General features: G+C 39.3%; 2 protein-coding genes across 2 annotated transcripts; both read left to right on the top strand.

Moving 5' to 3' along the window:
- Nucleotides 1–19,127: 19,127 nt before the first annotated feature.
- LOC104213011 (wax ester synthase/diacylglycerol acyltransferase 11-like) lies at nucleotides 19,128–24,244 on the top strand. Its single transcript, XM_009762389.2, has 7 exons — nucleotides 19,128–19,511; nucleotides 21,914–22,507; nucleotides 22,654–22,720; nucleotides 23,110–23,219; nucleotides 23,311–23,520; nucleotides 23,656–23,793; nucleotides 24,020–24,244. The coding sequence occupies exons 1-7, from the start codon at nucleotides 19,275–19,277 to the stop codon at nucleotides 24,179–24,181; spliced, it is 1,518 nt and encodes a 505-aa protein (XP_009760691.1). The 5' UTR covers nucleotides 19,128–19,274; the 3' UTR covers nucleotides 24,182–24,244.
- A 22,955-nt stretch (nucleotides 24,245–47,199) lies between these two features.
- LOC138876133 (homologous-pairing protein 2 homolog) lies at nucleotides 47,200–48,669 on the top strand. The gene is made up of 5 exons (XM_070155034.1): nucleotides 47,200–47,358; nucleotides 47,787–47,897; nucleotides 48,055–48,206; nucleotides 48,303–48,339; nucleotides 48,409–48,669. The coding sequence occupies exons 1-5, from the start codon at nucleotides 47,200–47,202 to the stop codon at nucleotides 48,667–48,669; spliced, it is 720 nt and encodes a 239-aa protein (XP_070011135.1).
- Nucleotides 48,670–72,089: the final 23,420 nt, after the last annotated feature.

The raw sequence follows: 72,089 nt of genomic DNA, 5'->3' as shown, positions 1-72,089 counted from the left end.
AACCGATTTTAAACTTAAACTAATACAATATCGTATTATATTTGTATTAGCATTGTATCATACATTATTTTAAGTACAAATTGCGATACAATTATGATACAATTCTAGATTATGATACAACTTTGAACTTCATCTTTTTCAGGTTTCAATTTAAAACATCCACCTAGAACCAACTCTAAACTTAAATTATGATAAAATATTGTATTTTAATAGTATTAGTATTGTATCAGAATTGTCTTAAGTATTGATGTATCAAATACAACTCAGATACAATTATGATACATTTATCATAAAATCGTAATACAATTTTGAAACTTCTTCTTCCTCGAGTTTCAATCAGAAATTCAACTTCATACAATCGTAACACAATTCCGAAACTTCTTCTTCCTCGAGATTCAATTAGAAATTCAACCTAAAACCAACTTTAAACTTAACGAATCTCCCTTAAAATTGAGATATAAACTCTAAAGGATATTTTCAATCGTTTTCAAGAACACCCAATCCAAAAAAATCACAAATTCGTAAAATCTGAATATCTAATTCAAAGCTTTGAAGCTTTTTAATGGTATATCAATGGTAGACCCCTCCACCTACAATTTCAGAGATAATGTTACGTTGATGGATTTGTCAATAATTAAAGCTTTTTAATGGTTGTTGGTGGAATTGATTCAGAGAAATATATGATGCTACAATTTTAGAGAGATAATAGTTTGATTTGTATGAGGGAGAGAGAGATATTGGTTGATTTGTATAAAATAGAGGTGATAATTGTCAGTGGGTTTCTTACGGTGGGTAAGTGCAAATACAAATGATGTTTTGTAATCCTTTGAAAAAGAAAGAGTATCTTAAATGTAGGGGATTATGTGTAACTGATACCCAGTATTTAAGGTATGTTTTATTTTCTCCTTTTTATGATTTTGTATAAAACTAATAAATATAGGTATATAAAGTAATTAATAAGGAACCTAAATAAAGAAAGTAAATAGGTTTTTATGATAGTATAGCTAGGTAAAAATCCCAATAAATACATCAAGTGGGCTTCTGCCTCAGCATCATCAACAATTTGGCCGAACTTGTTCTCAACTCTATTGGGATAAAATAAATAATTCCGCCCAGGAATAATATCCACAGCAAATAATAATAACACAAGAGAGTAACAATGACACCAAATATTTTAGCGGGATAAAATACAATACATGAGTGTAGCAATATTACCACTATAATATTACAACTCAGTAGTGTCAAGAGACTACTACAACTTTGAAAGAAATAACACTCTTTATATAAAACGCCTCACTACAATATTACTACCACTCACTAGTTATCTCACAGACAATAATCTGTGGATTACTCTCTCTAACTTCTATTGTTTCTCTCTTATTTTGGTGTGACTTAACTGAGAGGGAATCATCTTTATTTATAGGAAAATTTGCCAACCACTTAGCAACACAAATTTGACTTATTGCATTGCAAATTGTAAATTGAAATCTTCAGCTGTCCATATGCATTCAAGCAGCCTATTTTGTCCAATTTTTTCAATCTTCTTCTTTTGGTTGGTGAGGTGTGGACCTCACAAATCTCTCCCTTAATTTTGATTTTTCTTCTTCAGTCCAAGTCTTGTTCTCAATCTCTGAAAATCTTCAAACTTGAGAGGCTTTGTGAAGATATCTGCAACTTGATCATGAGACTTCACATATTTGAGCTCGACTTCCTTCTTCGCAATGCATTCTCTGATGAAGTGATACCTTGTATCTATATGCTTGCTTCGATCATGATATACTGGATTCTTTGCGAGTGCCTGTGCTGATTTGTTATCAATACAAATCTCTGTAGCTTCCATTTGTGGCAAATTGAGCTCCTTCAATAATCTCCTTAGCCAAATAGCATGACAGGTACATGATGTTGCTGCTATATATTCGGCTTCACAAGTCGAGAGAGTAACAATAGACTGTTTCTTTGAACTCCAAGAAATAACAGAATCACCCAAGAAAAATACAAAACCAGTTGTACTTTTTCTATCATCAATATCTCCCGCATAATCACTATCACAAAATCCCACAAGGTTGAAATCATTAGAAGAAGAATAAAATAACCCAAAATCGATCGTACCTTTTAGGTAACGAAGAATTCTTCTAGTGGCCTTCGAGTGAGTAGAGGTAGGAGCCTCCATGAACCGGCTAACTACTTCAACTGCAAAGAGTATATCTGGCCTGGTACAAGTCAAGTAGCTCAAACTTCCCACAAGACTTTTGAAGAATGTGGGATCCACTTTTTCTCCTTCATCAAACTTGGACAATTTTGTCCCACTTTCCATCGGTGTGTTCACGAGGTTGTAATCGAGCATGTTGAACTTCTTCAATATCTCCTTTGTATAGCTTTCTTGAGAGATAAAAATTCTATCCTCCATCTTTTTCACTTCTAGGCCCAAGTAGTATGACATGAGCCCTACATCTGTCATCTCGAACTCACGGGGCATATCTTTCTTAAAAGCTTTAAACAAACTTGGGTTATTACCCGTGAAAATAAGATTATCAACATAAAGACAAACAAGTAAGATATCTCCATTAGTATGAACTTTAAGGTAAAGAACATATTCATGGAGACAACGAGTAAACCCATTGTCTTGAAAATACTTGTCGATGCAACTATTCCATGCTCGTGGGGCTTGCTTTAATCCATATAAAGCTTTCTTCAACCGCAACACTTTATCTTCATGGTTTTTGACCACGAAGCCCAATGGTTGTTCAACATAGACTTCTTCTTCAAGATAGCCATTCAAGAAGGCTGACTTGACATCTAGTTGAAGAATCTTCCACTTCATTTGCACCGCCAAAGAGGTCAGCAAACGAATCGTCTCCATGCGGGCAACAGGTGCATAGACTTCTTCATAGTCAATGCCTTGCCTTTGCTTGTAGCCTTTAGCCACAAGTCGTGCCTTGTATTTCTCCACATCTCCATCAGCATTCTTCTTTATTTTGTATACCCATTTCACTCCAATTGCTCGATGACCCTTGGGAAGAGTTGTTAACTCTCAAGTGTTGTTCTTATCTATTTACTTGATCTCCTCCTCCATGGTTTGTCTCCACCTTTTATTTGTAACAACTTCATCAAAGTTCATTGGTTCACTGTCAACAAAAAGACAACATAAAAATTCAAAATTAGTAACTTCTTCTGTGTCCTCATAGAGCTCTTGAATGCTCCTTGTCCTTTGCAGCTGTTCATTTGAACCTTCTTGAGAAGAGGGAGATGCAACATTTGTTGGAGAAGGAGGTGGAGTTGTGTCCTGCACAGGTTCCACGGTCTCCGGTTCTTCTTCATCACCAAAGTATGGAAGAAAATCATATGAAGTTTCTTCCTCAGCTTCCCAATTCCATACCAGTTCTTCATCAAATTCAACATCACGTCTTACCACCGCCTTACCGCTTCTTGGGTTGTATAGCTTGTAGCCTTTTGAACTCGTATCATAGCCAACAAACACATGCTTGACACTTCGATCGTCAAGCTTTGCTCTCCCTTGATGTGGCACATGAGCATAGGCTATGCTCCCAAAGATTCTCAAGTGCTTGACACTTGGCTTTCTTCCACTCCATGCTTCTTGAGGGGTTTGATCTCTAACATTTCTTGTTGGAGACCTGTTATTCAAATAAACTGCACAAGAAACAGCTTCGGCCCAAAATTCCTTAGGCATACTTTTAGCTTTCAACATACATATAGCCATATTAAGAATCGTTCGATTCTTTCTCTCTGCAATACCATTTTGTTGAGGTGAATAAGGTACCGTTAGAGGGCAACGAATTCCATGAAGTTGACAGAAGTCATTAAATTCATTTGAGGTGAATTCGCCTCCTCTATCGGACCTTAGAGCTTTAATTTCATAGCCACTTTCTTTCTCTACAAGTACTTTGAAATTTTTAAAAGCAGCAAAAGCTTCAGATTTTTGGTTCAAGAAATAAACTCAAGTCTTTCTACTAAAGTCATCAATGAAAAGCAGAAAGTATTTTCTTTTACCAAAAGAAGGTGGATTGATTGGTCCACACACATCAGTGTGGACAAGTTTGAGCGGCTTGGTTAATCTTGACATGGCCTCCTTTGTAAAACTCCTCCTTGCATGTTTTCCAAGAAGACAAGCTTCACACAATTGATTTGGATGGTTGGTTGATGGTATCCCATGCACCATGTTCTTTTCTCCCATTGATTTGAGCGCTTCAAAATTTAAGTGCCCAAATCGCATGTGCCAACACCATGATTCATCTTGCACATTATCCTACAAACACTTTGTATCAATTGTTTTAAGATTCAGAGAAAACAATCTATTCTTTGCCATATGCACTTTAGCAATTAGAATTCCACTTGAATCTCTAAGCCAAAGATGCATATTTTTCATGTGGATGTCATATTCCTTTTCAAGAAGTTGGCCCAAACTTAAAATATTACTTTTTAATTTTGGCACATAATAAACATCTTGAATTAACTTGTGACTACCATCTTTACAGGAGATCAGAATCGTACCTATCCCTTCGATTTGAACCTTTGAGGTATCTCCAAAGGACACATTACCTCTCACTGTTTTATTGATCTCCACAAACTTCTCTTTGCACCCACACATATGATTGCTTGCTCCATTGTCCAAATACCACGAGCTGCAATTATCTCTGTCTTCTTCCTTGAGTACCATCAACAATGTTGACTCATTTTCTTCTTTCTTGTCGTCAACAAGGTTAGCCTTTTCTTCAACATTGCTACGACATTCCCAAGAGTAATGGATAAATTTATGACAATTATAACATTCAATTTTTGATTTGTCATACTTTTGTCCATTATTTTCTTGGTAGTATCCACGTCCTCTTCCTCCTCTTTGTCTACGACCATCACCTCTGAATGTTTGGTGGATTTTAACTTCATTGTTAAAGTTGTAACCATTACTTCTTCCTCTTCCATGACCTCCTCGACCTCGGCCTCATCCTCGTTCGTTTCCTCGATAGCTTGTTTCACCTCCATAATCCTTGAAAGATGCCTGAGTTTTAAGAAGTTGCTCCAATGGCACTTCTTGTCTCCTTTTGATCTTTTCTTCGTGGGCCTGTAAAGAACCTTCCAATTGCTCCACCATCATAGAGTCTAAATCTTTAGATTCCTCAATAACACACACCACAAAATCAAATTTAGGTGTTAAAGTGCGAAGGATTTTTTCTACCACACGGACATCTTCTATGACCTCCCCGTATCTTCTTAGTTGATTTACAACAGCCTTCACTTTTGAAAAATAATCCGAGATGCATTCGGATTCTTTCAGTTTTAAAACTTCAAAATCAGCCCTTAGAGTTTGAAGTTTTGCCTTTTTCACCTTGTCAACTCCTTGAAGAGAATTTTGTAAAATCTCCCAAGCTTCCTTTGAGGTGGTAACATCTGCCACCTTCTCAAAATGGCATCATCCAAACATTGGTAGCGTGAGGGCTTGTTGATCCTTCTTCCTTGTCTTTGCCAAGACCTCTTTTTTATTTTGGGGTAGAGCTTCCTCATTATCGGGTTTTGCATACCCTCTGTCTACGATTTCCCATACATCTTGAGAGCCAAGGATGACTTTCATACGTAGACACCATTTCTCATAATTATCTTTTGTCAGACGGGGGTACTGAAAAGGTAGCGGACCATTATTTGCCATGACTCTGATACCACGTTGTTGGGATAAAATAAATAATCCCGCCCAAGAATAATATCCACAACAAATAATAATAACACAAGAGAGTAACAATGACACCAAATATTTTAGCGGGATAAAATACAATATCCGAGTGTAGCAATATTACCACTATAATATTACAACTCAGTAGTATCAAGAGACTACTACAACTTTGAAAGAAATAACACTCTTTATATAAAACACCTCACTACAATATTACTACCACTCACTAGTTATCTCACAGACAATAATCTGTGGATTACTCTCTCTAACTTCTATTGTTTCTCTCTTATTTTGGTGTGATTTAACTGAGAGGGAATCATCTTTATTTATAGGCAAATTTGCCAACCACTTAGCAACACAAATTTGACTTATTGCATTGCAAATTGTAAATTGAAATCTTCAGCCGTCCATATGCATTCAAGCAGCCTATTTTGTCTAATTTTTTCAATCTTCTTCTTTTGGTTGGTGAGGTGTGTGTTTAACCAAAAATCTGAGTCTTTGGTCAAAGCTAAAAAGCAATTCGGGTTACTGATAATCAAGAGACAAAATAAAATACTTTTGAGAATGATGGTAAAAAAGCAAATAGTTGTGTATTTCAATGAATTCTCAATAGTATTCCGTGTCCTTACAAATGATGATACTTCTTCCTTTTATAGATAATTCTAGGTAAAGGAATGAAGCCTCAGCTTTAATGATATAATTATGAGTAATAAATGACATTAAATAAGCCGTTATACAATCATTCCTATTAAATACCAATTTTGTAACGTATCAAGTATTTAATAATGAATTTGGACTCCTTTCTGTCATCAGATCTTTGTCTTCAATGCCTTCTAATCCGTTGGCTGTAAATAATTTAAATTGGTACGAGACTCGTATCTATACGTCGTCTCGTGCCTATTTAAATTCTTCTTCCCGTGGCTGTCTCCATCCGTGCCTCTTAGTCAATTGTTGTGCTTTGACCATTTAACTAATCCACGTGTCATGCCACATCATCTTTAATATAAACTCAGTTTTTTCCCAATACAGATAGTCCCCCCACTTTCCATATATTTATCAATTAAATATTTGGGAAGTGGATCTTCATGAAAAAGGAATTTTTGCCACAATTAATGCTCATGACAGTATTAACACCTTAATAGTCTTTTCCATTTAATGTTCTGCCCATGTGTCATTTTCTAATTGATTCCGCTATTCACACCCTTTTTCAAGACTTCTTCATTCTCACTATTTACGAAGTGATAGCTGCCTTTATTATAGGCTTTCCATCGTTTCACTTCTAAGGTTGACGGTTCCCGTTTTACACATAACTTTTTCTTCCTTTGTCTTCTTCACAAATCTTCAGCACACACTTCCTTCTTAACAATGTCTTCTTCAAACCCTAACCGTAAAAGAGTTCCAATTCTAGATCAATTCCCCAACGCCCCTATTAGACACAGAAGAGGCGGAGGAGGTAGGCTTCGAACAGGGTTAGAATCTACTCGAGGCGGCTCCTCTGGTTCTTCTTCAAGGAGTTCTATCCCAAAGGCCCCTTCTTCTAAAAGTAGGGAAATTCTTGATTCTTCTCAAGAACCCTCAGTTGATGAAATAGTTCCCAACGATTTGTCTTTTGAAAGTGACAAAACGTCTCTTCAAAAACAAATTGCAAATTTAGAAAAAGCCGATACTTACCCCACAATAGTAACCGAGCTTACAATCCCCACCATAAGAAAAGATTGTAACTGGAAAGATAGTCTCCGAATGTCAATTCCTTCCCCAAATCAAAGAATTTCCTCCTTTAGAAGTGGGTATTCTTCTATTTATACTTACCCCTTCACTTTAGGTTTTAATCCTCCGATTGATCCAGTTATTCTCGATTTTTGTCGTTTCTTTACAATTTGTTTGGCCCAAATCGGTCCATTAGTGTGGAGAACAGTGGCTTGTTTGAGATATTTATCCTCCAAAGCCAATGTCAATTTCACCTTTTCTCACCTCATTCATCTGTACCATCCTAACTTAATACGCCATGGGGTTTTTACCTTAACTGCAAGGAGCAAAAAAGTTTTGGTAAATCCTGAAGATGACAAAGATCGTGGATGGTATATCCGTTATGTTGCTGTTCGTATGGTGGACTTGATTGGCGAAACAAATATTCCCTTCCCTGAGAAGTGGAATTTTGAACGTAGGTTTCCTTTTATTTACCGTACCTACTTTTGAGAATTTCAAAAGAAATTTTGTTTTTAACCTCGTCTCTTCTTGGTTTTTTGTAGCAACCATGGGAGATGTGGAACCTATTCCCAACTTCCGTGGTTGGGTAGACTCACTTTTGAAGATTGCTTCTAGGGAGCAAAGAACTTGGAAATCAATTTCTTCCTTACATGGCTGGAAGGTCAAAACACATGGTATCCCCCTTTTTATATGTTTTTTACATGTTAAGCATTTTTTCCTCAATTTTGATCATGTATATCCATCCTTTAATCAGGATTTGGCATTAGAGGAATGACGGCTGAAGTAGCTATGGCCATTCGCATGTCTGCGAATGCTGCTCTTGATTTGGATAAGGCTCGAGCCTTGCTGCCAAAAAGGAAAGCTATAAAGGAAAGTTCTGAAGAAGAAGAGGAGGGTACCTCCCTAATTACCAGGCCAAGGGTCAGGAGGCGAATAGTCATTGATGATGAAATTGAAAACACTCCTACTCGAACCTCCACCATCGAGCCTGTTTTGATTCATTCTGACGAGGACACCAAACCAAGAGATAATAATGAATCAATTCAGCATCTTTTTGACAGTGGTTTCGGGAGTGGCGAGCTCGGCCCTGTTTTTGATGAAGCTCCTCTTTCCTCATTTGTTCCTATTTCCTCCATTCCTCTGCCAACCGTAAGTATTTCTTTACCAGTTTTGACGACTTTCGTTCTTTTGCCAGTTTATACCGCTCCTATGTCCGTTCCTGTGTTGGTTTCTACATCTTCTCCTTCCATTACTGTTTCTACATCTTCTCCTTCCATTCCTTCCATTGCTCCTCTTCCCTCTGTTCATCGTACAGAGACGGGTTCTAGCAGTGGAAGTATGACTATGAGAAGTGTTACTCTGGAAGTTCCTGCCAATCATAGCCTCTTGAGGAAGACTGGTAGAGCCGATGTTTGGCTCGAGCCCCTAATTGGAGATATCGAGAAGAAGAAGATGGACAGCCATAGCTGCTTAACTCTGATGAATGACATAGTTCATTCTACTTTGAAGGTATTTTTTCCTTCTTACCAACAAGTTTTTTTTAATTATCTTCAATCTCTCATTTCTATGAGTTGTCTCTGTAGGCTAACCTTATTGGCACGGAATTAATGGGAAGAATTTCCCTTCTGGAAAGAAAAGCCCGTGAGTCTGAAAAAACTGTCCACGAGGCCGAAGAAATAGCTAGGGGAGCCTAGCTTGAAGCAACCAATTGGAAGGAACAGTTTGAAAATGCTCAAGGGACCATAAAGGAGTTGCAAGAAAATAAAAATCTCCTGGAGCAGCAAAACCGTGGTTTAACTTCTGAACTGGAAACTACCAAAGCTTCTTCAAGCCAATTGAAAAGAGACAAAGAGCTTTTGGAATGCTCTTTGTCAGAACAATTATCCAAGGCTAGTGAAGAAGTTAGGGAGCTGAAGGCACTTTTGGCTAAGAAGGAAGAGTATGCAGGAGAGTTAGTGCAAAGTTTGACTCAAGCTCAGGCTGACTTACAGACCTCTTCTGACGAGATTCATGCCTTGAAGAGTTCTCATGCCTCTCTTGAAGCTTCCCTTGATTCCCATTTAGCTGAGCACCAAATCTTAAAAAACGATCTTGCTATGTGGGAAAAGGAATATGGACTTCTGGAGGAAAACTTCAACATAGAGGTGAGTTGGGCTTTCCTGAAATCTCGCCGTGATGCTTTGACGGAAGCTACTCAAGAAGGCTTTGACATGCAGTTTGAACTGGCCAAAGTCGTAGATACCATCGAGAAAAGCCAACAGTCTATTGATACTCCTTCTCCTGCACTTGAAGTTCCTGGAACGGAAGAACTTTTAAATGAAGAAGTGACTACTGCAGAAATTGGGATTACAATTCCTGCTTCCGAGGGTGAAACTTCTGATGCTCCAAACCCTTCAGTGACTAGCTAAAAATGAAATTGCTGTAAAGGATCTTTTGATGAAGTCCCCAGTTAACATAATGGGGCATTTGTAAAAAAAAAACAAATGCATAGTTGACTAAGTTTGTACTTAGTTTTTTGTTTAAAAAAGAAGTTTTATCGGTACTTCTGCATATTCTATTCTTGCCTATTTATCTAGGACTCATGGAATAGCTTAGCATTTTTATCCTTTTAAAATGCTTTACGATTCTTCTCATGGAATATCAACATGAGGCTTATAAAAGAGGGCCCTTTTATTTTATCGACACTTAATGAAGAAGACGTCTCAACTTCATAATGGTGTTATAATACGATGAAAGAAATAGGAAAACACACGTTTTGTATGAAACAACTTTGGCAAGTTTTTATTCATAAACTTTTAACAAGTGTTTGACTGTTACATGTATTACAATACATCTACAACTTTCTCGTAACTGTTTTTCTTGTAACAGATTTGTACATAACATAAAATAAACAAGGTTTTTCTTCATAACCTGTTTCAGTACATAGTCATGACCCTATCTTTACATATTAAGAAGGGTTTGAGAGGTGACTTTGTTTATGAGTTTGAGAGATGACTCTGTTGTTCTCATGAATGCTGAAGACTTCATAATTTTTTCTCAACACTTCACATATCTGTGTATAATATGTAGTCCCCCAAGTGTTTGAGCGGTGAAGTATGAAGCCTCGAGCACTTGTTTATTTCTTTTACTTTGGCCCTTTTCCTGAAACAGAAAGATATACGGGACTCGACGGTGCGATTATAGATGAAGACTGCCTAACTCGTGTGTATTTCCATCAGATTAATTGTAACCCTGGGCTAGGAATTTAAGAATACTCCATTTTGCCTTGCAGGTTGTGACTCATCATTTGGCACGAGTTAGGATATTTTGCCTAGCATCTAAAATCGTTAGTAAAATATTAATAAACCAAGAGAGAAATTTTAACATGATGATACCTGACCGTAGGTACTTTCTCAAAAGTAATATCTTTTTAAGTGGACAACATTCCAATGTGAGGGTAAAACTTTACCATCCATTGTCTCCAACTGGTATGCTCCTTTTCCCGCAATGCCACGGACTTTGTATGGTCCTTCCCATGTTGGACTTAGCTTTCCTGAGTTAGCAGCTTTTGCAGATTGGAACACCTTTTTAAGCACGAAGTCCCCAATTTTGAAAAATCTGAGGCGTGCTTTCCTATTGTAATATCGTTCTATTACTTGCTTTTGTGCTGCCATCCTTATCAAAGCAGCTTCTCTTCTTCCTTCAAGTAAATCTAGGCTAACCCGCATCTCTTCATTATTAGATTCCTCCGTTGCCTGATCGTATCGTGTGCTTGGCTCACCTATTTCAACTGGAATTAAGGCTTCCGTACCATAAACCATTGAAAATGGTGTTTCTCCAGTGCCTGTTTTGGTCGTTGTACGATAAGCCCATAATACTCCAGGTAACACCTCAGGCCAATTACCTTTTGAATCTTGTAACCTCTTTTTCAAGTTATTGATAATGACTTTGTTAGTAGATTCTGCTTGTCCATTCCCTACTGGATGATATGGCGTAGACGTTATTCTTTTGATCTGCCAACTTCGAAGAAATTCTGTGATTTGAGCTCCAATGAATTGTGGTCCATTGTCACACACGATCTCCTTTGGTACTCCAAAGCGGCATATTATATTTCGCCATATGAAGTCTTTAACTTCTTTTTCTCGTACCTGTTTAAATGCCCCTGCTTCTACCCATTTAGTGAAATAATCTGTAAGTACAAGTAGAAATTTTACCTGACCTTTTGCTTGTGGAAGTGGACCTACGATATCCATTCCCCATTTCATAAAGGGCCAAGGGGCTAAAACAGGATGTAGTAACTCAGCTGGTCTGTGCATATTATTGCCGTACCTTTGACATTTATCACATTTGGACATGAAACTGGTTGCCTCTTCTTCCATCTTAGGCCAATAATATCCTGTGCGAATTAACGTTCTTACCAGTGACCGCCCTCCTGCGTGATTCCCACAATGTCCTTCATGTACTTCTCTCATGACATATTTGGTTTGAGAGGGTCCGAGACACCTTGCTAGTGGTCCGCCGAACATCTTTCGATAAAGATTTCCTTGATATAAACAATATCGTGCAGCTTTTTTGCGAAGCGCGTGAGCCTTTCCTTTGTCATTAGGCACGGTACCGTGCTGTAAAAAGGCAACAATTTCGTTCTTCAATCCCATGTTAGATGATTAAAATTTACCTCGTTTTTATCAGATTCAAGAACGAAATGAAATAGATGTATGACTGAAGCATCTGTATTGTTTGCCACATCTGCTGCGGATGCAAGATTTGCTAAAGCATCTGCCTCTACATTCTCATCCCTTGGGATCTGCACTACTTTCCAAGTTTGGAATTGCTTTATTAACTCCCGTACCTTTGCGAGGTATTCTTGCATTCGTGACTCTCTGGCTGTATAAGTCCCCAGCATCTGATTAACCACGAGTTGAGAATCACTCTTGATTATAATCTGTGTTATGCCGAGTTCTCGTGCCAATTCTAAACCTGCAATTACAGCCTCATACTCTGCTTCATTGTTAGTTATAGAATGACATTTTATAGCCTGTCTAATGGTCTCACCCGCAGGTGGTACGAGGACTATTCCTAGGCCTGCCCCTTTTACATTAGATGAACCGTCAGTGAATAAAACCCAAGTCCCCGGGTTTGCACCATTAAAAACTAGTAATTCTTTTTCTGCTTCTAAATGCATCCCCTGGCTAAAATCAGCCACGAAATCAGCTAGTACTTGAGATTTTATAGCGGTCCTGGGTTGATAAATAACTTCATATTCACTTAGTTCTACAGCCCATTTTGCTAATCTTCCTGAAAGTTCGCGTTTATGCAAGATATTTCGAAGTGGAAAAGCAGTAACTACAACAATGTGATGACATTGAAAATAAGGTCTTAATTTTCTAGATGTCATGATCAAAGCTAATGCTAATTTTTCTAGCTGTGGGTATCGTGTCTCAGCTTCCAATAAGGACTTACTTACATAATAAATAGGAGATTGTTTACCTTGGTCCTCGCGGACTAAAACAGCACTTACTGCGACTTCAGATACGGCCAGATAAATGAGAAGTTTTTCCCCCACCTTCGGTTTTGCCAACAACGGTGGTTTTGACAAATAAGCTTTCAAATTTCTAAGGGCTTGTTGACAATCTTCATTCCATTCAAAATGATCTTGCTTTTTAAGTGCAGAGAAAAACTTAAAACACCTTTCTGAGGATTTGGAAATAAATCTCCCCAAAGCTGCAATTCTTCCCGTTAATCTTTGTACTTCCTTTTTATTAGTAAGGATATCAGGGATTTCTTCTATTGCTTTGATCTGAGAAGGATTCACTTCAATACCACGATTAGAAACAAGAAAACCCAAAAACTTACCTGATGCAACTCCAAATGCACATTTTTCTGGGTTGAGTTTCATATTAAATTTTCGCAAAATTTCAAAAGTAACAGATAGATGAGAAATATGATCATGAGATTGCTGGGTTTTGACGAGCATATCGTCTATATATACCTCCATTGTTTTCCCTAAATGTTCTTGGAACATTTTGGTGACCAACCTTTGATAGGTTGCCCCAGCATTTTTGAGGCCAAAGGGCATTACTTTATAACAGTAAGTCCCCCTGTCTGTGATGAAAGAAGTTTTTTCTTCATCACCAGGATCCATTTTAATTTGATTATATCCCGAGTATGCATCTAAAAAACTTAAAAGTTCATGACCTGCGGTTGCATCAATTAGTTGGTCTATATGCGGTAAGGGAAAGGAATCTTTTGGACAGGCTTTATTTAAATCAGTATAATCTACACAAACACGCCACTTACCATTTTTCTTGGGTACAACCACCGTGTTAGCTAACCAAGTAGGATATTTTACCTCACGGATTGATCCGATTTTTAATAATTTTTGGACTTCATCCTGAATCACCTGGTTCTTGAAAGCACCTTGTTTCCGTTTCTTTTGCTTTATTGGTGTGAAAGAAGGGTCCTCATTGAGTTTGTGAGTCATCACATTTGGTGGTATCCCTGTCATATCAGCGTGGGACCAAGCAAAGCAGTCTAAGTTAGCTTTTAAAAATTCGATTATCATACCTCGCATGTTCGTGCTTAAATTGGCCCCGACATAAACCTTCCGTTCAGGCCATTGATCAAATAACATCACTGCCTCAAGCTCTTCAATTGTCGTTTTGATGCTTTCATTTTCTTCAGGTTCTTGAATTGTGTCAGGTCTTGAGTCCAAATCCGTCTTTTCCTGTTCAGTTGAAGTTTGATCTTTTTTACCTTCAACTGTTTCCTGTAATTGCTATTTTTCTTTATTTGCGGCGCTCGTACTTGTTACAGCGTTGACACTTCTAGCCATCTACTGATCCCCACGAATTTGGAAAATTCCCCATGGTGATGGGAATTTAATAACCTGATGTAGAGTTGATGGGACAACATCCATATCGTGTATCCATGGTCTCCCCATGATCATATTGTAGGCCATTTCCATATCAACTACCTGAAATTTAGTTTCCTTCACAACACCCATAGCAAAAGTTGTTAGAAATACCTCACCTTTTGTTACTACACTTGAATTGTCGAAGCCTGACAAGGTGTGCGCCTTGGGTATCATTTTGTCTTCAGCTTGCATTTCTCGTAGTACCCTTAGTAATATAATATTTACAGAACTCCCTGGATCAATCAAAACTCGTTTTACATTAGTATCATGTACAAGTAAAGATATTACCAGTGCGTCATTATGTGGAGTTGTCACTCCTTCGGTATCTGCGTCATCGAACGAAATACTTTCATTTTCAAGGACCTGCCGCACCCGTTTCCCGTGTGTAATCGTTACCTTAGAAACCTTGTTGGAGGCTGTGTAGGTTATGCCGTGAATATCTTCTCCCCCGCTTATGACATTCACTGTCCTCTTGGGTGAAGGAGGTTGTGGTGGCTCTTGTCTGTTTTTCATATAAGCTTGTTTTCCTTTCTCACTAAATAACTTAGTGAGGTACCCTTGCTTCAATAAATGATCCACTTCACTCTGCAGGAATCTACATTCTGAAGTTTTGTGCCCGTGATCGTTGTGAAATTCGCACCAATGATCCGGATTGCGTCTACTTGGATTTGACCGCATCTCTTTTGGCCACCGTACCTTATCTCCCATGCTTCTTAAAACAGCTACGAGCTCAGAGGTAGAGACATTAAAATTATATCCGCCGAATCGTGCCTTTAAACTCCGGTCATCATCTCGTGATTCTTGTCTGTTCCGATCATTCCTGAACTTTGAAGAAGAGCCAGAATCTCGGTTCCTCAATTTTTGATCATATTGCTGGCTATCTTGTTTCGACCGTGGGTCTTTTCCTGCAGGTCCCATATATGGATCGTACCTATTTTTACCTGATCTTTTTTCGGTTTCTGACCTTCGGGTACCGCCCCTTTCTTCATGATGAAGCTTAGGTACGGTATCTTCTTTGATTCGCAGCTTCATGCTATACCTGTTGTAAACATCATTCCATGTGGTTGAAGGAAATTCTCGAAGACTTTCTTTGAGTCGTCTCGTGGCTTCAGAACTTCTGTTATTTAAATTACTTGCAAAGGCTATAGCAGCCCAATTGTCAGGCACACGAGGTAGAGTCATTCTTTCACGCTGGAATCTATCAACAAAGTTTCTAAGCAGCTCCGAATCCCCTTGTTTGATTTTGAAAATATCTTCCATTCTTTTCTCAACCTTTTGTGCTCCCGAATGTGCTTTAATAAAAGAATCTGCAAGCTCAGCAAAAGAATTAATAGAATTTTCAGATAAAAGAGAATACCAGGTTAATGCACCCTTGGTGAGTGTTTCTCCAAATTTCTTGACCAATACTGATTCAATTTCTTGTTTGGTCAAGTCGTTGCCTTTTACGCCTGTTGTAAATGCAGTCACGTGATCACGTGGGTCTGTAGTACCATCATATTTCGGGATGTCAGACATTTTGAACTTTTTCAGAATTGGAAGGGGAGCAGCACTAGGCTTCCATGGTTGTTGTGAGTATTTGTCCATGTCTACTCCTTTTATTATAGGCGGAACTCCAGGGATTTGTTCAATACGCTCATTTTGTTCCTTAAGCTGTTTCTGCAAGGTTAGTACTAAATTTTGCAAATATGAATTATTTAAATTACCTGGTCCCCCTTCCTGTGGTTCACTGGGGGTTGCTCCGTTTCCAGAATTATCAAGACCAGAACGGGGATTCTCCAATGTATTATTATTAGGAGTTGGTGTGGGTGGCGCAACAGACAATCGACTAACAAGTGCCTGAAGAGCTTTGCCGACCTGTGCATCAATTAGCTTTTGCAAAACTTCAGTTGTAACTCCTTCAAAATGTTCAGATTGCTCTTGTTGATCAGCACAGGATTCAGTAACAGGAGTGCCTTCACGGGATTGACGTGGTGAATTTAGAGGAGAGGGAACAATGTCATCTTGATTTTGATGTATTTGATTCTCATGGTTTCCCAATGTGTTATTACTATTGTTGTCGGTGTTGTTGTTTGACATGGTGACGACAATAGATAAGATATAGCTTAAAAGGAAAGATTATCAGATTCCCGGTAACGGAACCAATTTGTTTAACAAAAAATCTGAGTCTTTGGTCAAAGCTAAAAAGAAATTCGGGTTACTGATAATCAGGAGACAAAATAAAATATTTTTGAGAATGATGGTAAAAAACCAAATAGTTGTGTATTTCAATGAATTCTCAATAGTATTCCGTGTCCTTACAAATGATGATACTTCTTCCTTTTATAGATAATTCTAGGTAAAGGAATGAAGCCTCAGCTTTAATGATATAATTATGAGTAATAAATGACATTAAATAAGCCGTTATACAATCATTCCTATTAAATACCAATTTTGTAACGTATCAAGTATTTAATAATGAATTTGGACTCCTTTCTGTCATCAGATCTTTGTCTTCAATGCCTTCTAATCCGTTGGCTGTAAATAATTTAAATTGGTACGAGACTCGTATCTATACGTCGTCTCGTGCCTATTTAAATTCTTCTTCCCGTGACTGTCTCCATCCGCGCCTCTTAGTCAATTGTTGTGCTTTGACCATTTAACTAATCCACGTGTTATGCCACATCATCTTTAATATAAACTCAGTTTTTTCCCAATACAGTGTGGACCTCACAAACTCCAACACTCTCCCTTTCCATCTTCCCACTCTCAGAATAATGAAACCCAAAACACCACCATTGCTCAACCAGCTGCGAAGCTCACTTATCTTTCACTCATGTCCTTCGAGTTTCTCTCAAACTTTCTGCTAAACCTGGAATTTTTCTTTATGTGAGTTTTTATACAATTGCTGGGAGTTTACTGATGCATATGATAGTGCGAAATGCTATTGAATGTATTTTCGTACAAATTAAACTCCCGTCGATCGCATATATATCCGTAAAAATGCTTGCACAAGCGCTCGCGTCGATCACGCTACCAACTACAACAGATCTAATCTAGTCTTTCTTTATTCATGAGTAAAGAATTTTTCCACTACCTGTGTAATTGCTGGCTTAATAGCTTTGGAAAAAACTTGAGTTACTAATTTTTATTATTTTTGTAATTTAATATCGGGAACAATTTATTTTGAACTGTTGTATTAAGTAATCTATCTTATATTTTCGGTTACAAATCTCACTTTTTATGAGCAATTATCTTTTAGTTTACTTAATAATACATTATATTATATTCTTTTTCTATTATTAGGATATAGTAAAATCATTACTTAGTTGTTTAAGTTAAAAATATTACGACGGCTTCGCTCCGTGCCGAAAGGGTGTATGTGCTCTACTTGCATGAATTGACCATCAGCAGCGAGAGATTAAATTATGCCATTTTCAGTCTTGCAGGCTAGAGAAAAGAGGACGCTTGAGCAAAGTATGGACCAATTTCTTTGATAACTTAAAAGGATTGACTCTTTGCTGAAGAAATCACAATATAGTCTTTTTTGATTGTTGTTGCTCGATCCATTTCAATTGATGTTAATCATTTTAAGTAAGACAAAATAATTTTATAATTTATAGTTCTTAAATACTCCTATAGTCCTATTTCATAAGATTTTATAATTATAAAAACATATTTTTAGGGTATAATAAAGTTAAATTATTTCAAATTTAAATATATAGTAAATGAAGTATACTTTTTTTTAAATAAATAAATAATATCGTATAAAATGAGAAGAAAAGTAGAAAATAAAGACTCCTATTAACAGATGGGTCTTTACCAAGGTCAAAATAACCGATCGAGCAGAATAAGTTAGATAGTAGTTTTGAAGTTGTACGCATCACCATTTACGCTACCTGTCCAAGTCCTTCAGCAAACCCTCTGAAGTAATTTTGCTACTCATCTTTCTGCGGCACCTCTTACTTGTAGCCACAACAGAGATATCCTACATGCATGCTGAACCTGAATGACAATACACTCTTTAAAAATCTGTCTTCTTCGTCCTCGTCATTGATGCTGTGATCGAGTGAGATTAATAATCCAGAAACTAATGCCGATTTACGGTTGAAAATTGATATACATTATTGTAGAAAATCTCTATATTAATTAACTAGCTATAGCCTTAATTTAATGTAATTAAATGTTGCAGCATAATTTAATTTGAGGAGTAAAAGATTTTTTTAGGAATACGTATATAGGATAAGTTTTATAGTGTGCTCGCACAACTGACATTATATTAGTTCTATTTTTATCAAACAAATTTGTGGATCAATATCTTAAACTTTTGGGTTCACAAAAAGCTGGGTCCACAAAATTACGAGACAAAAAAGAAGCTTCACACAACTAGCGTCAGTTGTGTGAAACACAAAATAAAATTTTTCACGTACATAGATATAATTTTGAAAAAACAAAATTAATTTTTTTCTTATTATATAAATGGACGCTTATATAAAAAGGCAAAATGATTTCTATTTGGATACTATAAATTTTCGATAAAAGAGATTCAATAGAAACATAGCTTTCTTATTGGTTGTTTGTGCATCTAAATTGAATGCTAACTTAGGTGTTTGTTTAGTTTCATTCGGCGGGAAACTACTTTTAATTAAAACCGACACTGTTACTAAAGAAAAGCCAAAAGCTGGTTCCCAAGACAATTGTCCCTTTGAAATTTTTGGGCGTTTTTGAGTTTGCTTCTGTAACTGTAAGCTAAACAAAAGCTGTAGGATTATTAATTGCTTTTGAATACCTGACGCAACTGTTCATTAATTGCACAACCTTCAACCTTCAGCTATATGCCTATATCCCAGTACCAGCCATATTCATATGAGACACAAGTATCCAACGTAAGACAAAACTAAAAGCTAGCTAGCTGCTACCTTCGGTTTTCCAACTTATATAGTAATACAAAAGCATGTAGAACAACAACCCATTTTCCAGAACAATAGAAACGTTACTGAGAACAAGTTCTCTACATTAATGGCGTCCATAAGATGGAGAAAACCGAGTCTGAAACCGATTCAAACTAAGACAAAATTAGCCATGGAAGCAGCTGAAGAAGAGCCATTGAGTCCATCAGCAAGGTTATTTCACGAGCCCAACTTCAACGTTCATGTTATAGCTATAATGGGCAGCAAATCAAGAATCAATCCTCAAGTTATCAAAGAGAAATTGGTCCATACTTTGCTTAAGCATCCTCGTTTCTCCAGCCTCCAGGTACCAAAAATGGCCAACATTTTAATGATCTTTTTGCAAGATGTACCTAACGTACATTTTTAGCTTAAACAATTCATATATATACAAGTAAAAAGATTCTGGAAATATATTCATTTTAAGTTCACATCTATTATCATGATAGAAAATTTCTGTAGTAGTTCTATAAGGTAATAGTAATCTTTAAAATAAAATAAAAAGATTCGACGCAGTTCAACAAAATCTATCTAAGATGAACAAGATGGAAAAGTTTTTCAAATTTGATCGGTAAAAATTCAAGTCTTATATTTTTGCATGTATGTATATATATATATATATATATATATATATATATATGGTACAACAAAAAGGGGGCTACGTGTTAGGCCCGACGAATTTTGGGGCCTAAAGCCAAATTTTATGAGGGGCCTTAACTTTTTTTATTTTTTTAATTATTTATTTGAAGTCTATATTTTAGCTTTTCTTATATACAAAGTTATTAATAATTTTCTTATAATCAATAACTCCTAATAAGTATTTCTCAATTGACAATATAACTAATCCATTTAATCTTTCTCGTGCCATTGTTGTTCTTAGATAAGATTTTATCAATTTGAATTTTGAAAACTTCTTTCCGTTGAAGCAACGGTAACATGAGTTATTAAAAACTATTCCATAAGCAATTTAATTAGGCATTTAGAAAAGAATTAAATCTTTTTTTATTAATTGTATTAATTAAACTGTTATCTTCTAATTGTACTATTTTCCTTAATACTTTTAATTCAGAAAATAAATCTAAACCATCAATATCAAATTGATTATTACGTTTTAAGGAACATTCACGATTAAGGCAATATTTTTTCAAATTTCCAACATCTAGTGACATAGTTTTTACTGCTAAATAGAAAACCAAAAATATTTTCATATGCTTCGAATTGTCCAAATCTATTTTGAAGTGAAAAATAACCTTGTCAACTATGTATAAAAGTAATCAACTCTAAAGGGCTCTTTGAAAGATTTTGAGATTTCATTATCAATATTTGTATCAAATTGTTACTTCTTATATATCACACATTTCTTACGAAATTCGGGTTCGATATTCATTTCAAGTGCAATTTTCTTGGTAGAAAGAAATCAAACTTTTTCACTGTACAAAACTCTTTTTTAAACTTATACATAATCTATTAGGTGTAACAAAAAATGGCCCCCCATAAATACGGGGCCTAAAGCGGTTGCTTTATTTGTAAGGGCCGCCTCTGCCTGTTAGATACAATACAAGATTAAAAGGATCCAACATGATCAAAAAATTATAATAGAGGTGGGTAACAAAGAGAATCCCCATATATACAATTACCCATTACTACTTCTATTCTATTAAAATGTACAATCATCTAACTTTGATATTAGTTTCGCCATATGTGATCTTTAAAGAAGATAACTACAACAACAATAACCCACTATAATCCCACAGGTGAGTTCTGGAAAGAAGATAGTTGCTTTTCAAAATTCTACTAAGTGGTCTACACTTTAAGTAGTTTAAAATCCGAACCTCATAAAACGAAGTAAGACCATACTATTTTATTCGAATTTATATATTTTTTTGAATATTGAAGAATAATAAAATGCAAAGAATTAATCAGAGAATTTCTCGGAAACAAATTTGTACTGTTTTAACCTTTTCTTTTCCTTTCATTTCGGGTGCAGTCGTGCACTTAGCCTGGGCTGTAGTACAAAACCTAGACAGGGGCAATGCATAAAGGCCTGAATACCAAACCATCCTTAATTTCCCTTAAAAACTGATTTAATGTTAGATACTCCCTCTGTTTAAAAAAGATTGACAATGTTTTCTTATTAGTTTTTTTTCCAAAAGGATTGATAACTTTCAATATTTCCTTAGTAGGAAACATTTATAGCCATATAAATGCTATAATAGGTTTCAGATCACAAGTTTCCAAAGTTTTATAGTTACACAAATGCTATGACTTATTTAAGAGCACATATCTCAAAAGTATCCATTTCTTTATTAAAAAGTTCAAACTATGACAATTTTTGAAGCGGAGGGAGTATTAAACTTATACGAACATAACATATAAACTATTACAGTATTTGATCTGTTAGCCAAAATTAAAAAAAAAAAAAATTTCTCGTATACAAAAATGAAATTACATTGTACAGGATAGAATAGATTTATGTATATTTTCTTCCTTATTTTTCTTTGGGTAGGAGATGTAGTAAATGATATTTTTCTTATCACCAAAAATATAAATAAATGAAATTGCAAGTACTTAAAAACAAGTCTATAGTGTACTTTGTTCCTAACAAATATGATACAAAAACACTGTAAAACAGAAAAGGGAGGATTTTCAAAAGGCAAAAACTCTTCACGTAGTATGCCTTCTAAAATTACATGTTTCATTCTTTTTAAGGTGGTGGATGAGGAAAAAAATGGTGAGATGAAATGGGTACGGACAAAGGTGGACCTAGATAAGCACATTGTGGTACCACAAGTTGATGAACAAAAGCTGAAGGAATCACCAGACAAATTCGTGGAGAATTATATTCACAACCTTAGCAAAACCACACTTGACAAGTCGAAACCTATGTGGGATCTCCATCTTCTCAACGTCAAAACATCCGATGCTGAGGCTGTTGGCGTCTTTCGAATCCATCATTCACTTGGAGATGGCACCTCTCTTATTTCCCTTCTGCTCGCTTGTACTCGCCAAACTGCTCATCCAGATAAAATTCCAACTATTCCTGGAAATAAGAAAAGGCCTAACAATTCTTCAGAGTATACGACTAAAGGATTATGGCAATATTTTGCAAAAGTTTGGTCATTTATGAGATTGTTTTGGAATACAATAGTGGATGTGTTGATGTTTATGGCCACGACTATGTTTTTGAAGGACACAAGTACGCCAATTAAGGGTAAGCCCGGTTCTGAGTTTAATCCTAGGCGATTTGTGTACAGGACAGTAAGTCTTGACGATTTGAAGTTGGTGAAAAATGCATTGAATATGGTACGTATCTATATACTTTGTCCAAACAAATGCTATATATGTTATGGCAACTTCAATTCTTTCTTTCTCTTCAGTTTTGCATTAGGAACAAAATGCAGATTGTTTATATATTTTGATGTTTTTGAACTTTGTTATTTCTTGCACAGACAATAAATGATGTCGCTCTGGGAGCAACACAAGCTGGTTTATCTGTATATCTCAATAGGAGATTTGGTAAGTTTCTGCCTCGTGTGTTATGATACATCGTTTTTATGATTTATCACCCTTGTTTTTGTTTTTAAGTAGAGTCATTAAATCATAACTACCGTAACCATAAACCAGAGGAAATGTCGAATTTCTTTTCTTTTATACACTTGAAAGAATTTTCATAATATAAGGTCATCTAATGATAACTAAACTACAAGTAACTGCCCATAACAAGTTTGAATTAGTTCTCCGAAAAATAAGGTAGATAACCTGTTATAACAAGTAAAATTACACATGTGGTACATAAATACCTCTATCTTCTTTACAATATTGTCAGTGTTAATAAGTTAAATCCAAAAAGAATTAGAAACAGTTCATGGCAGACTGGCAGTAATCTTTTATGCGAAATTTGGCAGGTGTGAGCAAGAAAGACAAGAGAGCAACAGAGAAAAACAATAATCTCCCCAAGAATATTAGACTCAGATCAACTCTTCTTGTAAACCTAAGACCGTCAACTGGGATTCAGGTGATTGCATCCATTCTGACTTCTTGTTCCTAGCTTATACTTCAACCCAAGTTGTTGACATTCTTTTCGTGTTTAACATATACATATATAGGCTTTAGCTGATATGATGGACAAGGACACTGAGGTAAAGTGGGGGAATTCGATTGGCTTTGTTCTTCTACCCTTTAAAATTTCATTACGAGATGACCCCTTAGATTATATCAGAGAAGCTAAGGCAACCATTGATCGTAAGAAAAACTCTCTTGAAGCTATCTACACATTTTCCATTTCAGAGTTAGCACTCAGATTTTTTGGGATAAAGGTAATAGCATCTCACTACCAATAGTCGATCATATATATCTTAATTCTTGATCTACATATAAGATATGTGTTATCAAAATGACTGTTATTGCAAGATTTGACCCCTTTTTATACTATAATATTTTTTAAATTTCAGACATCAAGCTCAATATCGCATAGAATTATCACCAATACAACAATGTGTTTCTCCAATTTGGTCGGTCCCCAAGAAGAAATTGGCTTCTATGGGCACCCTATGGCTTACCTTGCACCTAGTTCTTATGGGCAACCTCACGTAAGTATTACTCATACTAATTTCAAGTTATTGCTTTCCCTTTTCGGTTTCATGTTCCATAAGCAAACTGTGTCGGGTAAGGTCTTTTCCTTGCAAAATTTTACTAATTTTCTTGACCAAGTCGTATTGATTTATTGGGTAATTTAGGAAAAATAGATTAGTAATAAGGTGTACTTTAGTGGTTATGTTTATATCTTTACATCATTTCCCCGAATTTGAATTTCAGGCTTTGATGATTAATTTTCAAAGCTATACAAACAAGATGACAATAGTTCTATCAGTAGACGAAAGCGTGATTCCTGATCCATATCAATTGCTGGACGATCTTGAACAATCTCTCAAGCTTATCAAGGACGCTGTGGTAGAGAGAGGATTTTGCCATGAATAAAATGTATTTGACAAGATATATCATCATATTTTTAGTTTACACTTCTAGTTTTATGGCTCAAACGTTATGGTTCATTTTTTGTTCTTGTTAGGAAGCATCTTGTTGATAATAAAACAAGTGTTATTCCTTCATCAACTACTACTACAAATGTTAACTGCTTGGCATAACTACACGTATGAACCATTAGCCCCTATAATATGCACTTGGATTTAGGGATTTTAAACTGAGTAGTTTTTTAAATTATAACAATAGTATGAATATATAGAAGATTCATACAACTGATCTCTACTTGTGATTAAAACGTGATTGCTTGCTTGATTGAAGAAAGTTACAGTGGGATGTCCATAACATGTTGGGGCAAGGGATGCCAATGGATGGCCCGACCAAGAAGCTTCTTCTACCGGACCGACTACATTTGAAAAGACTAGTGTTGTTTGAGATGGAAGTCTTTTTGCAAGTGTTGTCACACCCTATGTGCCATGCCAATTAAGCAAAATATTAGTTACATCTAGATTATAACGACAACTAAAAGGAACAAAAAAATAAACATCTCGATTTTGTTGATAATTTAAATGTGTAAAGAGAAATAATGAAGTACCTTAAAACCAAAGAACTTGAGGATAAGCTGTAAAACATAAAATGCGCACTGAGACGCAAGAGAATGCTTTATTCGATCCATTGTTGTCTTAGCTTTGCGGACATAATCGAGAGGATTCTCTAATGGCGCTATATTTAAGGGAATTATGACAAAGGCAAAACAATTTTCTTGTATCACTACTGCATTCTTCTCAATCATTTCAGATATTGCCTGTCATATGGTCAGATGAACTTAATTGATTAGGCACATAGAGTCTGGAATTTTACATTGCAGTAGCAGAATTATCAATCTACATCAATATTTTAACCCTAAAAACAATCTTGGAAGATTATAATGTTAAGTGTGTAGATAAAGAAATAGTCACTTGGTCTCCTAAAGCTGGTCGCAGATTCACTAGAGTAGTGGCTCTGCATCTCCTTCGTTCTAGCAAAAACTTCCTCTTGCCTTCAACTTCTACTGTCATGTTATGAAGAAACAATAATTACAGAAAGTTGACTTTCATGGTTAAAAGCGTTTTAACCCCCTCATTTTCCAAAAGAAATCGGAGTCCGAATAGGATCTCGATTATAATCACCTTAAATTTCTAGATTATTAGTATACCCTCCCCCCCCCACCCCAACCCAACAAAAAAAAAAAAAAACTTTACGTTATTAGACATAACCATCACTTTCAACCGTACTTCCTTAGCCCAAAACAAAAAAGAAAAAAATATTTTCATAGAGCAAAAGTGTCCTTATGACTCTGACCTAGCATGATTTGTAGGTTTAGGCATAATCTTTCATGACCTGTATTTTCCCCGCTCGGGAGTTGTGATGAAGCCTATTAATGAAAGCTAGTCAAGTCAACTATTAAGAGTTTAACATATTAATAATTAACCGAAACAGATGTCACACCTCCTTTTTACTACACACCCCCATAAAAGGGGTATATAAGGGAGTTTTTTCCAACTTAAAGTGACAATCAAAACGGGATTTATTTATTTAAAGATTCAGAGTCGCCACTTGGGATGATTTTATGGTGTCCCAAGTCACCGGTTCAAATCCCGAATCGAGGAAAAGATTGACTCTGTATTACATTCTGCGAACCAAAAATCCGGGTAAGGAATTCTGTTAACCCGGGAGAAGGTGTTAGGTATTCCTGAGTTCCGTGGTTCAAGCACGGTTGCTCAACTGTTACAATTGGCCTATTATCTGATTTTAATACATGTTTTAACCTATGTGCAATTTTAACTTTTTAACCGCTTTATTTAATTTTAAGGAAAAATTACAACGTCATTTAAAATACGTCTTGAACGACGTTATATAAATGCACCCATGGCTCTCTACATATTCTATCTAACATTGTTGAGATTTGAATTTGGGTCACATAAATGCGCACCCGAGTTTAGGAAGGTAAATTATTAAATAGCGCGCCTAAAGCAGCTACGCATTTTAATTATTTTCCTAATCTTTGAGATTGTTGTGATACCAAATTTATGGTCAAGATATTATTGGGGAGCAAATAGGTCAGCTAACATAATATATTACTTGACCTAAATTCCTTATGGTCCAAAATCCACCTTATGGAACATGCTTATTCCTTGCAAATAAAAACAACTCCAATTTTTTCATCTACCCAATTAAAAGCATTTATTCAAGAACCCAAGACTACATGCATCACAATCGAAATAAAAACTAATTAAAACAATTTAAATGAAAACTAAGACATGCTACTCAAACAACGTGGAATCACAAATCAATCAACACGCGCATCGAGCTATCATAACACAACAAAATAAGAACGGAAATTAAGAAATGGACCTTTTATTGATGAACCAAGCTGAAAATTGTAAATCAATCGGGCTAAACAAAACCACAATCCTTAGACCGAAATACCGAAATTGCAAACCGAAACCTCGTATCGGCACTGGAAACTCGAACACGGACCGAATTGTTCACTGGACATTTCGTCCAGCAATGTCATTAGCCGCCGACCTCCTCTCCTCCAATGTCATTAATTACTTTCTGACTTCAAGATTAGAATATCAAGACTTTTACTACTGTCGGTTCAATTAAGAGTGGTCACGTTCTTATTAGACTTGGGTCAATTGACAATATTCAACTTAACAAACATTTGGAGTTACGCCAGATGGTCCAACGATTTTGCTTCTGAGTTCTTGCTGTTTGACTTCGGACTACTGAGTTCTTGCTATTTGACTTTGGACAGCTGCCATGTGAAGGTCCTGGCAGAGAAGAGTGGTCGATTTTTGTGAAGGCAGGTGATGAAGAAACAATGGCTGCCCTCTTTAGTGTAGTCTAGGTCTAGGAATTGAAAAACTTGGGGTAGGGTTTCTATAATTGAGTATTTTATATAGAAGTGGGAAAGGATGATGGCCATTGGATTAGGAGGAAATAGAAGGCAATGATTAAATCTTGCACTTAAATGGGCTAATGAGTTGGGAAGAATGGGCTAAGGGTAATTGGGTTGGACCATGTCTTTTTTTTTTGTGTTTTAATTTTGGGCTAAGAAGACTCCAAAAATTATTAATTAAAACCATAGCTAAATTTTCTTAATATAAGGTAACTATACTACATGATGCAAAAATAAATTCTAATTAATTAAACTAAACTATATTAAAACATGAAACTATTACATATTTTTTGTATTTTCAAGATTATATAAAGATAAAATTAAGGTACTATTTTTTTGTATATTTTTTTTTACTTTATGAAAGGTACATAAAATAAAAATATTTTTTTGTAATTTTCATTTCCTTGTAGTAAAATAAAGTAAAAGAGTAAAAATGAGTTGAAATAGCTATATTGGGCCTAAATTAATTATTTACGTGCTAAAATATGAAAAATCTTGGGGAGGGTCAAAAATCACATGTCTATAGCTGCCCCTCTTTGACTGGAAACGCGAAGAATTTTCAGACAAAGAACGACTAGACAAGGTTTTTTGACCTGACCCTTATTTGGAGAGACTAAACTAAGAGGAAAGAGAATGTGACCGAGCCCTGGTACCTGAGCTGCCTACATATCCTTGGCTATAAAAGAATCAGGCCACGTGTTGTTCAGAGGTGAGTGAGATAATGGAGTATGCCGAGGTGGAGAGCCGGTCGAGGTGCCGTTCTGCCGAGGTTCCGGTCCGCGGTCCTGATGTTACATAAAAAATCAAAACATGAAAAATACTAGCTAAACCTATCAACTACGAGTTACAAGATTCCTATCTATAAGTCTTCTGAAGCTTGATCTTGAGTCTTGAATGGTTCTTCATGCAGACTTTAGATTTGAACCTTGACGCTTATTAGTTGCAGTTGCTAGCTCGTTCTTCTAAAGCTTTTTGGATCAAGACCGGACATGTAGTGCTTGTTACTTCCACCATGTCTTAAGCAGTTTACATCTTCCATCAACTTCTGCATTTGGATTCACTTCTTGCCTTTCTCTTTTTTTCTTTATTATGACTAACTTCTGTTGATCACCTCCGACTGTTGACTCGCATTCTTGCCACGAGCTTCTTTTGTTGCTGACTTGAATTGTAATCTGAGATGCTTTCCTTTTCTCCAGGTGGATGCCTGATTGCTGAGCTAGAATTATATTCCCGTGCTCTCCAGGTGGGCGCCTGACTGCTGAACATGAATTGTATTCCCGTGCTCTCCAGGTGGGCGTCTGACTGCTGAAACTTGATTTGTATTCCCTTGCTCTCCAGGTGGGCGCCTGATTGCTGAAACTTGATTTGTATTCCCTTGCTCTCCAGGTGGGCGCCTGATTGCTGAAACTTGAATTGTATTCCCTTACTCTCCAGGTGGGCGCCTGATTTCAACAAAATAGACAAAAACAAAGAAAAATTTCTACCCCAGTTTGGTAGCTGGTCACATATGTGAGTGTAAACTGAATCATGTTACCAAATATCAATAAGAACTTGAAAGCTGAAACTTGAACTGTACTCCCTTGCTCTCTAGGTGGGTGCTTGATTGCTGAACTTGAATTGTATTTCCTTGCTCTCCAGGTGGGTGCCTGATTGTTGAACTTGAATGTATTCCCTTGCTCTCTAGGTGGGCGCCTGATTGCTAAGCTTGAATGTATTCCCTGCTCTCTAGGCGGGCTCCTGATTGCTGAACTTGAAATGTATTCCCTGCTCTCTAGGAGGGCTCCTGACTGCTGACTTGAAATGTATTCCCTACTCTCCAGGCGGGCTCCTGACTGCTGACTTGAAATGTATTCCCTGCTCTCCAGGTGGGCTCCTGACTGCTGACTTGAAATGTATTCCTTGCTCTCCAGGTGGGCTCCTGACTGCTGACTTGAAATGTATTCCCTACTCTCCAGGCGGGCTCCTGACTGCTGAACTTGAATGTATCTCCAGGCGGGCTCCTGACTGCTACACTTGAAATGTATTCCCTACTATTCAGGCGGGCTCCTGATTGCTGAACTTGAAATGTATTCCTTGCTCTCCAGGCGGGCTCCTGACTGCTAGACTTGAATGTATTCCCTGCTCTCCAGGCGGGCTCCTGACTGCTGACTTGAAATGTATTCCCTGCTCTCTAGGCGGGCTCCTGACTGCTGACTTGAAATGTATTCCCTGCTCTCCAGGCGGGCTCCTGACTACTGACTTGAATGTATTCCCTGCTCTCTAGGCGGGCTCCTGACTACTGACTTGAATGTATTCCCTGCTCTCCAGGCGGGCTCCTGACTGCTGATTTGAAATGTATTCCTTACTCTCCAGGCGGGCTCCTGACTGCTGAACTTGAATGTATTCCCATGCTCTCCAGGCGGGCTCCTGACTGCTACACTTGAAATGTATTCCCTGCTCTTCAGGCGGGCTCCTGACTGCTGACTTGAAATGTATTCCTTACTCTCCAGGCGGGCTCCTGACTTCAACAAAATAGACAAAAACAAGAAAATTTGTCTGCCCCAGTTTGGTGGCTGGGCTCATATGTGAGTGTTAAACTGAACAATGTTACAAAATATTCGTAAGAATTTGAAAGCTAAATCCCGTTATCCGGGTGGGTCCTGACAACTCTCAATTAAACGACCATTATAAATCTAAGTTATATCTTCTAAAGGTGTGACTTCCGCTAAATCTTGTTATCTAAGAGGGATCTTAAAGCTACATCCCATTATCCAGGAGGGTCCTGAAGATCACAAGTCAAGTTTTATCTTAAGAGCGACAATTTTACGGCTAAATTATACTACCCTACAGCAGAACTTACGCTAAATCTTGTTATCTAATGGAAATCCTAAAGCTAAGTCCCATTATTCAGGAGGGTCCTGAAAACTCCTAATTGAATCCTATCTTAAACATACAAACTTTGAAGCCAACTTATATTCCTTTGGGGTACATTTATGCTAGATTATGCTACTCATGATTGTTTCGAATTTTAAACTAGGTCCTATTTTCTAGGAGGGTCCTGAAAGTTTACGGTCAAACCTGTCTGGTGCTTGCTTTTCCTTGCGAAGGGTTTCTCCGAAACAAACGAAATTTTCTGCCCCTGTTTCAATCAAAGAAAAATCTTGTCAGTTTAAAATGTGGAGGTTGGTTTGTGGCCTTGACTTTGAGGGCGATTACTCCTTCACTTCCCATGATAACTGATTTCCACTCGAGTACCTTGCTTGTTTATGGACTAACCACTTTCTTTGTCGTCCTTATCACAGAAAATACCTCTTCTTTGTTTAGACCCAATATCCTCTATCTGTTGCCTTGCTCATGAACCGACATTTACCAAACCTTTGTGTCTCACATGAATCCCAAAGTACGTCAATTGCAACCCACTCAGTACGTATGTTGTTCTTTCTTGACTTAATCCACTAGCCTTGGCCTTGAGGTCTATTGCTCCTTCACTTGCCATGATAACTTTGATTTCTGCTTGGAAGACCTTGCTCGTCACTGGCTAACCACTTTCTTTATCAATCTTATCACAGAAAATACCTTTGATCCGTTCACCCTACACCCTCCATTTGTTGCATTGTTCATGAATTGATATATACCAAGCCTTTGTATTTCACATGAATCCCAAAGCATGTTGATTGTTACCAACTCAGTGCGCACGTTGTTCTTTCCTAACTTATGCCACTTTGATGTGCTGGCCAAATCCCGTTTGTGCAATTGGAAAGCTGGTGGCAAATTTTGAAGTCATTTCTCACTTATTTTGACCAAACAGACTCAGGAAGAGGAAGTAAACAAGACAAAAGGAACAGAGTAAAGGACAAAGGAAAGAGATGATTCCTGACAAGAAAACTACAAAGTAGAAACCAATCAGATGTGGATACCAACTCTAATGACCATGACATGCACCTGTAGCCTATTCTGTTGAGCAAGTCTGATGTTCAACTCCTGTTATACCTCTAAACCATGAAACTGGGCTTCAATGCTCCGATCATCCAATCTGATTCACAATCCTTATTCGACGTGTAGTGCCCGAAAGGTTTTCACCATCAAGGCTCTCTCATTTTGTTCTTTCTCTCAACTTACCGTCGCCTTACGGTGCCTGCGAGGGTTTTCACCAATAAGACTCTCTCATTTTTGGATTTCTCTCAGCTCCCGTGGCCCTACGGTGCCCATGCAGGTTTTTACCAATAAGATTCTCTCATTTCATTATTTTTCTGCTTGGACCAGAGTGTTGCCCCTGATATGAATTACCTCTCCTTGCTTGACTTGACATCTCTCGAAGACTGATCGGAAGGTCTTTCTTTGGACCGTAACGTGGGATTTTGGATAGAATTAAAAAAAAGGATATCAAAGGCTCAAAACAATTCACATGGGTTCAAAATTACAACTTTCGGAATCAGATTTCTTACAACAACCACAACTTCTGCCCCAATTTCTTGCTTGGGGACTTTTGGATTTTTATTTTGATGGGACCGAACCGTGAGGCTGCCTATGTATCCTTAAAAGGAATCAGGTCAAACGTAGTTCATGTCATAGGAATTGCTCTGTTGTTGTGATTTTTCTTTTCTCTTTCTCTTTTCTTTCTTCCTTTTTCTCTTTTTGTTGTTTTGTTGTTTTTTCTTTCTTCCTTTTCCTTTTTTTTAATTTTCATTTTTTCTTCTCTCCCTTTTAGTTCTATTCTTTTCTCCTTTTCCTTTACTTATCTTTCATGCTTGTTTTTCTGATCTTTGCTACTGATTCCGAAAGAGGGATATGGAAGAAAATAAACAAAGCTCAAAGGGGTAACGAAAGATAAAGTGTTTAGATAGCAGAACAAAATGCCTTCGTCATTCCAATCTTCAAAACATGCCAAGTATAAACAACACAATTAAACAAACCAAGGAAAACATTCGTAACATCTTTTGATTGTGCCAGACTTGATGACCATATCCACACATTTACCTTCTACATCTGTTACACATAAAGCACCATTGGACAACACTCTCACTCTCATTACCACAAACAACCCCTACAAATTTGGGGCAAACTTGCCGTTATCTTCACCCGATGCAGCATGATGCATTTCAATAGTGTATTTTTATGTTCTATCTGCCCCAATTTCACACAATTCGGGCTTGAAGTGATCTCAAAATGCCTTCACTTATTTCCCTCAAATGTCCCTACATTTTCAACATTGTTTCGTTGCTCTGTGACTAAACTGATTTTTAAAACCAGGTTGAGAATTACGCATGCATGTCATGTCACTAGAGTCAATCAAGAAAAGAACTATAAGAAGAAAAGAGAATTAAATAAAAGTGACTAGAAATTACAGAAAACAGAAAATTGTATTAGACAGATGGTGAAAGGGTTTGAACAACAAAACAAACAAACTAAACTGGGGACACAAACCTAAAACAAACCTAGACAACACTAGACGGGCTACTATGACTAAACAAACTAGGCAAAATAAAAGGATAGAAGGGTTTGAGCCATAAGACAATGTCTGGATTACAACCCTGAAATAACCCGGACAACAGAAATGACAACAAAATAAACCACCAAAACTCCTCCCTGGCTAACCAAGACAGGAACGTCTTTCCAATTGCCAAGCTCGGCATCTTAGCCACTGAATTTCACATCAACATTACTAGGACCTTCACAAACTTCCATTACATTGTTATTAACAAATTGCTTTTGGGTTCCCTTTGCTGGCTCGTTCTTAAGATCAACCTCTAATAGCACTGAAAACTTTGCAGCGCATGGACCTTTGAGGATCTCAGAAGAATTTTCATATTCCTTTTCAAAACAAATCATACTCATCATATGCGTCTCATTACGAATAGGCGATGGACTTTGGCTAGTGTCTGCTGCATCTGGATTTTGCACGACAATGTCACCTGCATCAATAAACTTCTGAATTGCTTTTTTCAGATTCCAACACTTCTCTATGTCATGCCCCAGGGCATCTGAGCAATATACGCACCTTTGAGAAAAATCAAACTTCTTTGACAGAGGGTTTGACATTTTTATATGAATCGGCTTCAACATGTCCAATTGCTTCAACTTTTGGAACAAACTGGCATATGATTCTCCAATAGGGGTGAAAGCCTTTTCTTTTTTTAGCAACCTCTCATTCTTAAATGCTTGATTTGGCTGGAAACCTGATCCAGGGGGTTTTCGGTAGGCTCGTGGGGGTGGATAGGCATTTTGTGGAGCTGGGTACTGGGAAAGTGCTGTACGATTTTGGGAGTTCCGTGGAGAGAAATGACATTGGGGAGGATCATCTGGCGCATAAGTATATCCACGGGGACGATGTTGAGGCTAGAAGTATTGATCGGGAAAGCCCATCGGATCATCTTTTCTGTTTCTCTTTCTTCCACCCAAGCTTACTGGGGTGTTCTGAATGTCTTTCGAACAACTCATGATTTTGCCTGACTTGATTCCCTCTTTCACTAGCTCCCCTATTTTTAACACATCTTTGAAAGGCTTTCCCAAGGCCCGGATCAAATGACTGAAGTAGGTGGGCCCCTGGGCTTGTAGGAAAAGCTCAACAATTTCTTCTTCACCAATCGGTGTATTGATTCGAGCAGCTTGCTCCCTTCATCTGAGCCCAAACTCCCTAAAGCTTTCCTCCGGATTCTTTTCCATTTTAGATAGGGAGGAGCGGTCTAGGGTAACACTTGACCTGTATTGAAAGTATCGAACAAAATCTTGAGCCATGTAACCCAATGTAGGCCACTTACCAACATCTTGACGATTATGACATTCCAAAGCTGCCCTAGTCAGGCTCTCACTGAAGTACGCCATCAACAAATCATCTTTCTCGCCAACACTTCTCATTTCACTGCAATAATCCCTCAAATGGGATACCAGATCCCCACACCCATCATACAAGTTAAACTTTGGCACTTTAAACCCCGCAGGTAGACGAACGTCGGGGGACATAGATAATTCTTTGTAAGACATGCTACCCTGGTCTCCCATTCCTTGCTTGTTCTTTAAGGACTGTTCTATGCCTTTCAGCCTCCTGGGTATCCCATCTTGCCCCTTTCTTCCTGTGAACTTTTCATTTTCAACATGAGGCTCATCCCGTGGGCCCTGCTTGTATGAGTTGGGAATTTTGTGGGCAACCTATGAGGGGTAATATTGGGCATCGTGAGCTTTTAGCGGGTGTTCATTGTTGGGGATGGTGGATAAGACAGGAGGGCAATTTTTAGGAAAGGTAATTGGAAGATGAGTGACAGAGCTACTAGAGTGGTTGGGAAAGCCATGATAAGTGGGTGGATCTGGAGAGTATGGGGGATCATCTGGCACTGTGACCGGTGTTTGGGTAAGGGCATCATTTAAGAAGCTAGGTGGTGGCGGGGGTGGTGCCTTCCCAGTCATCCAGGACTGATACATGTCCGCCATGTGTTGTCTTAACATTCTCACCTCTTCAACCAACCCATTGTCCTGTTTGACCAATTGCTTTTGGGCACCTGTATCAACTAACTCAGTTTTGTTGTTTTCTGCCATTGCCTTTTGACTTTATGTTGTGGAGAGGAGTTACTACTTCGAGAACCACAAACTAACCACCTTTCTTCTATAAAGATATCAAAAGGAACAAAATGGGGTCATCCCGTTAGCGTTAGGGCATTTTATAACAAAAATATCACATTGCCTGCAATGAACCTAGCAACAATTAATGGTTCTAGAATGACTTTGAGGGTCATATGGTCACTTGACATCATCCCAATCTGTCCACTTGAATCTTCTCTTTTCTTTTCTTTCCTCACACTTCTTAGCTCGCTCATTTTCTTTCCCCTTTCTCTTTCTGATTGTCGCTCTTTTTCTTCCTTCTCAATTCTCACATCCCATAATTTCACCATTTTTTTCTCTTTTTTTTCTTTTAATAAATAAAAAAAATGATTCGATCGAACCCTATGTAGGTTGCCTACGTATCATGACGCCGCATGAATCAGATCTTTGCGTAGTTCGAGAAGATCGAGAGTAAAGCACATAAACTAACGTTTTCTTTTTCCTTTTCTTTTTTTTCCTTTTTACCTTAGTGACTAATCCGATGAGAAAAGAGAAATAAAAGAAGCAAATCTTTTTTTGAATTTTCTAGACTGAATGCTCTATAACCCATTCTAAACTCAAGCTTAATGAGTATGTTTTTTTTTAAAAACAAATACTCTATTAAGGAAAATCCTAGAAGAGAAAAACCCTTTTTTTTATTCATTTCTTTTATGAAGAAAATCTAAAGAATAAACCACAGAAAAGTATTTGAATTTTCATTTGATATCCTGACGCAAGATTTCGAAACAAGCAATAAACAAAATAAAATAAAATATTTTTCGATTTCAATTTTGATTGCCTAAAGGAAAAATTCTAATGATAGACAAAAGATAAAGTATGTTTTTTTATGTACAATATCCTAAAGTTCTAATGAAAATAAAAAGAATTTTTTTTTTCATCTTTCATTCATTTTCCAAAGAAACACCTCACAAGAAAATATTTTGGATTTTGAAATTAATACCTTAAAGAAAACTTTTAAAGAGGAACTAAAAGAAAATTCTCTTTTTCTTTTTTGAATTTTGGTCCCAATATAGTAAAGGAAATATAAAAATAATTTTTGTTTTGATATTAATTGCCTAAAGGAAAAACAATCTCAAAGGAATTTTTTTATTTCTAGAATTAGTGTTCTAAAGAAAACTTACAACGAAAATGTAAAAAACGCAAAATTTCTTTTTTTTTTTTGGATTTTTGACTTGTAACACATTTCCAAATGCAAAAATAAGAAATACAACAATAAAAGACTATGCAAGCTTAACTAGACAATACAAACTCTAACATCACCTAAAAGACTAAATACTACTATACGGGTCTAGAAAATAAAACAAAACAATTGACCCAAAAACATAAAATGGCTCCTCGAGCAACTTCTGAATGCAGTGATCCTGGGGTATCTGTCATGCTCAAACTCCGGTAAGTAGATCCACACATGTATGAGAAAACTTAAACCAACACTATGTGAGACAATAACATTCCCTAAGAAACATGCAAGACATGATTGAGGCTATTTTTGCAAAATGGCTTATTTGGCCAAAAGATGGCTAGAAGTGAAAAATTTGGCTATGACCCCGCAAAGCCAAGAACCTAAGATTTACTAGGAAGACCGGACCCTATGTGGGTTGCCTACGTTTCATGCCCCGAAAGACGAGAATCAGGTATGCATAGTTCGGAAAAATTAGATACAGGCGAGAAATAAAAATTACAACTAATTTAGAGAAAATATGTTTTTTTTGTCTTTTCTTTCTCTTTTTTTTTTTGAAAAATGATGAAACATGTAAACTCTTTTTTTATTTTTTTTCCCCTTTTTGATTTTTGATTTTTGAAAAATGGTGAAAAAGTACAAAAATCTTTTGAATTTTTCAAGCTCTTTTTTTTTTCTTAACAAAATGTAATAGAAAATATAATTAGGCCTCACTCGATTTATCTTCACACTTCACCCTTTTTTCTTTTTTTTTCCTTTCTTCTTTCTTTTTTCATTATTTTTTTTTCATTTCTTCATTTACCCTCAGCTATCATTGGTCCGCCAAATGACCCTTGTACCCTTGAATAAATGCAACATGTAGCACATAAGATGCATCATGATGGTCTTTTATTTTTTGGGGTATACCTGTCCTAGACGGACCCAACCCCTGTGTTGAGTCACCTAAGTCAAGTGCACATGATGCAAACAAGCGTTTCTACTAGGGATCCGGCATGCAACTGAGTTATTCTAGGTTCAAAACCCGGGCATTTGTTCAGGACTTGTGTACTCGAGCGGACAACTCGAGCCGAGAAGGGGGCTACGTACCGGGAACCAAAAGGCCATCCGGCTTAGTAACTTGTCCGAGACTCTTTCTTATTTCAAGGTATGACACTAACAGAATAGGGAGTCTCGACCAGCGAGCACATCCCCAAAGATGAGAAGAGAAGGGTTTCGTAACAGTTTATATACAGTTCAGATAATATCAAAGCGGTAAAAGCAACATTTAACACATTAGGCCCAAACATGTAATAAAATTAGATAATAAATAAAGTCAAATATAACAATTCATCTAAGCTCGAATTCTGAACCCTGAACCAGAAGTTCTGGGTTCTTGTCCCCAGCAGAGTCGCCACAGCTGTCACACCTCCTTTTTACTACACACCCCCAGAAGAGGGATATATAAGGGAGTTTTTTTTCAACTTAAAGTGACAATCGAAACGGGATTTATTTATTTAAAGATTCAGAGTCGCCACTTAGGATGATTTTATGGTGTCCCAAGTCACCGGTTCAAATCCCGAATCGAGGAAAAGATTGACTCTGTATTACAGTCTGCGAACCAGAAATCTGGGTAAGGAATTCTGTTAACCCAGGAGAAGGTGTTAGGCATTCCTGAGTTCCGTGGTTCAAGCACGGTCGCTCAACTGTTACAATTGACCTATTATCTGATTTTAATACATGTTTTAACCTATGTGCAATTTTAACTTTTTAACCGCTTTATTTAATTTTAAGGAAAAATTGCAATGTCATTTAAAATATGTCTTGAACCACGTCACATAAATGCACCCATGGCTCTCTACATATTCTATCTAACATTGTTGAGATTTGAATTTGGGTCACATAAATGCGTACTCGAATTTAGGAAGGTAAATTATTAAATAGCGCACCTAAAGCAACTACGCATTTTAATTATTTTCCTAATCTTTGAGATTGTTGTGATACCAAATTTATGGACAAGATATTATTGGGGAGCAAATAAGCCAGCTAACATAATCTATTACTTGACCTAAATTCTTTATGGTCCAAAATTCACCTTATGGCACATGCTTATTCCTTGCAAAAAAAATAACTCTAATTTTTTCATCTACCCAATTAAAAGCATTTATTCAAGAACCCAAGACTACATGCATCACAATTGAAATAAAAACTAATTAAAACAATTTAAATGAAAACTAAGACATGCTACTCAAACAACGTGGAATCACAAATCAATCAACACGCGCATCGAGCTATCATAACACAACAAAATAAGAACGAAAATTGAGAAATGGACCTTTTATTGATGAACCAAGCTGAAAATTGTAAATCAATCGGGCTAAACAAAGCCATAATCCTTGGACCGAAATACCAAAATTGCAAACCGAAACCTCGTATCGGCACCGGAAACTCGAACACGGACCGAATTGTTCACTGGACATTTCGCTAGCAATGTCATTAGCCACCGACCTCATCTCCTCCAATGTCATTAATTACTTTCTGACTTCAAGATTAGAATATCAAGACTTTTACTACTATCGTTTCAATTAAGAGTGGTCACGTTCTTATTAGACTTGGGTCAATTGACAATATTCAAATTAACAAACATTTGGAGTTACGCCAGATGGTCCAACGATTTTGCTTCTGAGTTCTTGCTGTTTGACTTCGGACTACTGAGTTCTTGCTATTTGACTTTGGACATCTGCCATGTGAAGGTCCTGGCAGAGAAGAGTGGTCGATTTTTGTGAAGGGAGGTGATGAAGAAACAATGGCTGCCCTCTTTAGTGTAGTCTAGGTCTAGGAATTGAAAAACTTGGGGTAGGGTTTCTATAATTGGGTATTTTATATGGAAGTGGGAAAGGATGATGGCCATTGGATTAGGAGGAAATAGAAGGCTAGGATTAAATCTTGCACTTAAATGGGCTAATGGGTTGGGAAGAATGGGCTAAGGGTAATTGGGTTGGGCCATGTCTTTTTTTTTTGTGTTTCAATTTTGGGCTAAGAAGACTCCAAAAATTATTAATTAAAACCATAGCTAAATTCCCTTAATATAAGATAACTATACTACATGATGCAAAAATAAATTCTAATTAATTAAACTAAACTATATTAAAACATGAAACTATTACATATTTTTTGTATTTTCAAGATTATATAAAGATAAAATTAAGGTACTATTTTTTTGTATATTTTTTTTTACTTTATGAAAGGTACATAAAATAAAAATATTTTTTTGTAATTTTCATTTCCTTGTAGTAAAATAAAGTAAAAGAGTAAAAATGAGTTGAAATAGCTATATTGGGCCTAAATTAAATATTTACATGCTAAAATATAAAATTTTTTGGGGAGGGTTAAAAATCACATGTCTACAACAGATATAAATAGTAACTAAAGCTAAGCAGATATAAAGTGCGATAATATTATAACAAACTCAAATATTTCGATACAAGTCTACCCACGAATCTGGTATCACAATTTCACGAACGACTAAGATTTTTGCTACAAATATAAGTATGAAAGAAATACAACTGTTCTGGAAATGAAAAGAGACAGCAAAAAGCTAAAACAGAGAAGGGGACTTCAGGCTCTGCGGACGCCAATAGATCTACCTTGGTCTCCCTGGACTGAAGGCAGCTACCTCAGCTACTCACCGGGCTCGACACCGAAATCTGCACAAAAGAGTGCAAAGTACAATATCAGTACAACCGACCCCATGTACTGGTAAGTATCGACCCTAACCTCGGCGAAGTAGTGACAAGGCTAGGACACGACAATCATATAAAACTGTGTAGTTAAATCATATGCAAAGAGAACCATAATAACAATAATCAACAGAATAAAATGGGAAGGAGACATGCTGCGGGAAATATCGATTTCTAACAATAAACTAATAGAGAAGCATAAATGACACCATAGTTAAATCAGCAGGAATAAGGAAAGCAGTAACACGTGCACGACATCACCCTTTGTGCTTTTACTCTCGTTCTCACCATATGAAGCAACAGAAATGGCACGACGTCACCCTTCGTATATTACCTCTCATAATCATGGCACGACATCACCCTTCGTGCATTAACACTCACAATATCAGCACGACATCACCCTTCGTGTATTAACTCTCAAATCACGGTACGACATCACCCTTCGTGCATTAATACTCACAATATCGGCACAGCATCACCCTTCGTGCATTAATACTCACAATATCATGCACGACATCACCGTTTGTGCTTTATACTCTTCCTCACCCAAACAATTGAAACAATACATCCCGACAAGGGATTCAACAATATAAACAATAACATTCTGGCAAGGAAATCAGCTATAACCAATCTCGTTGCAATAGTTACTTTACAAAATGAATCACAACTTGATCCAATACTTCCACAATGGTCAATTACAAAGAAATTATCATAAGCCTTGATCAACATGGATAATTATCAATTTAAGTATGGACGATGCATAATAGAGTCACAACAATCATGGTATAAGACTCACGGGCATGCTTGACACTAACGTATATATAATCGTCACCACACCTATACGTCGTACTCGATACTAACATATAACAAATAAGACCACAACTCCTATTCCCTCAAGCTAAGGTTAGGCCAAACACTTATCTCGATTCTACGAACAAAATAAAGCCTCAATTACCGCTTTACCTCTCGGTTCCACTTCCAATTCGCTTGTATCTAGTCATAATTTACTTAATAACATTAATAAATGCTAAATAAACCAATTCTAATGCATGAATATAGATTTCCCAATGTTTTTCCCAAAAAGTCAAAAATTGACCCCGGGCCTGCTTGGTCAAAATCCGAAGTTCGAACCAAAACCCGATCACCCATTCACCCACGAACTCAAATATGCAATTAATTTTAAAACACGACCTCAAATCAAGGTCCAAATTCCCAAAATTTGAAAATCCTAATTTTTATCCAAAAGCACCCAATTTCCCATGAAAAACCCTAGATTTTGAAGTGAAATTATGTAAAAAGATGAATTAGATTGAAGAAGATGTGCTAGAAATCACTTACTTGTGATTTGGAGAGGTTTTAGCCTTTGAAAAATCGCTTAAGGATATTTAGGGTTTGAGAAAGTTGTAAAATGATGAAAAATCTCGTCTGAAATCCCACTTAACAGGTGCAGTTATCGCAATTGTGATCAGGGGTTCGCAATTGCGAACCCTTTGAAAATATGCTATCTTCGCATTTGCGAAGAAAACGTTTGCATTTGCGATGTAAGGGCTTTCTCAATTTCCAGCCCAGAGTTCGCATTTGCGATGAGGGCATGCCCAGGACTGGTTCGCATTTGCGACACATATGTCGCATTTCCCAGGCCTGTCCACTTCATAATTGCAAAGTCTGATCTCGCAATTGCGATATCAGAGGCCTGTGCAAAAATACCAGATGCACAACTGAGTTTTCCTAAGTCCAAATCACTGCGTGGCTTATCCAAAACTCACCTAAGCCCTCGGAGCTCCAAACCAAATATGCACGCAAGTCTAAAAATATCATACGAACTTGCTCGTGCAATGAAATCATCAAAATAACATCAACAACTACGAATTTAACCTCAAATTCATGAAATGCATAAGATAGTTCAAAATTTCCATTTTCTCAACCTAAGGTCCGATTTATATGAAATCAACACTGATTCATACGAAATATAACAAGTTCGACTTAAATATAATTTTAAACCTGTACCGGGCTCTAGAACCAAAATACGGGCCAATACACATCATTTCCTTTCCAAAAGTCTTTATATTTTCCAGCAAATAATTTTCTTTAATAAATTCTTTTCTCGGGCTAGGGATCTCAGAATATGACTCCGTGCATACGCCTAAGTCCCATATTTTATTACGGATGCTACGAGACCGTCAAATCACGGGTTTGGGTCCATTTACCAAGAATGTTGACCAAAGTCAATTTTTCTAAATTTTAAAGGCCAAATTTATTATTTTTCTTGTATTTCACATAAAAAATTTCCAGAAACGCGTCCGGACTGCGCACGCAGATCGAGGTGAGATAAGAGGACATTTTAAGGTCTCGGGACATAGATTTGACTTGTAAAACAAGAGATGACCTTTTGGGTCAACACATAATTGAACTTTCAATTCTGTTTATATACTTAATTCATCGATTGATATTGTTTGTGACACACCTATTATGCCCTTTACAATATGTTATTGTGTCAAAGAAGTAAAAGTGCAATTGAGCTAGCCACTACTTAATTGATGGTCATCCTTGGTAAAAGATGATCTCCAGAAAATCCTTGTACATAAAATTAAATTACGTTTCTAATAAGTCTAAAGTCAGCTAATTAAGGAGGTCAATTACTGTATCTTCGGTGGATATAATGAGACAAAGTTGCTTGTGTTATCCCCAGTATAACGTCGTTAACCATCTAAATATTGCAAGAAAGAAAAAAAGGGGAAAGATTAGGTTACATCAGAGACAAATTTAAACCTATGAAAAGGGATATATAATGCTATTTAACCTTGAATTTATGGATTATACACTTACACAGTTTGTCGCATTCTTTATAAATTTAATGTCATCCAAGCTAACAGTTCGATCGATAAATCTTTGTCGAGTGGACGACTTAAATCCTTGTGCAACTGTGAAAGGTGATTGAGGGTCTTTCAAGAAGAGAGCAATCGCTACAACCAACAAAACATCAGCAATTGTATTGAACAAAAGATTGATGAACAACTAAAACATTACAACGTATTGCCATATCAGCGACAAATATCTTTTCTATTGCTTATTGATAAATTTGAATTCCCCTTGGAAGAAGAAGAAGAAACTGGGAGTGTAGGTAAAGAAGTAGGATCCGAAGTTTTCCAGAAACAAGAGAGTAAAAGCGAAATGAGGGAAACTCCATCCCCAAGAGAATGATGAAAACGGAAAATAAAAGTAGCCTCGGTGTTTACCTTGAAAATGGTAACTACACTTATTACTTGATTTTTTGGTTCTAAAAATGTGTGATTTATTTTAATGCTAATTGTTGGACAATAGATGCTAGGTGTAAGTAGAGAAAATAAGAAATGCAAACCAATAGGGCCACAAGACTGGGCCTCAAGCTGGCTGGAGCACGACCTCGAGGTCTAGATGGGCTAATAGCAATGACCAATTGATGAAGAATTAATGATAATGAAGGCCTCAAAGATGGCCTTTTGCGGTTAATAATGAGCAATAAATGAAGAACAATAAATGAACAATGAAAGAATAAGCAATAAATGTGAAGAACAATTGTTTAAGCAGAGAGCAGAGAATGTTGTATTGTATTAAATATGTTGTGTAATAATCCGAGAAAGCTTTCAAGATGATAAGGATCCCCTTTTTATTGGAGGGGAGAATCCCAACACAGTAGACGAAGAAATGCTACTAATACAGCTGTATAACGGCTCAATATGGATTTGTGCTATTCTTGCAGACTTTGTCAATCCTCATCGTGTGCCCTCGGGGGTTTCCCCCTTTTTTATAATGGACATCGATTTTCATACTACCTCGAGGTACACTATGGTGAGTCTTCGACGTACTCTGCTGAGGCGAGTGCTTCGAGGACGGGCCGTGGAATGTGTTTTGATCCCAATAAGGCCAGGCTTGAATTGCCACAGAAGCCTCAAATCAGTCTTCCCTGATTTTGACCGTATACAGATAGTCTCCGCATTTCTTAGAATAGAATGATATGAAATGATTTTAACCTCGATTTTCTCGAGCCTCTCATGATGACATCATGTTTATGACATAAGCTTTCGAGGTGAATGAAATATCCCATCGATTCGTCTTTCTAGAAGCATTGAATATACTGTCGGTTCATTTTTCCAAAAGCGGTGATTGCGCCGCCGATCCATTTCCCCAAAAGCATTGATTGCACCGTTAATACGTTTCCCCAAAGGTATTGATTGCGCCGCCGGTGACATTACTATCTCTCTATAAATGGGGGATTGCATGAACCAAGCCTTCATTCAGTCCTTCTTCAACAACCTTTAGCCCTTTTCTTCTCTTTATCCTCATCCAAACTCCTATTTCTATGGTTCAAATAACGTCACATGGCAGCTGTTTTGTCAGTTATGCCATGGCTCTTTTTCAAAGCTTTTCCCCATCGAGTGGTAGTATACTGGGTTGTTGTTGTTGCTGTTGTCATTCCGAAATAATGAGAGAGAGGCCTCCAATTCTTCCCGCATCAGAAGATATGTGGATTGTAAACCGTTGCTCATCTCTCTTAACTTCAACCTGGTGTGGCGCTTCACTCCTTTTGCCTTCCATGGAGTGAGGTGGCACTATCTACTAACTTTTGCATCCCACACTGGTGCAATGTCTCAAGAAGTGGCTTCACTATAGTAGTGCTGATGAGACCCATACTCGCTAAGTTTTTCACCAGGCCACAATTTTCCTTGCTTCCTAAGAGCTTTTTCTCTTTGATATGCTATAGCCTCTTCCTCATCTATTGCTGCCTTGGAGGAGGTCCTCGAAGACAAGACTCTAAAGATCGAAGAGGGGTCCCCGAGGAAACGGTTCTCGAAGATGTCATTCCCGAGGATATACCCTCGGAAGTAGATTAGGCTTTTTAGCTATTGTTTTTGCTTCTTTGTTTCTCTGTAAGGACCCTTCGTGGGTCTTTGTAATCATTTTTTATTAATATAATAGTTTCTTTATTTTGCCTTCAATTTGGGTTGAACTCCGTTTCACCTTCTTTTGTGAGAAATCCAAATGCATGACTTTACCGATCCGGTTGAATACTGGACCCGGTTATAATAACCCTTAGGTTTTTAATTGGTTAACATGACATTCCTTGGAGCTATTTGCTATCCCTTAGACTAAGCCTAGATTGATTTGATGGGAACTTAGGTCGCTGGGACTTCTGGGCCCGAATTGAGTGAGACCAAGGTCTCAATTTTTGAAATAAGGCCTAGCCCTTTTAGGTCTTGCTAATAGTCCTTGAGTGGTAACCTCCTCGAACTAAAGCAGATTTTAGATTTCGTAACTGGGGGGAATTTGCTTGATCATCCAAAAATAAAGATAGTTCTTAGGCCTTTACAAATAATCCCTGAGCGAGAGTTTGCTCAAACTCTGGCAGCCCGCAATTTGAGCGAAAAATTGTTCAAACTTAAAGTAAAGATAGCTCTTGGGCCTTATAAATAGTACTTGAGTGAGAACCTGCTCGGACTTGGGTAGCCCGTGGGCTAAATAATTGAGTGAGCGTTCGCTCGAACTCGAGAGAAAGAGTAGCCCTGAGGTTTTATAAATAGTCCCCGAGCAAGAACTGGCTCGAACTCGGGTAGCCCAGGGGCTAAATAATCGAGTGAGCGTTCGCTCAAACTCGAGAGAAAGAGTAGCCCTGAGGTTCTATAAATAGTCCCCAAGTGAGAACTGGCTCGAACTCGGGTAGCCCGGGGGCAAAATAATCGAGTGAGCGTTGCTCGAACTTGAGAGAAAGAGTAGCCCTGAGGCTTTATTAATAGTCCACGAGCAAGAACTGGCTCGAACTCGGGTAGCCCGGGGGCTGAATAATCGAGTGAGCGTTTGCTCGAACTCGAGAGAAAGAGTAGCCCTGAGGCTTTATAAATAGTCCCCGAGCAAGAACTGGCTCGAACTCGGGTAGCTCGGGGGCTAAATAATCGAGTGAGCATTCGCTCGAACTCGAGAGAAAGAGTAGCCTTGAGGCTTTATAAATAGTCCCCGAGCGAGAGCTGGCTCGAACTTGGGTAGCCCGGGGGCTAAATAATCGAGTGAGCGTTTGCTCGAACTTGAGAGAAAGAGAAGCCTTGAGGCTTTATAAATAGTTCTTGAGCGAGAACTGGCTTGAACTCGGGTAGCCCGGGGGCTAAATAATCGAGCGAATGACTACTTGAGCCAAACTCGTAGATTGTTCCCAATAATTTATGACAATACGATTCCCGATGCTTTGGTTCTGATGCCAACATCATGACGTAAGCGGTTGAAGCGACAGAAGGGTTGCTTCGGCACGATTCTCAAAATCATTAATTATGGGTGTCCAACGATCGGCCTTTTGGCTTCTTCAGCACTTTCAAGCGATTTATATAAATAGACAAAACCTCATAACTTTGCCGATATTACTCCTCGTTAGCGCTTCCAAGATTTCATTTAGCCCATTTCAATTTCCTTGAACTTTTCCTTTTCTTTTCTAACGACATTTTCCAATTTTTCGGATCCTTTGCTTTAGAAATGGCGAAGACCTCTAAATTATTCCTCAAAAGGAAAAAGCTCCATCGTCTTCTCTAAGGACCAAAGGTAAACCGGTAGTTCCTCCTAGTATCAAGGAGTGTACTCCCGGGCCTTGTGATACATCTTCTGATTTTCAGGTCGAAAACACCTCTGCTGTTCCGGGACGATGAGAAACCATGTCTCAATATGTCAGTTTATTGACTGAAATCGAGAAAGTGAAGGCCGACTGCCGTTGGGGGAAGGTGGTGCAAGTAGAGGTTCCTTCATGAGGAGAAGACATAACCAAGCACAAGGCCAGTTTCCTTAGTGTATACACATATTCTTTCACCTTAGGCCTGGTAGAAGCCTCTTCACCATTGATAGATCCAGTGATCCTTGATTTCTGCAGCTAATATCACGTGACACTTGGACAAATTTACCCATCATTCTGGCACATTGTTTATATGATTAGGTATTTTTCAAACATGGTTGAGGGGATGCCTTCTACCCTCAACCATCTAATTAGACTGTATAGGCCCCAACATTATCGAGGTGGCCTGATTAAGCTGAAACGTTGATCCCTGAAGGCCTTTTTTGCTAGCACCGACGAAGATAAAGACTGAGGATGGATGAGTCGCTTCGTCTGAGTCAGGACCCAGGACCTGATCCCTGCTGAGAGAATGCTATTCCCTGAGGAATGGAATATGAATTGTAAGTAATACATGTTTCGCTTAATCGGATATCTTTTCTTGCCTTCGAATTAACACCTTTCGATCACCGAGTGGTACCCCGGTGCTGTCGAGGATCTCTCGGGCTGGATCTGACGACTTGATTTGATCTGCTCATATGCTAAGCATGTGCGGCGCGATCTGGATAAGTCCCATTGGGAGGCCAAAAATCATGGTGAGTTTTATCTCTGTTCATGCTTGATCTCGATAGAGAAGGTATCTCTCGCTAGTATTCTTATCCTTTGTGCCTATGCAGGCCTTGGAGAGGCCATTTTCATGAGCGAACCCCCGCTTGGGGAAGCAAATATCTCGAAGCCTGATAAGGAGAAAAAGATAAAGAAGAAATCACCAGTCGGTCCCCGAAGCCAAAAAAGGCTAAAGTTTAAAAGCCCGAGGCCGGTTCAATGGCCTCTACTCGGGAGGCGGCCAAAGGTCTTTGTGCCGAGGGTAAAGAGGGTGAAGACTACCCGCTGGTACTTAGGGGGAGAAGAAGTGTTGCTGCCTCGAAGTCTACTGATCTAAAGGCAACTGAGTCGGAGGCCGCTGGAACGGAGGCCGCTGAGGTAGTCGACCCAAACTGAGGGATTAGACGAAATCCCCATGCCGACCATCGACCAAAACACATCGGGTGCTAAGGGGCACCTGGTTGATGAACACGAAGAAACTAGTGGTGAGGCCCCTCGTAGGAGGGAGAGGGCCCCCATCGACCTAGTCAAGGTGATCAATGTATATGAGCCTCTGTCGGGCCCATCATTCTCTCCTGGGCAAATACGGGATGCCCAAGATATGAAAACTCCCGTTGCGGGGGCATCCCCCGGAGAGAATAGTATGTTTGAAGGATTTTTTGCAGGGATTGATGAAGGCCCCGATATAGACTCTTTGTTGATCTATGAAAAAGCCGAGAAGCTTCGACAACAGGTAATCTTGATTTGACCGTTGTATCTTGAGTTTCGATTCTTGCTTTTCTAACTTCCTTATTTTGTGTTTTTAGGCTTTCAAGCTCTTCAACCAAGCCTTTTCCAAGTCACAAGCAGAGTTGGCTCGTTGTGAGGATGAATTTAGGAAGCTCGTTTCTAAATTGGACGAACTCAAGGCCCTTCATGTCCAAAAGTAGGGGGAACTAGGTGACCTTCGAGCTCATTTGGATAGGATATCTTGAGAACGAGCCGATCTCGATGAGTAGGTAATACGACCTTCGTGGGCTTAGTTTTGTGCTTCAGTTAATTGAGCGTTTGATACCTTAATTTGGCTTTTTTCAGCTCAAGCAAAAAAATGACCTAATGCGGGAAGATCTTAGAGTGAGAGATACCGAAATCCTTGGGCTGAAGCTGCGCGTGAATGAGGTGTCTTCTGATAAAGAAACTCTTCGAGAGAAGCTCACCTCGGTTGAGTGCCAACTTCAAGGGGCGAGGTAAGAGAGATGTGAGTACAAAGATCTCCATGTCGAATCAGTTGCTGAGCTATCTGCAGCTAAGTCCAAAGCCGTCGTGCTCATATCCTCATATAGAAAAGATGTTGCTGCTGCAATTGCTCGAGCTAGGAAGGTATCCAAAGAGGTCGAACTTAAACTCTCTCGAGATTTGGAATATGCTCGATTAAGATCTCGCAGATAGGCTCTCGAGGATGTATATGCAGGGGGCATCAATTTTTCTGTCGAGATTGAGAGGGTGAAGGCCCTAAAGGAAGAATCGACAACTCTGCTTTCTCCCAAGGATGGTTCAACCAGTGGTTCGACCAGAGGCTCTAAGGATAATAAAGACAAAGGTGAAGTCCCTGAGGGGGAGGAGGCCGTCGATGACCCGAGGGTCGAGGGCCAGGCCGTTGAAGGCACAACTTCTGAGGGAGCTCCGTCTGGTCAAGTAACCCCGCGATAGATTAGGTTTTCATTTGTTCCCTTTTTGTGTAAGGGCTCTAGGCATGAGCCTTGTAGATATGTCTTCGTGAAACTTTATCATATATATATATATATATATATATATATATATGGATTTTTTCAGTTCGTCATTTCTTGTATTTTCTTTGCCTTTTTGGAATAAATCTCGATGCTTGTTGATAACCAGCTCGGTGTTCGATCCTTGAGTCAAATTTTGATTCGGGCTCATTGAAACTTAGGTTTTCAACATATTAGCCCTTAGGCTCTTTAGGCTGGCCCTTAGGATCTTACGCATTGGCCTTTAGGCTGGCCCTTGGGCTCTTACGCATTGGCCCTTAGGCTCTTTTTTAGATTGGGTCGATGCGACCTGTAATACGGATATAGTTTTTTCCTCATTTTAGCTAAAGACTTTTGAAGTTTTGATTATGCCATGGCATGTTTTATGTTCGTCCGACTCTTCGACGGCTCAACGAGAACCTCGATTATGAGTCGATATGTGACGATAGCTGAATACCTCGGGAGGCTTGCTCGTAGGTTGAGTTTTCAAAACCTTTTCATCAAAGGATGATTGTTTTCGAAGCCTTTTTATTGTTCGGAGCTGATATTATCGAAGCTCCTTTGCTTATGCCAAGGGTAGCCTGATTAGCCGGTTCTTTTTGAAGTGTTTTCGAAGCATTTGGAGGCCTTTAGTTTTTTGGTGGAAGTCGGATGTCTTCAAATCGCATTAATTTGGCCGGAGCCTTTTGATACGATCGTAGTCGATAGTACCCGGGCGGGATGACCTCGGCGTCTATATCGAGGGTATGCCTTTTTAGGGGTCTTACAAGTTTGATATATAGCCTCAGTCTTAATATCGGGGTTATGCCTTTTTGAGGTCTTGTAAGTTTTGGCATGCCTCGTCGAGGTCTTACAGATTTGGTGTTGCCTCATTGAGGTCTTACTAGCTCGAAATTGCCTTATTGAGATCTTACGAATTCGAGTTTTCGATGGCTTCGACGAGTTGACTGTCGATGAAGTCCCCGAGTGTTCGAGGATTTTTGGCCCTTGAGCCATTTTGCATGAAAGCATTGAACTTCTTTGATTGTTTTGATAAGCAAAAGGTTTCCTCAATTATTTGATGTATGCGTACATGTTTTTTGCCTTCAGAGGCCCAATTATTCTACATGGACACGGTTCATTCTACCGTTTGTCCCAATACATCATTCTCCTATCGGGGTCCTCCTTGGTGTAGTTTGAGTTCTTTGAAGAGGCGACCTCCCGGGGTGACGCCCCTCAGTATTTGAGGTTGATTGAAGGGAAGCTTTGAATACTTGATGAGTTTTCCTTAGGTAGCATATAAATGTTGCCTCATTAAAAACCTTGCCCGTAAAACCCGTTCGGGATAAAATCTGGTCTAAGGGAAAAAGAGTGCAACTTATGCTTTAAAATCAAAGGTCTTCGAGCTGGATGGTGCTTCGATTCCTCTTAATCGAACACATGCAATAAGTTAGTACAAAACATAAATGAAATGGGAGAATGTTGTACCTTAGCATCGATAGTGTTAGAGCTTTGATCCATTTTTTATTGCTTGCTCCGAGGCGCGGCATGGTCCTTTATTTACTCATTTAGGTAAAATTGAGAATGTAGGTTGTGGTTGCTATTTGTCTGTTTACTTGTCTTTTGGCTTCTTCGATGTAGAGGGCATAGATGTCAGCACTGCATTATGCACTGCGAACATCTCTCTCGCTGCATGCTGCTCCCCGTACACTGCTTTTACTCCATCCTCGGTTGGAAACTTCATCATTTGATGAAGGTTTGAGGGTGCTACCCTCATACTGTGTATCCACGATTTTCAAAGTAAGGCATTGTATCTCATGTCACCTTCGATGACATGAAACTTGGTATCTTGGATTGTTCCGGCTACATTGACCGGGAGGATGATTTTCCCTGTTGTTGTCTCGTTTGCCATGTTGAATCCATTGAGGACTCGAGAGGTGGGTACGATCTGATCGAGCAATCTGAGTTGCTCCACTACCCTCGACCTGATTATGCTGGCCGAGTTACCTGGGTCCACGAGCACATGTTTAATCTGAATTTTATTCAAAAGAAAAGAAATTACCAGTGCGTCATTATGAGGCTAAGACAAGGTCTCGTTGTCCTCTTCGCTGAACATGAGAGCATCCTCTGGTATATAACTCCGTGTTCGCCTTTCCCTGGTGATGAATATTTTCGTCCATTTGAAAACGGGTTCCTGTGGGGCATCGACCCCTCCAACGAACATGTGGATGACATGCTGTGGTTCTTCTGGTTCGTTTTTTCTGTTCGCCTCTCTTTCCCGAAATTGGTTTTTAGTTCGGTCACTGAGGAATTCTCGAAGGTGCCCCTCGCTGATCAGTCGGGCTACCTCCTCTCGAAGCTGTCTGCAGTCCTCGGTCCTATGACCGTGAGTGCCGTGATACTGACACACCAAGTTAGGGTTCCTCCGTGAAGGGTCTGATAGTACGGGTTTTGGCCACCTAGCATTTTTTATTTTCCTTATGGTCGATACGATGCCTGATACATCGACGTTAAAGTTTTACTTAGATAACTGGGGTGCCTCTACCGGTCTAGTATGCCTATCGAACCCAGATTTACTCATGAGTCCCTGGGTGGGATGACCTCGATCTGCCCTTCGATCGCCTCGAGGCATGTTATGCCTTGGCGCGTTTCTTTGATCTTCTGCATATGGTTGGTATCTTTCTTTATTTGATCTTGGCTCCCTTTCTGTAAACCTTTTCTCCTTTGTAAAGAGCCTATTGGGATATACTGAGCTCGAGGGGGCTCCTAGTTGGTTGTCTTCGACCCTGATCTTTGATTGGTATCTGTTGTGCACATCCGCCCAGGTCACAGCGAGATATTCGATCAAATTTTGATTTAACTACCTTGGAGCTACCGAGATTCATTCGTTCAAGCCTTAAGTGTAGGCCTGTACTGCCCAGTCGTCGGAGATCGGTGGTAATTCCATTCGATCCATCTGAAATCGAAATACGAATTCCCTTAGCATCTCGTTCTCTCTCTGTTTGATTTTGAAGACATCGAACTTCCTGGTGGCGACCTTGATGGCATCGGCGTGTGCCCTCACAAAAGAATCCTGCCAACATGGCAAATGAGTCCATTAAATTCTGGGGCAAGTTATGATACCACATCATAGCCCCTTTTCGACAGTGTTTCTCCAAATTTCTTCAATAGGACAGACTCTATCTTGTCATCCTTTAAGTCATTTCCTTTTACAGCACAAGTGTAAGTGGTGATGTGTTCATTGGGGTCTGTGGTCCCGTTATACTTCAGGACATTGGGCATTCTGAATTTCTTCGGGATGGACTTTGGAGCTGCATTTGATGGGAATGGCCTCTGCACGAACATCTTTGAATCTACTCCCTTCAGAATCGGAGGTGCCCCGTGGATCAGATCGACCCTCGAGTTATAAGTCTCTACTCTTTTATCGTTATCTTTTATATTCTTTTCTCCTGATTCAATTATTTTAGTGAGATCCTCGAGCATATTCATAATAGTGGGGTCTGTTGCTGATCAGTTATTGCTCGATCTCTCCAGTACCTGCTCGACTCGAGGAGCCGTTTTCGGTGCCACGGTGCTTGGGGTTTTTATTGACTTTGCAGCTGAGCAATAGCCACTTGTTGTGTTTGCAACATTTCAAAAATGACTTGGAGGTTGACTCCTCCTTCTTCCACTCCTCGTGCTTCTTGGCCTCCAGCCTGGACTTCCCTACGTCCGTTCCTTCTAGGGTCTGCACCTGCTTTCGTGTTTAGAACGTTGTGGGAGCTAATATAAACTGTCTCCACGTTTGGTACTCCCTCAGGGTTTACAGGTTGTACACCCAGCCCCATGCCACTATTTTCTCCCGCTTCTTCACTGTTGTGAGGAAGTGCATTTTGTGTGATAGACATGATTAAGCCTGAAATCAAAGAATCTTTGACAAGAAAAAGTATGAAGAGTAACATGTGTTATCAGAAAACTAACACCAAAACAATCACTATTATTTTTAGCCCCACGGTGGGCGCCAAACTATTTACCTTGAAAATGGTAACTATAATTATTACTTGATTCAGTGGTTCTAAAAATATGTGATTTATTTTAATGTTAATTGTTGGAAAATAGATGCTAGTGTAAGTAGAGAAAATATGAAATGCAAACCAATAGGGCCAAAAGACTGGTCCTCGAGCTGGCTGGAGCAGGGCCTCGAGATGTAACGACCCGGCCGGTTGTTTTAAGAATTAATGCCCCGATCCCCTATTCACTGCATTCCCAGTGTTTGTTTCTACTATTGTAAGTTGTCGTGAAGGTTCATTTTGGATTTCGGAGTGTTTTGGGACACTTAGTCCCTAATTGAGAGTTTAAGCTTTAGAATTTGGACCGTAGTCGAAGCAATATGAAGATGGCCTCAGAATGGAATACCGTTGGTTCCGTTGGGTGATTTCGGGCTTAGGGGCGTGTTCGGATTATGCTTTGAAGGTCCATAGCTTAATTAGGCATGAAATACCGAAAAGTCAAATTTTTGAAGTTTCTGGTTCCATAGTGAGATTTTGATATCGGGGTTGGAATGGAATTTCGGAAGTTGGAGTAGGTCCATCGTGTCATTTGGGACGTGTGTGTAAAATTTCTGGTAATTCAGACGAGGATTGATAGACTTTTAGATCGAAAGCGGATATTGGAAGTTTTGGAAATCCTTAGGCTTGGATTGGAGAATGATTTGTGGTTTTGGCATTGTTTGATGTTATTCGAGGGTTGGAATAAGTTCGTATGAGGTTTTAGGGTTGGTTGACATGTTTGGTTGAGGTCCCGGGGGCCTCGAGTGTGTTTCGAGTGCTTAACGGAAGTAGAATTGGACTTAGGAGAAATCTAAAGGTTGCTGAAGTTCTGTCATAACCGCACCTGCGGTTAGGGGACCGCAGGTGTGTGATCGCATAAGCGATTGAGGAGCCACAGATGCGGCTATGTGCTTGGAAGCCAGATTCTGTAGGTGCAGTAGTTTGAGCACACCTGCGAGACCGCAGGTGCGGTAGAAGAAGTGCAGGTGCGGCCCAAGGCAATGAAATCTCACAGATGCGCACCTAGGACCACAAGTGCGGGTTCGCAGGTGCGACCAAATGTCCGCAGGTATGGAAATCCTGGGCTAGAACTTATATAAAGGTTCAATCACGATTTTGCCCATTTTCTTCACCATTTTCATCCGGATTTTTGAGATTTTGGGAGGTTTTTGCGAGAGGATTCAAGAGAGCTTCGAGGAGGTAAGATTTTTGGGACCTAAACTCGTTATTAATGTATTTTCTACTAATTTGGTCAAGGAATATAAGGGAAATACGAATTAAATTTGGGGGTTTAGGGTTTGAAATTGCAGACTTGGAATTGGGAATTTGAGGGGTTGTTTGTGGTCCGATTCTCGTGTTTTTGGTATGTATGAACTCATGAGAGTGTGAGGATTCTGAATTTGTAAATTTTACCAGATTCCGAGACATGGGCCTGAGGGACTTTTTGGGAGATTTTCCTAATTTCGCGTACTAGCTTCGAATTGATTAGTTGAATTAGGTAGTTGAAGTTATATTTATATTATGCAATTACTTTGAATAGATTTGGTCCATTTGGAGTCGAGTACTCGTGGTAAGAATGTGATATCGAGTTAATTGAGCTGGTTCGAGGTAAGTGACTTGTCTAACCTTGTGTGGGAAAACTCCCCTTAGGATTTGGTATTATTGATATATGAAATGCCTTGTACGTGAGGTGAAGAGTGCGTACAAGTGCTAATTGTTGAAAATTCTGTTTTCATTAAGTAACTATAATTGTGTTTTTCTTCCTTGTTGTACATTACTTGCAATTTGAGCCTACTGTTAGTTTAGGGAAGCATGTCTAAGTGACTTAATTGCTTTACTTGTTCAAACTGCCTTATTTGAATTCTGTGCAGCATGCTAGATTAGAAATACCTATTTTACCTTGGCATGGAATTGTATTGAACAGCATATTCTTCGTGTTGCTTCTGTGTGATTACTTTGGGACTACAGGACGATATCTCGGGAGATCCCCCTGCTAGTTTACTTTCGGACTACGGATCGGTATTCCGGTAGATACCCCTGCACATTTTATGATTGGGACTACGGGACAGCACCCGGTAGATTCATTGTACTGGATATTTACTTTGGGACTATGGATTTGGTATTTCGGGATTTTTCCTTGCATATTTACATTTGGGACTACGGGACAGTATCCTGGGAGATCCCCTGTTGCTATTTCCGTGTACAGAGTTAGATTCTTTCTGTGTTTTTATTCTTTATAAGCTGTTAGCACTTTAATTATATTGTCGTATTCTATACTGGTTTACCTTGTTTTTCATCTATAATCAGTAGGGCCCTGACTTTCCTCATCACTACCCGACCGATGTTAGGATTGACACTTACTAAGTACTGCTGTGGTGTACTCATGCCCTTTCTGCGCATGTTTTTCATATGTAGATCTAGGTTCTTCGGCTCAGCCCTACCATCCTTGAGGCGAGGCGATTCTTCATTTACTTCCAGATATATCTGCCGTTTCCGCAGACTGAGGAGTCCCTCTCCATTTTCCTCTTGTAGTTACAGCCCTTATGTATTTACTTTGATTTAGACATTCTGGAGTTAGAGCGCTATGCAGTATCCATAGCTTGTGATTTCATGAGATTCCAGATTTTGGTAGTTGTTTCAGTTTGAGCGTTTATATTGTATATGCCGAGCGGCATCTTTAACGTTTTATCCGCATTTTGGTTAGTTTTATCTTTCGTTTTACTTTTTCCGCAAATTGTTAGGCTTACCTAGTCGTAAGGACTAAGTACCATCACGACAGTTCATGGAGGGAGAACTCAGGTCGTGACACGAGGTCTAGATGGGCTAATTGCAATGACCAATTGATGAAGAATTAATGATAATGAGGGCCTCAAAGATGGCCTTTTACAATTAATAATGAGCAATAAATGAAGAATAATAAATGAACAATGAAAGAATAAGCTATAAATGTGAAGAACAATTGTTTAAGCAGAGAGCAGAGAATGTTGTATTGTATTCAATATGTTGTGTAATAATTCGAGAGAGCTTACAAGATGATAAGGATCCCCTTTTTATAGGAAGGGTGAATCCCAACACAGTACATGGCTAATAAATAATGAATAAATGCTACTAATACAGCTATATAACGGCTCAGTACGAATTTGTACTATTCTTGTAGACTTTGTCAGTCCTCATCATGTGCCCTCGAGGGTTTTCCGCCTTTCCATAATGGACAATGATTTTCATACTACCTCGAGGTACACCATGGTGAGTCTTCGACGTACTCTGCCGAGGTGAGTGCTTCGAGGACGGGCCGTGGATCGTGTTCTGATCCCAACGAGGCCGGGCTTGAACTGCCACGGAAGCCTCAAATCGGTCTTCCATGATTTTGATCGTATACACTCGGCATGGGAGGTTTTCACGTTAACAATTTAAAGATCCCATAGAGATTTTGATGTGTCAAGAGTGGTCGTGCTTAGGTTTGACATATACTCTTCTACCAACTTGTCGGTATCCATATTATTGGGGTTTGGCTTCAGGTCAGGGACAATAATATGATCATCTAGGTTGACTGATGTAGGAACCCATCTCATTTTTCCATTGCCATGACTTTTAACCTGTTGACGTTTCAACACAAAATTACAAAGTCTAAATAACCATAAAGCTGTTACACTACCATGTATTTAGAAATACAATATAACTACAAGTATTTGTCTATGTGAAATGTGAGGTGAAAGTGTAATTAACTTGCTATTTTCGTCAATAGTGTCAAAATTGTTTACACATTTGATGTGCACAAATTAATTTGCCCTAAATTTATTAAATGCATGCCAAAACTACATGATATTGGAATATGTCCCCCACAAGCGACAAGCAGGCTAAAACAACCTAGTGTACAATATCAATTAATTACTTCTCAATACAACCTAGTGTACAATATCAATTAATTACTTCTCAATTACTTGCCCTAAATTTATTACACATTTTTGCAAATTACTTCTATAAACTACAATATCAATTCTCAATAAGCGAAATGAAACTAGAAATTAATTAATTAATTTGGTTGTTTTCAAATAAATAAAAAGTCTAGGGATGTGACCTTCGCCTAGGTGTTCGCCTAATGGGTTAATCACGTTAACACTTATTTTATTGATTGAGGTGTATTATAGCTCTAAACTCTAAGTTACCCACTCAATACCTCTCGGTCATAGAGTGATTTTGGAGAACTCATGCCATGAAAGAGCTACTGCAACAACTGGTCTGCTCATCTCATAAGCCTCCCACCATCTGAAGGCTGGCTCGGTCAGCTGGAAAGTAGTAAATGAGACCCCACTGTCCAAGAAATTCAGAGCTTCTTCTGACTCAGTTCCATTGAATGATGGAGTATGGAGCCTCCCCAATCGTTCTAATCTTTTCTGCTCCTCATCATTCATAATAGGACCCACCTAGGCCTGAGCAGCTGCAACTGGCTGGGCTGATAATACCCCCGGTATCTGAAGTTTCTACACTACCTACTCTGGAGTACGGGCGACAGGGATATGAGTACCTACCCCGGCCTGAGAAGTGGCTGGTGGGGCCTGAGACAAAACTACCTGAGCAAGGCCAGTGCAAACAGTCAATATCTGGGCCAAAGTCTCATGAAGGCCTGGAATCACGATAGACATAGCTGGTGCCTGAGTTGGTCCCACCGGCTCAACTATATCTAGAACTTCCTCTTGAGTTGGAGCAACTGGTGGATCAACAGGTGCTGCTCTAGCTGCTGTACTAGTTGTACCTCGGCCTCTACTGCGGCCCCGACCTCTACCACGACCCCGACCTCTCGTGGCCCTAACTGGTGGTACTAATGGCTGGCTGTCCGATCTGATAGTACGTGTCCTCACCATCTGTGAGAGAATAGAATAATAGAATTTTAGTTTCCGGAATCAACAAATTCGCACGACAAAAATACAAGAAAATGAAATATTTCTTAAGGACTCGGTAGCCTCTCGAAAATAAGTATAGACGTCTCCATACCGATCCGCAAGACTCTACTAAATCTTCTCATGACTCGTGATACCTATGTAACTTAGGCTCTGATACCAACTTGTCACGACCTAAAATTCACATGTTGTGGTGACGCTTATCTCAATACTAGCCATGCTGATAACCTTAATAAATCACAATAATCTATTAAGTCTGGAAATATAATAATTAGATTTAATAGAAAATCTTACAAATATTGATACAAATACACTCCCAAAATCCGGTGTTAATGAGTACATGGGCATCTAAATAAAAATGTAGTCTGAGTGATACAAACACTATTTGGAATATATAGAACAATAAAAATAACTGAAAGGAAAGAGAGTCAAGGTCTGTGGACACCAAGGCAGCTACCTCGATAGTCTCCAATAGATAAGTCCCCAAAAATCTAGCAGCCGCCTTATCCAAAGGTACCTGTGTCGCGCCCCCTTTTCTCCTTACGGAGGTCCGGGTTTCGACATTCATGGGGGAACAACTCGTTTCCTTTTGGGAATTGGATATTTGAAGAGTCGCCACCTAACGGATTATGGTTCGTTAGAGCACCTAGAGCGATTAACTCATGTAACTAGTTTGCATTACCAGAGATTAGGGTAAGGGCTCGAAATAACCTTAAGGGGAAGATGTTAGGCACCCCTCGCGGTCCACAATAGAGGGTCCCGGCCGAACTTAAACTATGTGAATTAGTCAATTAACAAATAAACAAGTATTCATAGTCTAAATACATGTATGATCATTGAAATTCGGATAATGAAAGTAAGAGAGGTTTGGACAACTTACACATGTATATGTAAAGAAAAAGAAGTTTAGAGAATTTAAATACATATGGGAATTGGGAAAGGGAACTCCTAAGTTGATTAGCCTACAGGATCATGCCCATGCAATACCCGGTAATCACTCCTCAATGAGAGGGGCTACACGTTGCATTAGCGCAAAGGACATCATATCCTTTACTACCCATTACCCTCTCCTTAGTGGTTATATAAGCGAGTTTAATTAACGACCTCTGAGCTTGCTGTTACTCGTCCCTTCCTTGTGGTCCTGGAGGAGTTTAGGACCTCTAAATCTGGGCAGTTCTAGACAGCCTAAGGTGTTTAAAAAGGAAATTCTAGGCGACAAGCAAAGAACATATAGGACAATCAAATAGGAAAAACAATTAAGAGGCTCGTGTTTTCCTCCGCATGTATATAGGAAACTAAACAACACGTCTTAAACAAGTGATTTTGAATAAGTTCAAAAAGCCTAGGAACATGATCTAGATGAACATCACAAAACAGGACATGCAGCGTTTTGAAGGGAAGTGGCAGAATCATAACTAGTTTGCCTACTGGTTTTATAGCCTATAAGACTTAAGCAGTTCATACACAATTAAAACGCAATTTCCAATTTTATATAAGGACATTAATCACCTGAGGCTTGCCTAGGCGTGGGGACTATGCGTAATCACAATTACAGGAACTGTCTGAATAGTTGAGATTGTTCAACCTATGAGCATGCTGATCTAGGCGATACAGTTTATAATATGGCTTTATTTGTAGTTAAGACATGATGCTTATATGTGAGGCTGTTTAAAACTTTTCATAGCCAGTTATTTATTTCAATCAGAATATACATGATCAACGAAATGCAAACGGAGTTCCTAAAGGACATGGTATCTAATGTATACAGGAGTGATAGTTTTATTAAGGCAGGATTATTATCCTAGGAGCAGGATATCTAAGTGTCAATACTTGTGCAAAATTAAAGCATGGAATAGTGATATATGGCGTGTAGTATGCTGAAGCCATAAACGTGAAGGTCCTAAAATTAGGTTGCACAAGATCATTATGGTTTAAATGCAAATGAACACACTGTCCTAGAACATGGATTCTAATACGGATTTGTAGAACACAAAACCTATAGCATGTTTTCTACCCAGTTTTACCCACAGTATCATGCAACTACCCTCCCTTTCACTAGTCACCCCAATATCTATTTACAATTAATTATTGCAGATCATTGATTGAATAAATTACATAAATTAAGATATAGGGAGCCGGAAGTAGGCCCAAAGCAAATCCTGGTCTACCAGTCCTTCAGTAGTCTTAAATGCCAAGGATTTCATAGCCAATTTCATGTCTAGGTGTGTTAGAGTTCCCTAAGGACCTCAAGGATCCCGGGCAATGCTCACAACCAGACTTTTCACGATAAGGATTAAGTAAGTGCAGTGTGGAAGAGCCAACCCTGATATGCCAGAGTTCAGAGAGATCTCAAGGATCTCTAAGTAGTACACATACCAGAGGGGCAGGACTAAATAACCTAAGAGTAAGTGAGAGTGAAATTTTGAAAAGGTTTTGGTAGACAGTATAAAGTGGACTCTTAGGAGTGAAAGATTTCTAAAAACCAGGACTAATTTGGTGGTAAAAAAGCTTGAGAAAATTATGAAAACACTTTGAAATCTGAACACAAATCATAGAATAACTAGATTCAGAAACACTTGGCAAACAGATTCCACACAGGGAGAGAGGGGTTGGGGACACATAGAATGCACCTTAGTGTATAGTGGAGCACATAAACAACAGGATGTATAGAATTCTCAAGGGTTATACCGAACTAATAGGTTAGCTATAAGGTACGTGATTGAGACATAGAGCAAGGATCACAATAAAGCCACATTGAAAACACACGAACACTGGACAAAATCAACAACACAACTAGAGTTACCTGAGAGACTAGATGACTTAGCATGAGAAAAACAGAATGGGGAAGAACTTAAATGGATAGGCTAGGCAAATATCAACAAGTATTCATAGTGTAGACATGCTGAACAAAATAAGATTTAGACATACTAGATAAATAGTAGACAGGCAAGGATAATTTAGACATACTAAACACATATTGAACAAGACATTGTTAGGCATGCTAAGCAAGACAGTAAACAGGACCAAGAATGGCACTCATAATTGACGAATTAAGGTAGTAATGAAACACATAGGGTTTAGATTCTACAATTTAATTAGAGGCATACTAGCTAGGAAGAAGAACATAGAATGTAGAGCAAAGATTTTGCAATGGTTAGCCTTGGCTTTCAGCCGGCTAGGCCAATGAATATCACAAGTAGTTGAGAAGAACAGATAGAGAGAGAGCTTTTAGAGTGCAAGTGTAGTGGTGAGCTAATGTTCCTATCCAGAAGTGTCACGACCCAAATTTCTCACCCTCGGGAGTCGTGATGGCGCCTACTAATGGGAGCTAGGCAAGCCAAACCTTAACTACATAATACACTTTTGTTTTACTTCTTTTAACAATTACCAAACGATAATGCGATAACAGCGGAATTAAATAAATAAGCAGAAGTCTACAATGTTTATAACTCAATGCTACGTCTACTTTCAACCCTCAATACCCAAAACCTGGTGTCAAAGTGTCACAGACTATCTAAGAGTCACTACAACCAAAGCCCGAAGAAAATACAATAAGCTATTTCTGAACAAGGTAAAATGAAACAGGGAATAAAGATAGAGGGAGACGCCAGGGCCCGCGAACTCCTGCAAGTCTACCTTGGGTCTCCGGGTGGACTGAAGGAAGCCCTCCAACTACTGCAGCTACTGGCCAACACCTAGATCTATGCAAAAGAGCGCAAAGTATAGTATTAGCACAACCAACCCCATGTACTGGTAAGTGCCTAGCCTAACCTCGGTGAAGTAGTGACAAGGCTAGGACCAGACTACCAAATAAACCTATACAGTTCAAATATATATACGACAGAAAAGAAGTACAGGAAATAACCAGTCAATGAGGGAGGGGAAACATATTGTGAGGGAGATAACAGTTACGAATAGAAACACCAAATAAGGAAAGAAACAACAAAGCCAGAATATCAACAAGAATCAGAAATCAACAAGTTGCACGACATCACCCTTTGTGCTTTACTCTCGTCCTCACCCAAACAATATTTATAATAAAAACGTGCATGGTATCACCCTTCATGCATTTACTCTTGTTCTCACCAAATCAATCATATCATAATAATGTGAGCGACATCACCCTTCTTGCTTTTAATCTCTTTCCTCACAATATAGTCAATGAATATCGGTACAGAATGGAACATCGTACGGCACGACATCACCCTTCGTACTTTACACTCTTTCTTCACAATAGCAAACAGTGCACAACATCACCCTTCAAGCTTTAACACTCTTCCTCACCCAAACAACAATCACAAACAAGGGTCAAAGGAGTAACAGAAAGATAATAGAAATCCCAGCAAGGGAACAACAATTAAACAATTAAATCCCGGCAAGGGAGCAACAATTAAACAATTAAATCCCGGCAAGGGAACAACATCAATAATCTCAACATCCCGGCAAGGGTACATTTTAGTAATTCTTTCTCTTTCTTTCACTTTCATTTCATAACTCACTCTACCACTTGAGCCATTGCTCCAAAGTGTTCAATTATCTCATATACTTTCACAATTCGTGTTACAACTCGAGCCAATGCTCCTCGAAGTTCAAAGATCCCAATTTCTTTCACATGCTCTTTAAAACATATAGAAATCATCATTTAAGCATGGAAAATACAACAAAATCAGAATATTCGCAATATAACGACTCACGGTCATGCTAGACACCAACGTATAGAAACTCGTCACCATGCCTATACGTCGTACTCGACAATTAGCAAGTAGCAAATAAGACTCAACTCCTATTCCCTTAAGCTAAGGTTAGACCAAACACTTACCTCGATGCTTTGAACTCAACTCAAGCCTCAATTATAGCTTTACTTCTCGATTCAACCACCAATCTGCTCGAATCTTGTCACAAGTTACTTAATTACATTAATAAACACTAAATGAATCAATTTAAATGCATAAAAATGATTTTCCCAAAGTTTTGCCCAAAAAGTCCAAAATCGCCCCCGGGCCCACTTGGTCAAAACCCGAGGTTCGAACCAAAAATCGATTACCCATTACCCCACGAACTCGAATATATGATTTATTTTGAAATCAGACCTCAAATTGAGGTCCAAACCCCCAATTTTAGAAAAACCTAAGTTCTACCCAAAACCCCCAATTTCTTCCATGAAAATCTTTGATTTTAAGCTTAAAACATGTTAAATGATGTTAATAATTGAAAGAAATGAGTAAAAACTAACTTACAATTGATTTGAAGAAGAAAGGATTCTTGAAAAATCGCCTAAGTGTGTTTGAGTTTGAGAAAATATGAAAAATGGGGTTCAAAATCGGTTAAGTGTTAAAAATGCAGGTCCTAGATGTGGGAAATGCGAACTGGGGTTCGCAATTGCGAACCCCGACCCTGCTGGTGTGGGAATTGCGAGAAAATAGTTCGCATTTGTGAACACTGCAAAAATTTTGGACCTTCGCGTTTGCGACTACAGGGAATTCACATTTGCGAAGAAAATCCTCGCATTTGGGAGAAGGGCTGGCCTGGGCTTACTTCGCAATTGCGAAGGGCCACTCGCATTTGCGAGCCAGGCTTGCTATGCTCAGCTGCAACTTCTGCTACATTCTAAGTTCCAAATGCACTCGTGGCCTATCCAAAATTCACCCGAGCCCTCGGGGTTCCAAACCAAACATGCACACAACTCCAAAAACATCCTACGGACTTACTTGCGCGATCAAAATGCCAAAATAACATCATATACATCGAATTTAGCCTCAAAATCCATAAATTCTTTTAAATTTCATAAAACATCAAGTTTTCCATTCTAAGTCCGAAACACGTCAAACGACGTCCCTTTTTAACCAAACTTCACCAAAAGTGCTTAAACCCTATATAAGACCTGTACCGGGCGCCAAAACCAAAATACGGGCCCGATACCATCACTTTCTAATCAGATTTTATTTCCAATTTCCTTAAATATTTTCAGAAAACAATTTTACTTAAAAATTCATTTCTCGGGCTTGGGACCTCGGAATTCGATTCCGGGCATATGCCCAAGTTCCATATTTTCCTACGGACCCTCCGGGACCATCAAATCATGGGTCCGGATCCGTTTGCCCAAAATATTGACCTAAGTCAAATTTATTCATTTTAATATCAAAACATAGCATTTTTCACAGATTTTCATATATAAGCTTTCCGGCTACGCGCCCTGACTACGCACGTAAATCGAGGTAACCCTAAATGAGGTTTTCAAGGCCTCGAAGATATGGAATTCGATTAAAAACAGGTGATGGCCCTTTGCGTCGTCATATTCTCCACCTCTAAAATAATCGTTCATCCTCGAACGGAAAGAAGAAGGAAGTTCCTGAATCGGGGAATAGATGGGGATAATGACTCCACATATCGGACTCGGACTCCCAGGTCAATCCCTCAAGGGGCTGACCTCTCCACTAAACATGAACAGAAGGGAAACTCTTGGATCTCAATTGACGAACCTGCCGGTCTAGAATAGCTACCAGCTCCTCCTCATAAGATAAGTCCCTGTCCAACTGGACAACGCTGAAATCTAACACGTGGGATGGATCGCCGTGATATTTTCGGACCATGGACACATGAAAAATTGGATGCACGGCTGACAAGCTCGGCGGCAATGCAAGTCTATAAGCCACCTCTCCCACTCGATCAAGAATCTCAAACGGGCCAATAAACCTAGGGCTAAGCTTGCCCTTCTTCTCAAATCTCATCACGCCCTTCATAGGCGACACTCAGAGCAATACCCGCTCACCAACCATGAAAGCCACATCTCGAACCTTACGATCTGCATAGCTCTTCTACCTGGACTGAGCTGTACGAAGCCTATCCTGAATGATCCTGACCTTGTCTAAGGCCTCCTGAACCAAATCTGTACCCAACAACCGAGCCTCTTCCGGCTCAAACCATCCAACCGGAGATCGACACCGCCTATCATATAAAGCCTCATAAGGAGCCATCTGAATGCTCGACTGGTAGCTGTTGTTGCAGGCAAACTCTGCTAAAGGAAAGAACTGATCCCACGAACCTCCAAAGTCAATAACACAAGCTCGGAGCATATCCTCCAATATCTGAATAGTCCGCTCGGACTGTCCGTCCATCTGAGGATGAAATGTTGTACTCAACTCCATCTGGGTGCCTAACTCTCGCTGAACTGCTCTCCAGAAATATGAGGTAAACTATGTACCTCGGTCCGAAATGATAGATACCGGCACACCATGAAGGCGAACAATACCCCGGATATAGATCTCAGCTAACCTCTCGGATGAATAGGAGACTGCCACAGGAATGAAATGCGCTGACTTGGTCAGGCTATCAACAATGACCCAAACTGCGTCGAACTTTTTCCGAGTCAGCGGAAGTCCAGTAAAGAAGTCCATAGTGATCCGCTCCTACTTCCACTCGGGAAGCTCAATCCTCTGAAATAAACTACCAGGCCTTTGATGCTCATACTTAACCTGCTGACAATTCAAACACCGAGCCACATATGCAACAATATCCTTCTTCATTCTACGCCACCAATAATGCTACCGCAAATCCTGATACATCTTCGCGGTGTCCGGATGAATAGAGTACCGGGAACTATGGGCCTCCTCTAGAATCAACTCTCGAAGCCCATCTACATTGGGCACACAAACTCGCCCATACAATCTCAAGACTCTATCAGCATTTAATGTAACCTGCTTGGCACCTCCATGTTGCACCGTGTCTCTAAGGACACACAAATGGGGATCATCAAACTGCCGATCATGAATATGCTCCAATAATGAAGAATGAGCGACCGTGCAAGCCAACACCCGACTAGGCTCAGAAATATCAAAACTCACAAATCGATTGGCCAAAGCCTGAACATCCAAAGCAAGCGGCCTCTGACTGACCAGAATAAAAGCAAGACTGCCCATACTGGCTGACTTCCTACTCAAAGCATCGGCCACCACATTGGCCTTCCCCGGGTGATATAAGATAGTGATATCATAATCCTTCAATAGCTCCAAACACCTTTTCTGCCTCAAATTCAACTCCTTTTGCTTTAACAAGTACTGAAGACTCTTGTGATTAGTGAACACTTCACACGCCACGCCATACAGATAGCGCCTCCAAATTTTCAATACATGAATAATGGCTGCCAACTCCAAATCGTGCACTAGATAGTTCTTCTCATGAATCTTCAACTGCCTCAAAGCATAGGACCTTGCCATCCTGCATCAACACTGCACCAAGCCCAATATGGGAAGCATCACAATAGACTATATAAGGCCCTGAACCTGTGGGCAAAACCAATACCGGTGTCGTAGTCAGAGCTGTCTTAAGCTTCTGAAAGCTCGCCTCACACTCGTATGACCATCTGAACTGGGCACCCTTCTGGGTCAACCTGGTCATCGGGGCTGCAATAGATGAGAACCCCTCCACGAACCGACGATAGTAGCCTGCCAGTCCCAAGAAACTTCGAATCTCTGTAGCTGATGCTGGTCTAGGCCAGTTCTTGACTGCCTCAATCTTCTTCAGGTCAACCTGGATACCCTCTGCTGATACGACATGACCCAGGAATGCAACTGAACTCAACCAAAACTCACACTTCAAATTTTTTGCATATAACTGACTATCCTTCAGAGTCTGAAGAACCACTCTGAGATGCTGCACGTGCTCCTCCTAGCTGTGGGAATATATCAGAATATAATCAATGAAGACTATCATGAATGAGTCCAAATAAGGCCTGAACACTTGGTTCATCAAATCCATAAAAGCTGCTGGGGCATTTGTCAACCCAAATGACATGGCCAAGAACTCGTAATGTCCGTACCGAGTGCGGAAATCTGTCTTAGGGACATCGGATGCCCTAATCCTCAACTGATGGTAGCCAAATCTCAAGTCTATCTTTGAAAACACCTTGGCACCCTGAAGCTGATCAAATAAATCATCAATCCTCGGCAGTAGATACTTATTCTTGATTGTAACCTTGTTCAATTTTCGGTAATCAATTCACATTCTCATCGAACCATCCATTTTCTTTACAAACAACACCAGCGCACCCCAAGGCGAAACACTGGGTCTAATGAAACCCTTCCCAAGAAAGTCTTGCAACTGCCCCTTCAACTCTTTCAACTCCGGCGGGGCCATGCGATATGGAGGAATAGAAATGGGCTAGGTGCCCGGAGCCAGATCAATGCAGAAATCTATATCCCTGTCGGGTGGCATTCCCGATAGGTCTGAAGGGAAAACCTCAGGAAATTCCCGAACAACGGGCACAGAATCAATAGAAAGGGACCTCCGCGCTAGAATCGCGAACATACGCCAAATAGGCCAAACACCCCTTCTCGACCATACATCGAGCCTTCACATATGAAATGACACTGTGGGTAGAATGACCAGGAGTCCCCCTCCACTCTAAACGGGGCAAATCCGGTAAGGCTAAGGTCACGGTCTTGGCATGGCAGTCCAAGATAACATGATACGGGGATAACTAGTCCATGCCCAATATAATATCGAAGTCGACCATGTCTAAAAGCAACAAAACAACATGGGTCTCAAGACCCCCAATCACCACGATACAAGAATGATGGACTCGATCAAATACGATAGAATCACCCACCGGTGTAGACATATAAACAGGAATACTCAGTGAATCACTAGGCATGACCAGGTACGGTGCAAAATAAGATGACACATACGAATACGTAGACCCTGGATCAAATAGCGCTGAAGCATCTATATCACAAACCAGAATGGTACCTGTAATGACTGCATCTGAAGACTCAGCCTCAGGCCTGGCTGGAAGTGCATAACATTGGGGTTGGGCCTCACCACCCTGAACCACATTTTTGGGACGGCCTGCTACTGGTTGGCCTCCACATCGGGCGACCTGAGATCCACTTCTAGGACCTCTACCTCCACCTCTAGTACCTCTACCCCCACTTCTAGCTGGCTGGGTAGGCTGTGGAACACCTGGTGCCTGTACCATGGCACAAAAACCTTGATGCTGAGAACTACCCGGTGCTCGAGGGCAAAATCTGGCAATGTGACCCGGATCTCCACAAGTGTAACAAGATCTCGGCTGCTGAGGAAACTGAGACTGACACTGTCGACCTGAATGACCACCTTGGAAACTCTGAAGCAGTGGTGCACTAATGGGAGCTGGTGGTGCACTGTAAGGCTGCTGATCCGAATAGTGCGTTTGAAAACTACGACCACCTGAAGTACCATGGAAAACCTAGAGAGCTTACTGAAAGGTCCTGGGAGGATGGCCTCTACCATACGAATCCCTACCTTCAGATGAGGTACCACTAAATTTTCCTGAATGACAGGGTCTCTTATCCGACCCATGACCACCTTCCTGTGACAGAACCATCTCAACTCAGCGGGACACATTGGCCGCCTCCTAAAAAGTGATCTCACTCCCGGCCTCCTTGGCTATATGAAGACGAATCGGCTGAATAAGACCATCAATAAACCTCCTCACTCTCTCTCTCTCGGTGAGGAGTATGACAAGAGCATGGCGAGCTAGATCAATAAACCTGGTCTCATACTGAGTGACCATCATGGAACCCTGCTGAAGGCGCTCAAACTGCCTCCGGAAGGCCTCTAGCTGAGTCATGGGGTGAAACTTCTCCACTAACAACACTATGAACTGCTCTCATGTCAAAGATGGCGATCCGGCTGGCCTGGCTAAGCAATAATCCCTCCACCAAGTCTTGGCGGATCTAGACAGGAAAGGTAGCAAAATCAACTCCATTGGTCTCAACGATCCCCATGTTCCGAAGAACCTCGTGACAACTATCTAGTTAATCATGTGGATCCTCAGTAGATGCACCGCTGAATGTAGAAGTGAAGATCTTGGTGAACCTATCCAGCCTCCATAGAGCATCGGTGGACATAGTCGCTCCATCGCCCGTCTGAGTCACTACACCCGGCTGAACTACCATAGTTGGCTGAACTACTAGAACCTGAACCTGGGGAGCTACTTGCTTCGGAGTGCGCATAGCAGGAGTCTGAGCCCCTCCTCCAGCCTGAGAACTGGCTGGTGCTACTTGAAGCAAATATGCTCGGGTGACACTCTCCATGAGGCCCACCAATCGGACTAGAGCGTCCTAAAGAACTAGGATGGCAATGAACCCCTCTAGGACCTGAGCTGGGCCCACCAAAACAGCTAGGGCTGGAACCTCCTCCTCAAAATCAACCTGAGGCTCTGCCATTGGTGCTGCTACTCGGGGCTGAGCTCTGCCCCTACCTCGGCCTCTGGCACGACCTCAGCCTTACCCTCTATTCCTAGTGGGAGCTGCTGCTGGGGGCTCGGGCTACTGAGCGATAGATGAGGAAGCGCGTGTTCTCACCATCTGCGAAAGAAAATAGTAGAAATTCAATTAGCATTTGAGGAACAAATTCGCACGACAAGAAAGAACAAATGTGAGATTTTTCCTAACTCTGTAGCCTCTGGGGGATAAATACAAACGTCTCTGTGCCAATCCCTCAGACTCTATTAAGCTTGTGTGTGAACTGTGAGACCTATGCAACCTAGAGCTCTGATACCAACTTGTCACGACCCGGATTTCCCACCCTTCGGAGTCGTGATGGCGCCTACTAACGGGAGCTAGGCAAGCCAAACCTTAACTACGTAATACACTTTTGTTTTACTTCTTTTAAAGATTACCAGACGATAATGCGATAACAACAGAATTAAATAAATAAGTGGAAGTCTATAATATTTATAACTCAATGCTACGTCTACTTCAACTTTCAAACCTCAATACCCAAAACCTGTTGTCACAGTGTCATAGACTATCTAAGAGTCACTATAACTAAAGCCCGAAGAAAATACAATAAACTATTTCTGAACAAGGTAAACTGAAACATAGAATAAAGATAGAGGGAGACGCCAGGGCCTACGAATGCCTACAGGTCTACTTTGGGTCTCTGGGTGGACTGAAGGAAGCCCTGTAACTACTGCAGCTGCTGGCCAACACCTGGATCTGTGCAAAAGAGCACAAAGTGTAGTATCAGCACAACTGACCCCATGTGCTGGTAAGTGCCCAGCCTAACCTCGACGAAGTAGTGACGAGGCTAGGACCAGACTACCAAATAAACTTGTGTAGTTCAAATATATATACAGCGGAAAAGAAGTACAGGAAATGACCAGTCAATTTGGGAGGGGAAACATGCTGCAGGGGAGATAACAATTAAGAAACATCAAATAAGGAAAGAAACAACAAAGCCAGAATATCAACAAGAAACAGAAATCAGCAAATTGCACGACATCAACCTTCGTGCTTTACTCTCGTCCTCACTCAAATAATATTTTTAATAAAAACGTGCACGACATCACCCTTCGAGCTTTTACTCTAGTTCTCACCAACTCAATCATATCATAATAATGTGCACGGCATCACCCTTCGTGCTTTTACTTTCTTTCCTCACAATATAGTCAACGAATATCGGTACGGAATGGTACATCGTAGGACACGACATCACCCTTCGTGCTTTACACTCTTTTCTCACAATAGCAAATAGTGCACGACATGACCCTTCGTGCTTTAACACTCTTCCTCACCCAAACAACAATCACAAACAAGGGGCAAGGGAGTAACATAAAGATAATAGAAATCCCGGCAAGGGAACAACAATTAAACAATTAAATCCCGGCAAGGGAGCAACAATTAAACAATTAAATCCCGGCAAGGGAACAACATCAATAATCTCAACATCCCGGCATGGGTACACTTTAGGAATTCTTTCTCTTTCTTTCACTTTCATTTCATAACTCACTCTACCACTTGAGACATTGCTCCAAAGGGTTCAATTATCTCATATACTTTCATAATTCGTGTTACAACTCGAGCCAATGCTCCTCGAAGTTCAAAGATCCCAATTTCTTTCACATGCTCGTTACAACATATAGAAATCATCATTTAAGCATGGAAAATACAACAAAATCAGAATATTCGCAATATAACGACTCACGGTCATGCTAGACACCAACGTACTAGGCTTCGCAAATGCGAAGCCTGCACGCCTGCTATGCTCAGCTGCAACTTCTGCTACATTCTAAGTTCCAAATGTACTCGTGGCCTATCCAAAACTCACCCGAGCCCTCGGGGCTCCAAACCAAACATGCACACAACTCCAAAAATATCCTACGGACTTACTCGCGCGATCAAATCACCAAAATAACATCATATACATCGAATTAAGCCTCAAAATCCATAAATTCTTTCAAATTTCATAAAACATCAAGTTTTCCATTCTTAGTCCGAAACACGTCAAACGACTTCTGTTTTCAACCAAACTTCACAGAGAGTGCTTAAACCTTATATAAGACCTGTACCGGGCACTGGAACCAAAATACAGGCCCGATACCATCACTTTCTAATCAGATTTCATTTCTAATATCCTTAAATATTTTCAGAAAACAATTTTACTCAAAAATTCATTTCTCGGGCTTGGGACCTCGGAATTCAATTCCAGACATACGCCTAAGTCCCATATTTTCCTACGGACCCTCCGGGACCGTCAAATTACGAGTCCGGATCCGTTTGCCCAAAATGTTGACCGAAGTCAAATTTATTCATTTTAATATCAAAACTTCGCATTTTTCACAGAATTTCATATATAAGCTTTCCGGCTACGCACTCGGACTGCGCATATAAATCGAGGCAACCCTAAATGAGGTTTTCAAGGCCTCGGAGACATGGAATTCGATTAAAAACAGGTGATGACCCTTTGGGTCGTCACAAGAAGTGAGAAGAGAGGAGAGTATATATAGTAATCAAGAGTTAAACAGAATAAGGTAAAGAATCAATTATGTAGAAATTAGGAAAACTTACAGAATCAGTCACACATAAAATCAATAAAGTCTCCCCTAATCAAGTGGTAATCAATCAACGGTGAAGAGTAGGATAGATATTTAAGGAAAGAAATCAAGTAGGACTTAGGTACAAAGTAGGTAATTTGGGGTGAATAAATAGGAGTTCAATTAAGGAAACAACTAGTAAGAATCAGCAAGTATCAAAGTTAATTCAAACCAGGCAAGAAACTAAATAAGGCTGCAAATAAAGGAATAATCAAGGCTCAGCATATATGTTTTAACGAAATAAATTAGTAAATCAAGAATTCGAAACAATACTGATTTAAGGAGAAGAATATAGATTTTCCATGAATAGATAAATAGAATGAATATAGACACATAGAATCAGTCAAGAAATCGGACCAAGGAACCTTAGTAGAGGTACATTAGGGTAAAATCACAAGATATTCAAATTAAACGAAGGAGAAACCATGTGAATCAAAACACAGAAAAAAACATGCAACAAGTAACATGAACAAACTCAAAATCCAAACAAAAATGTCAAAACAAATTGGGGTTTTAGCATAAACTAGTTAGGGTTGAAGCAAACTCTTCGAAATCAGTCAAAAACACATAAAAATAGAAGATTAAATGCTTAAAATCAGCAAAA

This window comes from Nicotiana sylvestris, chromosome 1 (genome assembly GCF_000393655.2).
Source record: "Nicotiana sylvestris chromosome 1, ASM39365v2, whole genome shotgun sequence".
NCBI lineage: Eukaryota > Viridiplantae > Streptophyta > Magnoliopsida > Solanales > Solanaceae > Nicotiana > Nicotiana sylvestris.
The sequence above is the reverse complement of the archived record's forward strand: the minus strand, read 5'-3'. Positions and strand labels throughout refer to the sequence as shown.

Coding starts and splice junctions, on each gene's coding strand:
- LOC138876133 (XM_070155034.1), top strand. CDS start 47,200: ATGGCCTCTACTCGGGAGGCGGCCAAAGGTCTTTGTGCCGAGGGTAAA. Junction 48,207..48,302: donor TGCCAACTTCAAGGGGCGAG/GTAAGAGAGATG, acceptor ATCCTCATATAG/AAAAGATGTTGCTGCTGCAA. Junction 48,340..48,408: donor CAATTGCTCGAGCTAGGAAG/GTATCCAAAGAG, acceptor TCTCGCAGATAG/GCTCTCGAGGATGTATATGC.
- LOC104213011 (XM_009762389.2), top strand. CDS start 19,275: ATGGCGTCCATAAGATGGAGAAAACCGAGTCTGAAACCGATTCAAACT. Junction 22,508..22,653: donor TGAAAAATGCATTGAATATG/GTACGTATCTAT, acceptor TTTCTTGCACAG/ACAATAAATGATGTCGCTCT. Junction 23,521..23,655: donor TCAGATTTTTTGGGATAAAG/GTAATAGCATCT, acceptor TTTAAATTTCAG/ACATCAAGCTCAATATCGCA.